Here is a 60,948-nt window from a genome sequence, read left to right on the forward strand (position 1 = left end):
TCCTAGAAGTTGTTGAACCTCTACTTGTATATGATTTCTTCATTGTTGGTAAAGCTTTTTTTTTTTTTTTTGAAAGCTGACATATCTGCTAAAAATAAGGGTAAGAGAGAAACCTTCATCAATCTGTGAACTGTAGTTCCTTAAAAATCAACTATATGCAATCTACAGCATGCCAAGAATGATTTTTGACATTATAAACATGCTAACCAATATCACTTGTTCCTTCTAGCACCCAATCCTGCAGTCCTCTCAAAGACCATGCTCCCATTTTCATTACTCTGCAGTTTTACAGCCCCTATCCTGAGCTCTGCGAGCCAGAGTCAGGAGACACAGGCCAGCAGCAGGAGTTTAATTGCAGTGTAGACATAAGACTGTTGGTGACTTTACCAAATTTAAATAATTGCTTGACATAATTACTCACCTCTGATTGTTTCATGCAGGGCTGAGGTGGCTAAATTGTAAAGACTATTACGGAATGCATGGTTGTGTGGGAGAGGGAGGCAGTGGATCTTAGGGAAAGTTGTATTTTCTAATCTTTCTGTTTTAAAAGCAGATAAAATAGAAAACATGTTTGTGTTCTATTTTCCTGTGCTGTGCTTTCTTCTGTTAATAGTTTCCTTATTATTCTTTTTGGCTTTTATCCATTGAAGACAATACTTCATCTCCTAAAATCATGACATTTTTAAGTTTATACAGAAGCAATAGTAATACTGTTAATATTTTCTTAAATGTAATAATGTTTCTGCTTTTTGGATATACTGAAGAAATAGGGAAAAATTGTTTTCTAGAGGGCTCCTCGGTTATTGCTGTTGGAAAGCAAACAGTTCATTAAAAGCTATAAACTAGGACCCCTTTCTTCATTCTTTGTGCAACCAAAACTCCCATTGATTTCAGTGAGGATTCAGGATCAGGCTTAAGTTGATATATCTATATAATTATATACATTCTGCACAGAAAAAAAGTCATCTGGTTTTCTTAAATGTGTCTATAGCATATACACTGGAATATTGCATTGCTTTGGAATACTGCATTCTGTGTTCATCGAAAATCTAGGCTGCAAAATATTCTACAATTAAACTAAGAGCAGGGTGTACCTACCACAAAATGCATCCAAGATTTGGGGTGAATTTAGAAGCAACTCAAACCAGCCAAATAATCAAAGATTTTCCCCTTCCTTTGGTGTGTTTTTTTTTAAATGAACACTGATGGGACAGGCCATTTTCCTTGAAAAAGAGAGAGACACAGATAATCTGGTTTCTATGTTTAACACTTTGATGCCAGAATTCAGTGATTTCCCTGGTACATGTTCTAGGATCCCATCAAGGAAGAACGAACGGCAGTAAATAAAGATACACGCTGTGTTGGGGATGGCGCAGAGCATCTCCCCATCAGAAGGGAGCTGTGGTGAGGCATCATGCTTCAGTCAAAATGGTGGGTAATTCCCAAGTGGGGTTACATGGCAGCAACCAGCAGGAGTGCTCTGGCTGGCATGCAGCTCCTGTGGGGTCATACTGACAAGTCTGTGAAGTCTTTGGAGCTCTGCCAGCTGAATAACTGGTTCATTAACCCGCAGAGTTTATTTTCCCTCATACAGTGGGAGCAAGAAAGGGCAGGCCTCTATATGAGTGGGCCATGAAAACTTGGGGAGGGATTCTCCCTCCTGCAGCAGCCTGTGTACACTGCAACAGCATATAAGCCCTGCAGTTGGACAAGGAAGAACTCCCTCAGCCATATGCCGGCTCTTTGCTGCCCTGAGAAGCCCTCTCACTGCAAGCCCTGACATAAAGGTGTGCTGAGGGTGGGAGTCAGGGGTAGCAGAGGGCAGACCTGTAGCACTGTGTGCTATGAGGCATTCTTGGTAGTAGCAACAGTGTAACTTAGGAAAAAGAAAAGGAGTACTTGTGGCACCTTAGAGACTAACCAATTTATTTGAGCATAAGCTTTTGTGGGCTACAGCTCACTTCATCGGTGAGCTGTAGTTCATGAAAGCTTATGCTCAAATAAACTGGTTAGTCTCCAAGGTGCCACAAGTACTCCTTTTCTTTTTGCGAATACAGACTAACACGGCTGCTACTGTGTAACTTAGGGCATCCCCCCAACCTCCACACACTCTGCTTAAGTTATACCAGGGGTTGTGCCACCCTGGAAACAATCCAGAACAGGGCTGGCACAAAAGTGGCATCATGCCACGTTTTGTCTCCATCCCCTGGAACTGAGAGTTCTTTCCTGTGCCAGCCAGGGGTACAGCTTGGAATCTCAGCCAGGGTTCTTAAAGGGCCCAATCTTGGTTCCTGTTAAATTCAATGGCAAAACTTCTGTTGGCGCCAGCAAAAGCAGACCCGTGTTTTTGTGCCAGACCCCTCGCTGTCTTGCCTTTCTGATTTCCCCCCACAATCAGGAAAAGAACTGATCAGGCTGAAATAAGGCAGCGTTTCAGAAAGTGGAACACATTTTCCCTAGGTTCGCAACCTCTTGAAATCTCCCAATCAGCTTTGATATTTTGCCCCACCCCTAGTAAAGTTACTTTGTTAAATATATAACTGCGTCTGCTGATTAAGACTGACAAGCATTACAAACAAACGCAAGCCAGCTTTGAAATCATGTTTATTTAAGTATTTTATAGCTTTTTTTTTTGTTCTCAAAACTCCTTTATATTTATTAACTTTGAAGCAACTATTTTTTTGGCCCGCATGTTGTTCCAATAAACTGTATTTTACATATTCAAATATTTGCTTTCAAATTTTTCAGAGGGATTATAAAGAGCCTGGGGAATGTGGCTGGAGCCAGCTTTTGGCATGTTATACAGGATATATCCGTTGGCTCTCAATTTGTCTAAGCCCAAGAGGAAATTTATTTTAATTATTTTGGCCTGTGCTGGCCAATGTGTTACTTGACACTGGAAGGCGGAGGTACCACCTTAAGCTTTGATGGGGCATGGAAAATTGATTTTATGTGGTTATTAAGAGAAAAAAATAACGTATAGTTCCCCTGGGTAATTTCATGCCGTTCTATGTAGCTGGGAGAGAAAGCATGGATGTTATTGTCAGGAAACTTTTTAGAGATCAAGAAGTTGATCATGTACTAGATAGCAAGGGCCTGATGCTCTTCTCACACTGAGGAACCCATTGATGATAGTGGCGATACAGGGTGAAATGCTGGTCCCATTGACATCAGTGGCAAAACTCCCCTTGATTCAAGACGTTTCATTTAGTGACAATGAAGGGGGGGGATATGATAGAGGTCTATAAAATCATAAATGGTGTGGAGAAAGTGACCCCCTTCAAATAACACAGGAACCAGGGGGTCACCCAATGAAATTAATAGGCAGCAGGTTTAAAACAAACAAAAGGAAGTACTTTTTCACACAATGCACAGACAACCTGTGGAGCTCACTGCCAAGGGATGAGGTCAAAAGTATCACTCGGTTCAAAAAAAGAATTTAAGTTCATGGAGGATAAGTCCAACAAGGGCAATTAGCCCAGGTGATCAGGGATGCAACCCCATGCGCCGGGTGTCCCTAAACCTCTTGACAACCAGAAGCTGGGACTGGACGACAGGATGGATCACTCAACTGCCCTGTTCTGTTCTTTCCCTCTGAGACGCCTGGCACTGACCATTGTCAGAAGGCAGAGCTAGATGGACCATTGGTCTGACCCAGAATGGCCATTCTTATGTTCTTATATCTGGGCGAGTGAGAGGAGAATAAACTCCATCTGTGAGAGGACATTCTTCTTTTCCGGGATTTGTCTCTTCAGGGTCTGATCCTGCCTACTTGCACACCTAGATTCATGCGTTTTAAGACTAGAAGGGACCATTGTGATCAGCTGGTCTGGCCTCATGCAGAACATAGGCCATAGCTCTTTACCCAGTAACAGCTGCACCAAGCCCAAATTCCTATTGGTTGCTCCAGGAATGCAAGCCAAGTCCCTGTCTCTTCACAATGCTTTAGCTTAAAAGCCTTTTAAAGCTTATTTTACTAACATAGATTATTTTAGTAATTTAGGGGAGGTGAGGGTTGTTCTAACAAAGAGCAGTGTTCAGCCCAAACTCTTGTGATTTCTTTGATTGCGGATTTCCCTGGGTAAGCTCAGAGCAAGAACTGCTCAGATGGAAAGCAAAAAGGAGGAACGTTAATAGAAACTGTGTTTCATCACCAAAGGGTGAGAGCAGCTATGAACCCATGGGTAAAAGCAAAAATGTCAATGATTAAAAGATCTACAGGTTACTGTTGGCAAATCAGCTAGGGTTTAGCAAATCTGCTAATCTTAGTATGGTAATGAGTTTGTGTGTGTGTGTGTTTGCCATCTCCTGGATGGAATCAAAACTGCTCAACTGTATGTCATAGATCCTGCACTGCTCACCGCTCATGGTACATCAATAATATGTCACAAAATGTGTCTAGGACAGGGGTTTTCAAACTGGGGTACGGGAGCTCTAGTCAGGGGATACATGAAAAAAATCCTGTAATGGTAGACAATGCATTTTATTTAGTAAGACTTGGCAATCTAATCATAGGTATATTGTGACCTTATCTCCGATGGGGGTATGTAATAGACAACATTATTTGGAAAGGAGTACACAGCCTAAAAATTTTGAAACCCACTGGTCTAGGCCATGATTCTCCTCTCCAGTTGCTAGGGGCAGTGTCACCAGCTAACCAGTGAAAAAACACTTTCAGAAGAACATCACAGCACCAACATTTAGCTGCAGCCTGATTATGATATTTTCTGCCATTGTCAGGCATAGCTTGGACCTTGACAGTAATTCCCTACTGACTTTGCAGTGTGACCCTTCCTTTGCTTTTGATGAGAGTGAATCAGTGATTTGCAGCCGCAGTGTATCCCTTTAGTCATTTTCCTGTCTCACTGCATTATAGAAGCCTGTCACGGACATCAGAGTCCCCTTGTATACTGACGGTCACTTCTCTGTCACTCCACTTTCCTCACAGGGCACCTTGCACACATCTCATTGACTTCTAAATTATATCGCCACCTATTTCCTTTAAAATCTCTTTGCCGTCACACAGTGTTTTCTACTGAGAATTCCCCTCCCATTTAGCAGGGAACTAGCCAGAATCCCATTTAGCAGAAGAGGAAGGGCAGGCTGGTTATGAACCCCATGTCAAGAACCCAGACTCAGATGTGGACTATCCTTGAATCTCCAGCTGAAAATCCAGGGACTCTGTTTTTTTAGCCATTTGTGGCAGATAAATTGGACTTGATTCTCCATTGTGCCTAGTCAGATGGGGCTGAAAGGAAGCTATTGTGGCTTTTCAATTCTCTCTTCATAGGTCATTATTTGCACTATTATTTACCAGTCATAGGATTCTCGATTGTTTAATGAGAAGTTTTATAAACAGGAGGAAGGCTTGAACAAATCTCTTTTGATGGGAACATACATAAACAGTAGCCAGGGTAGGAAATGGTTTTCCTGTTTTTTTGAGATCAAAAACTTTTAGTGTCCCAAATTGGGACAAAAAGTCAGTATCTCAAATTTTCACAAACCAAAAATTTGAAAATTTGTTCGGAGCAGGTCAACTCAGATGTTCCATTTCAATTATTTTGAAATGTTTTGTTCTGATTTTGACTTTTCGCTCTCCTTTTAAGTCCTTTTCTAGTGTGAATTAATTAAAATTTCTAAATGAAAAGATGCCTTAAAAAGAAGAAAAAGCCAACAGCCTCCATATAGGCCCCTAAATAAGCGGCAGGATTTGCAAAAGAGCTCAGGTCCCATTTAGGCACCTAAAAGTAGCAGAGATTAGGGGTTTGCTTGGCCTAATTTTTAAGCTCAGTTAGACCCAAGCCCACGCAACCTGACTTAAGCAGGTTGAGCTATTTTCTGATCCAATCCCGATGCTTCCTCCTGAACCTGAGTCTGCACTGCGATCAAGGCTGCCTCCTGCCTGAGGAGTCAGTGTGGGGGCAACTGCATGTCCAGTGCCAGCTGGCCACTGCCCCCTTCTGCACTGTGTGGGTACTGCGGAGCCAGAGTTGCTGCAACTCTACTGCACACACAGTGCGGCAAGGGGGCGGTGATCGGCAGGAGTGGGACACACAGCCGCCGATGTGTTGACCCGTGGGTAGGAAAAGTTAATCAGAACCGAGCTAACCCAAGCAGGTTGGGTTGTTTTCCAGCCTGAACTTGACACTTGAAGTCAGGTCCCATCAGGTTTGGGTTGAGTTGCAAGGCTTTAGAGAACGTATTTTCAAAATATGGGACCCTTTTGAAAAATCTGCCCAACATTCTCAGTGTTCTCCTGCATTCTCAGCATTTTGAAAATCAGACCATTCCATTTAGATGCCTAAATGGGAGCTGAGCTCTTTTGGAAATCTGGCCCTGAAACAATACTTTGTAATTATAGCACAGGAGTCAGGGAATTAAAGTTAAAAGAACTCACAAAGGGCAAATCTTCAGGTGAACTGCAGGAATGCAGAACATCTTAGTTTCATTCCCAGAATACAGTCCATGTTTCTCCTCAGCTGAACAATTGAAACTGTGCTGAAATTACTGGGAATTTGAATGGCTGAATTCATTAATTTTAAATGTTGCCTGACACCAGAGTCCTTGTGTGATCTGCACTTGTCTACTTGAAAGTGTTAGAATCCATCATTTAAGCCTGATGGCTGAAGCACTCAAAGGCAAAAAGAAGTTAGAAAAATAGTTTTCATGCTAATGGAATTTGCTCAGCAGAGTGACCAGAGCTGGCATTGCTGTTTCCATTTTCCCCTGGGTGCTAGAATTGAAGCTTCAACTTTGAATTGATTTAAAAGCAAAACAATGAATTCACTGAATCTGTCTGATGGCAACAAAGCAAAAGAGGCTTTTAAAATAGAAAAATGAAGGAAGTGGCCTACTATTTTGGTTTTCCTGTGTAGCCTCAAAAATCCTGGAGGCTCAAAGTCTGAGGGTATGTCCTCACCGCAGAGTGAACACTCATTGTCTAATGTGAGCTAGCCTAGCTCAAGTAAGAGCAGCCACACTGTGAAGTAACACTCGCACTGTTGTGTCCACACCGGTGCTGGACTCACGAAGTGTGACACTAAAACTTCTGGGTCGCAGCGGCCCATGGTTCTTTACTCTGCAGTAAATGGAGCTGTTCTAGGAACTGTTTCCCAGTGAATTCTGGGAGGATTTGTCTGTGCTTTCTGGGCCCAGGGGAGGAACTGTGGGAAGGCGTGGAAGGACTGGCAGTGAAGTTAGCCTGCATCCACACAACAGAGTGACTGTGTTAACAGCCGAGGAGTTGTGCTCAAGCTAATAATAATCTCACCCCTAATAATAATCTCTCTGGTACAAACTTCCAAATGTGTTCAGCAAAAGAAATCAGTTAAACCAAAAAGATACCCCCATATGATTGACTCGGTGCATCAAAATGATGCAAGCATGGAAATCCGGAACATTTTTGCATGCAGTAGTAGTGCCCCAATCATTAGCATTTCAAGCTTTGAGAGATGTTTCACGAGAAAGGAATGTGTTGGCTTAGTCTATTCTGGACACAGATGAAAGGTTCACAAACTCAATATCAGAAAAAGAAAATAAATAGCCTTGAGTTATCTTCCTTTGTGAATTGAAGTTTTCTCTGTGAATTTAAATAGCATTCCCAGCTTATTGGGTTTTCCACACCCCTGTAGAGCAAATAACGTTAAATACAGTGCACGTTTAATGCTATCACCACAGTAGGTGTGAAGTAGGTCACAGACAAAACCCTTGGTGGCAGTCGTAGCAATGGGATGGCCTGTGTGGTATGTCATCTGTATCTGACCTTTGTGGTGCCACTTTTTGGTAAGGAATCAACAAATCATTTTGGAGAGCTATTAGACCAAATCCTGAGGTCCTTAGATTTTGTTTGGCCCCTCAATCAGTTTGACTCCCTGGCCCTGATTGCGGGTTGTGCTCCAGACACGCTGAGCCCCTGTGAGGAGCACTATAGGTGGTGGATTTAGACTCTAAAGGATCTCCCATCTATAGGGAGAGAGAGGAGTCACTGTTTCTGCTCTGAGTTTCTTGCAGGAGATGAACCAAGAGCCAACCCAAAACTCACACCAAACCAAACCCAAGATTTATTTGAGGTTTGGAAAAAGAATTGGTTAGCTCTTCGTTAGGCCAAGTCTTTAGTCAGTCAGAATGTCCACTGCCTTCAATGTGAATGTTGTTATCGCAGGACAAATTCTTGCTGTCCCTTATATACAGTGTGAGGGGCAAATGGGGTACCCCCATTTTAGTAGCCCACAAACAGAAAAGTGGAATCACAGCCCCTGTGCTTGGGAATAGCTGTTTTTTCCCCTTCTTCCCAGAGGCATCTGGTGCCACAAAGAGGGCAAGGAAAAGGAAAGAACATGACTCTGCCATGCTATGCTCTGGCCTGCTAAGCAGGTCAACCACACCCCATAAAGGAGGCCATTTCCAGCCAGCCAGGAGCTCCAAAAGACATTTTAACCTTTTGAGACAGAATGCCTCCCAGGACTCTCTCTGGATATGTGCTGTTCTTTACTCTGAACTGTGCCCAAATGGCACAATAAACTGCTGAATGGGGATTGAGTAAAAGCTGTTGGATTTTGTCCTCTACTGTATTTGGATGAAATTCTGCAGTCTTCAGTTGGGAGTTTTGTTGTATTAGAACCAGAGGATTTAGCCCTTTGTTTGTATGTCCTCTTCATAGGATGTACTAGTTCTGGCCAGGACAGGAAGCAGTGATACTAGGAAACCACAGGATATGTTCTCTCCATATTAGCTTAGATGCAATCAGGAAGTGCAGAAAATTTCAGGCCAGGAAATGATCTCACAAGATTTCCATCTTAGCTTTAATACCAAGGAAGTTCAGAGAAGCGTGAGTATACATTTAATATTCTGGATAGTTATCCAAACAACTATTTGAGATTCACCCATCATTAGTATCTGCTGACATTAAAAGCTACATCAGATCAGTGTAGATAAGGACTTTATGACTTTGAAAATAATGGATTCTGACTCGGGTACAGTTTACTGTGCAATTATTGCCATCACAGATATACTGTGTAAAGATAAATGTTTCATCTTGAATAACTTTCCTTGTCTGTTAAAAACAAAAGTAACAATAATGATCTGGAATTTTGCACCATGCTTCTGCTATGCCTGGCCTTTTTTATGCCAGTTACAGCAAATTATTGATAACTAGCTGCAAATCAATGGGAAATTTGACATTGACTTCAATGAAAGCAGGGTAAAGCCCTGAAGAAAGAAATATCTGCCAAACAGTAACATTTCTGCTTTTAGCCTCATTTCTGACAGTGCTGAAAGAGAGCTGCAGGTTTGAACTTTGGGCAGAGGTTTTCAAAAGCTGCTTATGAGATTTGGATAGAGCTGGGCAAAAAATTTTCATCCACAACTTTTTTTGTGGGTGGAGTGGTGAAAAAAGTCCACATTTTGTGACACTGAAACATTTTGTGAATTCATGTTTGTTTTAAAAAAAAATCAAAACATCTCCATTGATTTATAAATTAGATTAGTTAATGCCTAAGCCAAATGCCTCTGTTATCAGTATATATGGACATAAAATAAATACTGTAGTTTTTAAGTTTCAGCTCATACTCTTCACTATGAAGGTTTCTCAAATTTACCTCTTTAATACGCTCAGAGCAGTGGGAGCATACACTGGAGAACAGTTTGCTTATACAAAAATATCAGTTGTTGATGATGATTTATTCTGTTGGCACTGACTGTATACTCAGCATGATCCAGAAATAAAAACTAAATATAGTCTCTGCCCCAGAGATCTCAGAGGATAGAATGTATGAATCTTCTTTCCCTACATTCAGTAGGGATTAGCTCAGTAACTTAACTGGTAGGGAGAAAGAAACATATACCAGGATCTGAGCATGCATCAATAAGAAGTGCAAGACTGTTCACCTTGACTTAATGGTGGAAACTGGCTGGGAGACAGAATATTATGCAATTGTTGCACCATAGATACAGTATATACTAAAGACTAATTCTTCCCCTGTCTATTAAAAAAAATAACAATAATGATCTTTGGTGCATATCGCTAATGAAATCTTCTGCGTGACTGTTTGTGTAAGTTTTCATCTAGATGCTTAAGGGTTGCACCATATACCCCAACTTCAAATTAAAATATGATACATTATAACACAGATGCAATCTTTGTACCTTTTAGAATGGCAGAATACCATTAACCAGAGGGTTGTTTTAATACTTTTTTGTTATGTTTTAATAATTCTGCCAAATAGAGACAGACAACATACTTAACCATAGATATCAAAAAATCAAATGGCAACTTACTATACAATACATGGCACAGCACTGTTTAAGTGGAATAGCAGCTTTTGTAGTCAAGGGAAATAACTTACAAGAGCAACAGAATTTGGCTGCTAAATACACCCTAGGAATCTATTCAACATTAAATACAACTCAAGCAGTAAAAAATTACACTGTAGAAACAAGGGGACTGATTTTATAGCCATCTGGTCTTGGTAAATGTATGTCTGCAGCCATAAAATTATCCACTGATGATTTGATTTCACACTGCTTATTATTTCAGCAGTGTGCTGTTCCTAATTGTACATTCCCCCAAAATAAATGGTTTGCTGGTTTCTGTGTTTTGGCTATGGACCTTACCCAGAGACCACCTCTCTAAGTAGGTAATTATATGGCCTCCATCACTTGTGGTGTCTGAGGACCTCACGCACAATAATGAATTTATCCTCACAAAACCCTTGTTAGGCAGGGAAAGATTATTATTCCCTCTTTGCAGATGGAGAGCTGGGGCACACTGGAACTGACATTCTGGCCAAAATATTCAGTCCTACATACCTAAAGTTAGGCTTTTAATTCTATATTTAAGAAACTAAAAAAAGCTATACTTAGTTATCTTAATATAGGTTTAGGAGCCTAACTTATCTATCTATTTTAGGCGCTTATATGGCCTCCATTGCCACAGTATCAGAGCACCTCACTATCTTTAATGTTTTTATCCTCTCAACATCTCTGTGAGTCAGGGCAGTGCTATTACCCTTATTTTACAGATGGGAAGATGAGGCACAGACACTAAGGCCCAGATCTAAGGTACTTAGGCTCCTAACCTCCATTGAAATCAAAATACTTTTGAGGATCTGGGTCATGTGGTCATGTTACTTAAACTTTCTGACCCTCAGTTTTCCCATGTGTAAAATGGGGGTAAATCCCTACATTTTTTGAAGCATGTGGAGATCTAGGGATATAAAATATTATGAAGTATTAGATAATATTATTATTAAATAATATTATTGTGATACTGGTGTAACACCGACGGACCCCGGTTATTGACGGGCAGGATCGAACTTCTGGAGCGAAATGCATGAGCCTCTACTGCATGAGCTAAAAGCCACATGGCCCTTAGCTAAGGCTGTAGAGCAGACTCATTAATTTCTGAGTGGTCTTGGTGCCACTAGATAGGACAGAGCACCACACCCAGGAGGTTTGTGGGTTACACTGGCATATTAGCTGATGAATGGAGGAAAATTTAAATTGAAGCCTGATTCTGCCCTATCCTTTATATACAGTTCTAGCTCAGGATGGAATTCTGGCTTTATCTTTGAATTTCCTTCATTATCTCATGTTCTGTGATACTATTAAACTCTCTTAAGTGTATATAGATATGCATTGTGGTTTATGAGTGATGGAAAATTTACTGTATCATCTCTATACCAAATTTTAATATTTTTAGGATCATTTTGCTTTTCCCACTAATTACTTAAATGTTTGAATCAATAACCGTCTCAGTGTTCTACCTCTGCATACAGTACAGCCTCATTTGTATTTAAAAATAGATCACACTGATCAATATAGAAACACTGAAGTCTGAAAAATCTTCTCCAGACAGTCACTTAGCCAAAAGAATTAGAGTTTTGCATCAAACTAAGATCTCTCCGAAGTCAGTAACCTGTCTTAATTCATCAAAGATTTATTATCTTTTCTTTGTCCAAAACTATCCTCTTAGTTTCTAGGCATAAGTGTGTCTTCTCATTGAAACCATGTGCTCATCATTGTTCTCATTCTGTGTTCTCTTCAGATATATAAGAAACCAGATTGACCTATTACGAGAGCACTGCCTTTGAAAATTCTGGTTCTCCAACACGTTCTCCCCAATCCTTCAATGCTGCAGATGGGCAGTATTAAGAAAATAATTCTATTACGGAATGTTTTTATTGATCTTTATATTCAAGAGGCCTGAAAATTTGTGTGCCTATATTATGCCATCCAATTTCACTTGTGGCTACTGTACAAAGCACCTACATCCATACACTAGACGCCAAGTTCTCTGAGCACCAAATATGGAACAGGGTGCCATAAACTATGCACCCCTACTCAAAAATGGGCAATCTTTATTGCAGAAAAATAAAAGTTTTCCCCATCATATCCAGGGGTAAAAAAATACAGGTATTGCATTAACTGCTGCACCCCTGAGTGGGTACTTTTAATCTTTCATTTTCCCCTCCCTTGTAAGGCAGTTTCTTCACCTTTCCCAGATGGCAGGGAAGGACTCAGGTAACACATTTATGTGTGGGGAGAGGCAGAGCACAGCATCCACAGTTCAAATCTCAGAACTCCAGTAGACATGCAGTAGTGGCAGCTGGATAAAGTTTAGGCCATCGCAGTTTTTCATGCACAAATGGGATATTTACACAATGGAAAAGATTTGCTCTTGTCCCTAGAGGAGAGTCTCATGTGTTCAACAGCTGGGCTGCTGCCTTCTCACAACCTCAAGAACACGGTGACACAGAAAAGTTTGGATAGAAGTAGATGCTTTTTCCTTTCCCTTTTCTTCTATTGCACAAACAAGTGAGCAGAACAGGGAACAAAAAAAGATTAAAATGTGATTGTTTGGACAAGATAAAATGACTTCCCCATGACCAGCTCAGATGAGAACTGTCTATACTACTACCAGACCTATCTACAGATGGCTAATAAAATACCTGCTGTATCTTTGGACATGTACTGTAGAAAGCAGTATTTGTTGGAAGGAAGATGGCGCTATAAGAAAGTTTCTGTTCTGTAGTTTGCTTAAGAGAGCAAATGCAATCCTAGGATGTATAAACAGGGTACTATTGAGCACAGGGGGTGCTGTATATGACATTCTGCATTTCTGGTGGCCACACTTTAAAAAGGATCAGAAAAGAGCTACAGGAATGATTTGAGGTCTGCAAAACCTGCCTTACCATGAAAGGCTAAGGAAGCTCAATCTATTTAGTGCATTCAAGAGAAGGTTAAGATGTGACTTGATCTCGGTCTCTAGGTACCTAGATGGGGAGAAGATTTCTGATAATAGAGGTTCTTTACACTAGCACATAAGGGCATAATCAGGTCCAATGGCTGTAAGCTGAAGCTAGAAAAATTCAAACTATAGATAAGATTCAAATGTTTAACAATGAGGGTAATTAAGTACTGGAACAATTTGCTTAAGGGACCTTGTGTATTCGTCATCATTTGAAGTCTTTAAATCAAGACCAGATGTCTTTCTAAAAGATATGCTGCCGCTCAGCCAGAAGAGATGGACCTGATGCAGGAATCGCTTGTTGAAATTCTCTGTGATATGCAGACGGTCAGGCTTGACTATCATCCAGTTCGCAGCTTACCCAGGAATGGAGTGGGGTGGGGTCTCCAGCACTCAAATCAAGATTGCATGCCTTTCGAAAAAATATACTGTAGCCCAGCCACAAGATGTGGTGCAGGAAATATTGGGTGAAATTCTATGGTCAAAGTTATGCAGGAGGTTAGATTAGATGATCCCTTTTGACCTATAAATCTATGGCCAGAAGGACTATTGCAACAATCCAGTCTGACCACTTGCATAAATCTGCTGAGGGACATACCCACATGATGCATGAGATGGAACGATTGACGTCTATAATTAATTACTTTTCCCCTTATGTATATAATGGCTCCATTGAACTGATTACACAAAAACCATGCTTGGGTGTTCCCTTCCCACAGCTAATGAGACAAGGGATCTACACCCCACCCCACTGGATTTTCCCTGGCAAGATAAATCAGAAATCCTTTGGGAAAATCTTTCACTCCACCCTAAACATGTGAAAGGAAGAACTTGAATGGGTGGACTCTGCCATTTCAGGGAACAATTAAAAGGAAACAAAAATAAATGAAAGTTAGATTAAGGATGTTTTTCCCTTTGGAAATGCTGCCTCCCATCCCAGTTTCTATTCACAATTCATCTTCATAATAGGTGTTAAGTAAAGGTTTATGGTATTTACACACCAGCAGAGAATGATAATATCCACTTGATGCAGCCTGATTTCATGCATCAGTCCACTTGAAACATTTGGCTCCCTTTCTCTGACACTTGACTTTGGCTGGAGCTTAAAGAAACCCAAGAGCCGCCTGCCGCTCTATGTTGGTGGCTCTTGGCACTAGAAACAGTTTTGTTGCAGTACAGTGAAAACATTTCATTCCTTCACAGTCTGTTTCAAATCCAGAGCTCAAGAAGAAGCATGGGGATAATGTCACCAAGGCAGCCAACTCCAGGTACCTGGAGGAGATCTTGTACTGGCTTTCCACCCCAACAAGAGAGGCAGGAATCGGAGCTCCTGAGATACTGCACCATGGTACACTCAGCCACAGGTTGTGCGGGTACAGGGTGACAGCCAAGGCAGGAGATACATTGTCATCATGGAGTAGGCCACTTGCCCTCGCAGTGAGGCCTGCTCTGCTGGGTTATTTTTGTTTCTTAGCTTTTTTTAAGGGTGAAAAGGGTGCGCAGAGGGCCAATAATGGTCTAGGTACCACGTAAGGCTCACATAAGTCTTTAAAATTAGGGTTTAGATAGAATTTAAGTGGTGGGGCCTTGGCTTAGTCCCCTGCAGAGGGGTAAATTTCATCCTATGGACACTTGAGCCCATTCTGTTTAGGGATTTTAAAACAGCTGGTACAAAAGGGCCCTTCTTTAGAGAAGATCACAATGTATATAGGGGCTGAGGGAGATGCCAACTGTGCTTTACTCATCTTTGGTCAGTGTACTTCAGAACCATCAGTAGGCCCGGGGTCCTGTTTCTTTTAATGGAAGAGAGAGGCTAGCAACACTTTCCCAGATGGTTTATTATAACACTGTAAGCCTTACAGGCCAGAGTTCAAATCACTGGGCTCACCCTAGAGTTACTTTTCCTTTACGTCCTCTGTACACAAAGTAAACTCTTTGAGATAATGGAAGGGAAGAGATCCACATATTACCCAGCCCTTTCCACTTAGATTCCTTCCTCACCAGTGTCCCTCAGCATAAATGCCTTGAGATTTTGCCTCTCCCTGGAGTTCATATGGCCATGCTTGTCATGTGGCTGGCTTTTACTACCTGTGTTTTCAATTGATGGCCACCAGGGCAGGTACTTGGGGTATAGAAAGCAGTGTGAGATACTGGCCATAGTAGGAAGTGAATACCTTCAGGACTTAGCCAAACAGCCTATCCTTTGCTCTCATTCAAGGGCAAAGATGTCTAATTGCCATCTAACTCCTGTTCAAAGTAAATGGCAGTTAAATGGCTGTTCTGCCCATTAATGCCTTTATAAACCTCCTTCAGATTTCTGTCCAATCTTTCTAGTCTACTTCTTCAGGTGGGATTCTTGAGACTGTAACTCGGAAAGCAGTTACAGGTCCTCCTGGTCTCTACTAGGACAGACTTTTGCTTTACTACTATGGCAGTATTTATTATGTATTATGGTGCCTGAAAGTGAGGTAAGCCCCTTCCAGAGCCAATAAGAAGACTCGTTGCCCATGCTGAAGAACTTAAACATCTAATTGCAACTGTGACTCAACAAGGGGTAGTAACAGCATAGTAGAGAGGAGGTGGGAAAACACAGACAAATCAGTGGGACGTTTCCAGTGAATAGCTGCTCACTAGCATGGAAAAGGTGTTGACAGGTTGGGCCTGAGCCATTGGCTGTTCAGGTCAAGAGTGATGGTGAAAAGTGATAAAGTGACCCTGAATCTCTTTTTATTTCACAGAATAGGAGATGTGAGAGCACACCCGTTACTTCCCGTTTCCCCTTGCGAGTGAGCCTCAGCATTTAGGGCTGCCAGGGTCCACTCTCCATGCTCATTCTATCTCCGTCGTAATTATCAACAAGGGTGGCGACACTCATGGTGCTTTTCAGTGGGGTGGAACCCCAGGCACTGGGAATCAGGCTGACGTCCCTCATTTGTCTCCTGTGGGCTACCAAACAGCCAGAGCACACTAGGAGTTTTCTGCCGTGGTTACTGATTTGAGCCAGTCTTGTTTTAAAGACTGAACTCATATATAATAAACAAAACAGTGATACCCTGGGAGGTGGAGGAGGCGAGCGAAGCTTGTTTCTGTTCTGAGAACCTGCTTGTCTACTACAAATATTTTCTATAAAATCATATAAAAAAAGGCGTCATCCACATAACAGCCCCATAGTCCCCTCCCGTATCTGTGAGTATTGCTTTTATGAAGCAAATAAAATGAGATTAGTAAGATCTATTTCCTTCCTTGAATGCTCTTCGGAGCCAGGCTAATCTTCTGTTATTGACCTTCTAACACAGCCTGATCCTGCAAGGTGCTGAGGAGTCCCAGAGAGATGCTGTGTATACTTGGCTCTCCATGAAAGGGGTGCTCAGAACCTTGCAGGATTGGGCCCAATGTGCATCTTACAAAGATGTGCCAGATGACTAGAACTAGTCAAGGCTGGTTTTGAGTAAGATGCAAGAATGACTAATCAGATGCTAATTTAGCTGATGTTGGCATTACTTTGTGGCTTGGGGCACAGTCCAAGGATAAAAAAATAAATCTTATCTAAGCGGGGAGTCATTTGTATGGGATTAGTTACAATGTAGTCTTTAAAAAAAAGAGAGAGAGAGTTAGAAATCTAGGAAAATCCCATCTACAGTTAACACTTTGCAAAGTCTAGAATATCTCCCTGATACATGGGGAAAATCCTCGCTGCCTGAAAGGTAAATTTGACTTGAGTAAATGAGGTCAAAGAGAGTGAATCTAAGATTTTTCAAAACTTGATTTTGGCACCTTTCTTGTTAGTTGTGTTACAGGGTTTGCTAGATTACATTGCGCTCCACTGATAATGGGTTCATTCAGAGTTCAGGCTATTTGGCAACCCTCTAATCTTGGCCAAGAGTCTTCCTTTTGGAAAAGCCTCTGCCTGTTCCTCAAGACCCTTCTCTCCTCCAAATTCAACAGGATGTCAAACTGGATCCCATAGAATGCCTGTGTAGGAAGGAGTCTCTGAAACACAAGCAATGTCCTTGAGGATGGAGTTGTAAAATGAGGGAAGATGTCAAGGCACCTGGACGGTGATAGCACCCACATTCCAAACACGTAAAAGTATACTGCATTCCTGACAGACACCACTGCATATGTGAGTTTCATTTCCAGTCTTCTTGCTCCCAACTCCTCAATCTTAATAACAAAAAATCTTGAGATTTTATGCAAAACTCTGAAATAAAAATAAAAGAAAATATGGAGCACTTGGAACTTGACAGGAGAAACTGGAATATTGCCTGAGACTTCAAAACACAGACTGTTATTGAGAAAGAAATGTTTATTTTGGCATGATTTTGAACTGCCCATAACCAAACGACAAATATCAGAAGACTGTGCAGAACACTGTCATGTCACTTCCAACTATTTTATTAGTTTCAACACTTCACTTTGACTGGTACTTTCTGCCTTAAGGGCCTTTATCAACAACAACTTAGACCATGGTCTCCTGAACACTGAAAGATTGAGCCTGGACAATAGAAGGGAGAAGAACAGAGATGCTGTAGGTAGGAGATGTTGGTGATTCAGGAGATCTAACAGTCTCCCATTGGGTCAGCACTGAACCAATGCCTCCATGTTGTTAGGGGCAATATGATGACAGAAGTATTGGATGAGAATTAAAACTAAGGTCTTGTCTACTGTCGACTTTGTATATTTTTCTATCATGGGTTTCATTTATCGATGCACTTGTGGACTTAATTATCCCCTGGCACATGACTAGTGATATCAACTCCAGTGTCCTGCCCAAATTCTGGATTGGTTAATTACATCTGCCTAACTTACAAGTCCTCTGTAGTTTCAACTGGGAGCAGGGCTCATCTTCACTCCCATTCTAAACTTGAGCTATCAACCGTTAAATAGTTGCCATGGTTACCTCAGAGCTGTCAGCACTTCAATGGTGGGTCAAGTTCCACATACGCAATTGTACCCCACATCCCCTGATCCTGCTCTTTTTACATTGGCAATATTTCTATTGCTGATGGCAGGTTTAGGGCTATAATTTGTGGGAGCGCAGGTAAGCTGTCTGGATGCAAGTTGCAATTAGAAATAAACAAAACACCTAATGTATTCAATGAACTTATTCCTTTCTTCTCTTTGCAAACTATCCATGAACAGACGTAGATTATTATGAATTTGCTCATTGTTCAAATGTTTTATATGAACAGCTCTCTAAATCTGAGGTTTGTTTGCAAACTATTTGCATCCACGACACCTTTTCATGGCTTGCGCTTTGTCATTCTTGGTGTGTGATTGGTCAGCTAAATGTCACATAGCATTGTTTGCAATACCTTATTGGATAAATGAAATTTTTATTAAAAAGGAAGGGGAAAATTAAGGTGAGTTCAAGATTGCTGTGTGATTACTTCTGTCACGACTCTCCATGCAAACATATATGCATGAGTATTTGCAAGACTTCATTTTCTGCAAACATCCTTCCAAACAAGAATAAATCACCTCCATGAATATTCATGAATGGGAAGGAAGGATTGTTCAATGATTAGGGCACTAGCCTGGTACTTGGGAGACCCACTCTCAAGTCGCTGCTGCTGTGGATTTCCTGTGTGATCTTGGGCAAGTCACATAGGTCCAAATCCTCAAAGGTATTTAGATATCTAACTTGCATTGAAATCAATGGAAGTTGGGCAACTAACTTCCTTTTGAGGATCTGGGCCTTTGTCTCTCTGTCTCAGTTCCCCACCTGTCAAATGTAGCATCTATAAAAGGTTCCTTCCTACCTCACAGGGGTGATATAAGTATAAATACATGAAATACTCTATGGCACTGCTCAGATACCATGGTAATGGGGGCTATATAAACACCTTAACTAGAATGTTTGTGGCAAACAGATAAAACAGGTTGTGAATATCACAGATGTGACTTTGCAGGGTGTGTGTGTGTGGAGCGGGGTGTTGGGGGGTGTTAGAATGAAAGTCTGAGAGTCCCGTTTGTTTTTATTTATTTTGCAGTACTCATCTGTCTCTAGACTCCAGAGTCTAGAGGTTTGAAAGCTCATTGAAGTCAATGGAAGTCTTTTCATTGGCTTCACTGAGTTTTGGATTAGGCAGTAAGTACTACACACATGCGAAGCCTTATGGGTTCTGGTCCTCTGTAATACTGATTCCTTTCCCCCCGCCACTGGCTCAAGTGACTCCACCTGGCATTTTTACAAGAGCAGATGGCAAATGGCAGAGAAAAGTATCATTGAAGTGACCCGAGTGCTAAGTGACACGACCCAGAGCTTTGCCCTGAAAGAACAGTTCACCGTGCGAATGCCTCACTGCTACACTTTTCAAAATGTTTACACAGGGATTACCATAAACCACACGGTGTTGAACAGAGGATGCAATCCAAGCTGATTTAGCCCAGGCCTTATCTGCGTCATATAATCATGATACAGGACACAGACACACAGGTAGAGAGAGAGAGAGAGAGAGAGAGGTAAAGACTGGACCTCTTCCCCTCCAGCCTTCTCTTGGCACTGGGAGGGGACTGTGGGGGAGCTGGGTAATGATTTGTCACTCCAAGGTCTTGGGGTTGTCTCTCTTTGCAAAGGAAACCTTGGCCATGATTGACAGCAGGGCTGTTTTGGCCTGTTCCATTGCTGTTGACAAGTAATAATGAAGCTTTGTCAAGCCATAATGGATATGGATATGCCAGATTATGTCGAATCCCTGGACTCCTCTTACACCATGCTCGAGTTTGAAAACCTGCGGGTGCTGCCAGCTAACACTGGTGAGATTTCTGCTCAATTCCTTTTAAATAACCCCGGTTACCTTTGTGGAAAAGTTGGACTCCTAGAAAAGCTAGATAGGAGGTGTGGGGCAAAGGGTGGATGGTCTAATATTTACAGCAAGGAACTGTCCACCTTTGTTGTGGTTGTGGTTGTGTTCAGGCCAGAGTACAATCGGTCTCTTAAAGACTGAAATGCATGGGGTTGTTGTTAGTTATTTATTCAGCCCCCTAGTGTGCTGGCTATGTTGCAAATAAAGACCCTGCCCAGAAGAGCTTGCAATCTGTTACGAACAGTTTCAATATCGGTGGTTCTCTGTATATGCGTTCTGTTTTATTTCTAAGAAGCAGCGAAATTACTTCGCACACAAAGAAAAATTGTTCTCCTAAAATGACATAGACACAAATGTATGGTGATACTTGTAAGGGAAAAAAGACAAGTGTGTATATATACATGGTTTGAGCAATTTAATCCTTATAACCACCATCTATGTTGTTACTCACAAAATACACTGTGAGCTGAGGTCACTTTATCAAAGATATTTAGCTAGTAAAGTAAATATCCAAATGTTCTGATCACCTACCTGGGAATTACAGCTCATTTACTAAGCTTGACCCAAGTCTTTTCAACACACAAGGAATATGGCTATAATGTGTGCTTGACCCTAACAAATATCTGCCTTGTCCAGAGAACTCCAGGAAAGTTGCACAGCGGCGTTTGGGACCAGAGCATTCAGAAGTTTGTTTGATGTCATTTTAAATAGTAAACACTCTTCTAGAAACACTAGTCGTCCACCGCCTGAAATGTGAGGTGAAGGACGTTGTAAATTACGCAATGTAAGTCCAACATCATAAATAAAATTGGGAACAGTCCAGCCTGCCTGGATAGTCTAAGTAAGTGAAATGTCAAGAGGTTTATTCTAGTTAAGATTAATTTCTTACTGCATCACTTATACTTGCTCATTAGTGGTTTCATCAAAAGGAAATCAGGAACAACAGCTTTCAAAATGTGTTTTGCCAGCAACTCAAAGTTATTCTGCATGCTTATGTGGGACACAAAGGATTTCAGACCTTATGCTCAAAGGAAAATGAAAAGGCTCAAAGAAAATGAGAATTGTAAACTGATTTCAAGAAAAGTTCATCCCTTGGAAAAAGACTTTTGAAAAGTTTGGCAGCTCAAAATTGAGTATTTTAGATTTCATGTTATTTTCACGGAAGGGTTTCCATTTGCTACTATGTCTTCAGTAAAGATGATGTGCCCTGTCACTCGCTTCTTGAACAACAAGATACATTTTTTTATCCATTGCACAAATTGTCCCCAAATCCAATGTAACTGTGACATAAAACCCTGTATTTTTGTGGTGTTTCATTAGGTTAAAATTACAGGCTCCGTTTTTTCTAAAGGCGAAGGCTATCTAAATTGGTATTGGACTATTTGCCTTATTGTTAATAACTAACTGGCTCTCTCGGGAACTAGCTGTTTTGAAATTAGCTTGTTTGTCTTTGGTAAGTAGCCTCTTCTACTGTTTGTGAGAATAGTTTTAAAAAGAGAGGGGAAATCTCTATGCATGAAAATATATTCCAAACCAAGTTTCCAGGATGCATGACTTCCCAATCTGACTCCTTTAGCAATATTTTTATAAAGTATTAAAATGGAGAAATATTCTCACTTTAGATAGTGTTTATAAAAAACAGTGAAATAGTTCAAATTAAATCTATATACATTTTTGCAGGACCCTAGTTTGTTCCCACTGAAACCAATCGAAATTTGGCCCTAGACTTCAGTGGGAGCAGGATCAGGTCTTCAATATATATATTCTGATGACTTTAGGGCCTTATTCTGAGTTTACAAGATTCTGATCATCCTTACACTGGTATAAATCCAGTGACTTCAGTGGAGTTACTCCTGATTTACCCTGGGGTAAATCAGAGCAGAATCAGGCCCATAATGTTCTTTCTAAAATGTATTAATCACTTAATGAAATTATATGGCAGAAAATTTAATATGGAGAACAGGAAATTCCAGGTCTTTCTGTGATTTATAATTAACTGGTGGAACTCACTGCTGCAAGATATTATAGGAGCCAGTAGTGATTACGGGTTTATTTTAAAATATAAGTAAAATATAAAGGTATATTTAAAAATAGAATGTGTAATTATACTTAGCTAGGATAAAAAAAAGATAAGGGCTCTCAGTCCTCATATTTCAAGGCATAAAATGATCATGAGCTGAGAACAGGAACTTATTTCCTTTGTGGAGTATATTAATGCACTATATCTGGGTGCAGTACGCTTTCCTTTGAAACATATAACACTCATGATTCTAAGAGAGAGGATACCAGACTAGCAGGAAGATTGGTCTGTTCCAGTGTGGCAGTGGTAAAGGGTGTTAGTCTAAATGTGTCCTTAACATTTAAAATCATCATAGTTTTGTGTTTGTATAATTACAGTAGCTATGGATAAAAGGTTATGTTTAAAGGAGCTCCATGAAATTGTCAGTTCTTCTGGGTTCAGCTAGTGGAATTGGACACTTGTCAAATACTGTGGCAATATCAGAAGCACCTCTTGAAATTTGGCTTTCCCATAAAATCAGTATTTTCTTTATACAGCTTGTCAAAGATAAGCTCCACCCACAAACTAATAATAAGTGGGCAATAAATTAAGTGGACCTAGTTAGCCAAAAGGTGAGTATATGTCATAAAAATTTCAAAAGAAATAAACATTTTTCATTTATTTCAAAGATTTACATGATTTTTAATGAACAATTTCAAAATGAAATACTTGGAATTTTTTCCAAGAATTTTATTTTTTATTCTCTTGAGGGAAAAAAATACTGTTTTCTCTTGCTTTTCTACTATTCTCCTTTGAAAACTGGGAGGAGAAGTAAAAAAGAAAGAGAAAGTATTTTTCCCAATGAAAATTAAAACTTTTGTCAAAAAATGGGAAATTTCAAGGAAACTAGTGCTGTTTTGTAAAACATTTTTGCTTTCTTTGAAACACCATTTGTCATCAAAATTTGCCATTGATCGAACAATTTCAACCAACTCTTAAGTTAACCTTATTTAGCTATTATAAATTTCTTTTTACATGAGGGAAGCCTATGAATTAATTCTGAATCTTCAAGCTTCTTAGTACTTTATATACAATTGGCAAATGTGGTTAATGTAGCAAAGGTTAATTCAGAAATGAATAAAGGGCTCCACTGTGGGAGTGGAACATGGCATTAAAATGTTGTCTATTTCAGATAGAAAGAGTGGCACACACACAAAAAAGAGGGAAAATCAATATTAGTCTTTTCTCTCCTTTATAGAGTGTTATTAACTGGAGAAATATTCCTGCTTGATACAATCCTGTTTTATTTTATCTTAGCTACAATTGCATCCTTCTTGTTACTTAGTCCGTTATGTGGTGCTCATTGCATATTTCATCACAGTTATCATTTTCCCTGTAAATTTACATTAATCACTTGGCCAATTGCAGTATAAATAAAGTTCCTGTCTTTGGTGATTCCTTTACCTACCATAGCATTCAACAGCCAAACTGAGTCTGAAGAGTTCAGTGTGACCCTTTTAAAATCTCACTCTCAGCCAAGCTGCAATCTGACCCTTGTACACTCATAGTTAAGGACAAGTCCAGCTAATGAAGATAATTATAAAGCAATAAGAAATGTTTTGCCAGTTAGAGGGTGTGAATGTATGAATATTCCACGAGGTATCAAGCTGCTTGTAAGGAGCTTTGTCCATGCTGATAGCTCTCTGATAGGTCAGTTACTGTGTGGGTTTAGGAACAGTTAATCTAGGTTGGTTTTGATTTTGATCTTTAGAATACCTCAGATTGTTGGGGGTTGCAAAAAACTGATTTATAATGTAGTTGAATTGCATCAGAGCAATGTTTCAAAGTGGGCTCCAGTCCGGCCTCTGAATTTGCATGCTGCCATTTTGGAGCTGGCCATACCACTCACATTTCTGTGTGTCCTCCAAATTTAGATTTACAAACAAAAACTGAAAATCTGGCACATTTATATCCAGTTTTAGTGCGTACAAAATTGGTAACTAAACATTATATGCACGCCATATCATTTTAGGTACATGAAAAGTTTTTAAAAATGTGACCTATTATGTCATTGCAGTAATCTAAGTCTTGTCTGGGGCATGGATGGAAGGCTCTATCATCCCTCTTCAGATATCCACTAAAGACCTTATCGTTACTGGAAGTAGATCTTAAAAGCAAAATTCAGATCTGAAGTGAATTCTGAACCCTAATCCAAATTTTGGGGCATTCAAATCTTGTGTGTTGATGAAGGCCCATTTTATCTTCTTATTTATTGTTTGTACTGCAGTAGTATCTAGTGGTCTCCACCAAGATCAGGGCCCCAGTCTAAATAAAGAAAACAAAACAGTTGGAGGGGAAAAAGTGACTGTCCACGGTCAAGTGGCAGAATAATAGCTAAGCAGGGAATTAAACCCAGGTAGCATAAATTTTACAAGGAGCGGTAGCTGAGTGGTGAAGGCACTCGACGTAATCACAGCAGTCATGGATTCATGTCTTGCTCAGTCTCTCACTGAAAGGTTACCTCCTGCTCACCCAGCTGCAGAATGGGTACCTGTTCCATAAGGTTAGGGAAGTCAAAGGTGGTTAGACATGATGGTAGCTGCATCACTCTGTTGTGTACTGTTGGCTGCAGAAACAGACATGCCTAATCATGTCAGCATGGTGAGCCATTTAAGGCAGACTTTGATCTTCAGTCTCAACCACAAGACCACCCTTACTCTCATTTGCTGTAATTGCATAATTTAATGTCTTCATTTCAGCCATGCTTTGCTATTGACTTATACACAGTATATACCAGAGATCATTTCTGGTTTCCCATCTAGATCTGAACTTTCCTGAGTTTGACAGAGGTTTTCATATAATTTTTAGCTATTAGGCTAGGCTATAAATTCCCAGAGTTTATGTTGATGATACATCACTTCTGAAACTCAGGCAAGTCTTGGATTTCGAGAGTAATTTTTCTGCCAGAGAATTTTGGCAGCAAATACGCTTCAGTGATACTCCCAGGGAGTAGACTGATATTTTCACTGCAATGACCATTCTATTCTGTCCAGAAATCATCCAGGACTAGGATCAGCTTTTCAGACTATATCTAATGACTGGTCCCTATTTGAAAGAACGCCATCAGGTGCATCCTTCTAGCTAAAGACCAACAGATGTCTCACAGGAAAAGTTTTAGGAAAGGTTCTGTTTAAAGACAGTTCTGTTATATTATGGAGATGAGCAACTGTAACTCTTACACAATGCTGTGTGTTTGTGTTGGACTAAGTATATGTCCTCTAGTGACTATGTATCTCTGCCTCCTTTAGTAGAACTCAGTCCACCCCCAAACTTTATGTAGGTTGAAAATCCAGATCCAACGTTTGCAACTCGAGCACGTATCTCGTGACATTTTCATTAAAACAGGATTTTTGTTGTTCATTTGCTCTTCCTTATTCGGAGTCAGTCAGTAGTTTGTGATGGGGTATAAATAGTGATTTGACATTTGTACGCACACTGGCTGAGGGGCTAACTACTGCCAACCATATCACTATCATCTTCGGAAAAGGACACGTCATTGCACATGGTGGCCTGAACTTTGGACTGATTTATGCTGCTTTGGGTTAATGAATCCTCGCCTAATTTTACAGCTATACAATTCCATTGAAGTCAGTGGTATTTTCATAGGTGTAAATTAGGGCAGAATTTGGTCCTTAACTTCAAAGAGATCATGAGACTCCTTTGATGCACCATGGTGTCTCAGCCACAGGGAGAGACAGTAATGCATCATGGGAGATGCAGTCTGGCCAGAACTGGGTCCATAGAGGAGGACGGGGAACCCAGAACTACAACTCCCACTAGGCAGCTGCAGAGATTAATACCAGCTTGAAACAAAATGAAATGTTTAATTTTCATATTCCCAGTGGAACATTTTCCCAACTGATCTCTTCTCATAGAAAATTTTGATGAAACCTCATTGGATGAGAAAATGTTTCATTCAAATTTTTTCACCTGGCTCTAATGATCATCAACATTGTGGGTGTACTTGGATACAGTGAGCTACCAATGCATTAATAAAGGGCCAGATTATGCCCAATTTACTCACTGAGTAATGCTTTCCTCACTGAAAATCAGTGGGACTGCTGCTGAGGTGAGCTACTACTTGGCGTGAGAAAGGCTAGCAGAATTGGACCCCAAAAGTCTGGAGCTGAAGCCTGCAGCCTTTGCTCAAGCAAAGCTCCCATTGACTTAGCTCCAGATAGAGAAACCCTCACTGATGTTGTGAGCAGTTACTCACGCAGTGACTTCAATGCAATTACTCTTTGTGCATGGGTTTCACAGTCTGGCCTTTTCCTGGGATATTTGCCCATAAGAACTGGGCTCTATTGAAAAATGAAAAGCCCACTGGATCCAAATTCTGTCCTGAATTGCCTTGGCCCAACTCCACTGAAGTCAACGTGGGTTGCATGGATGTAACTGAGAGAACTGACTTCCTTATTTATAATTTTTGTGGTGCAATTTTTTTTTTACTGGAACTCAGAATGAAATAACCAATGAGACTTTGTTTACTGTGGCCAGGATAACCATATGCTTGTTCAGGAAAGAAATAGGTGGGTCAAGAAGCTGCAACCACTATTGACACAATACAATACACTGGAGAGATTGTTCCAATAAAGTTCATTCTATGCTTAACCGTCACAAATGTAAGACTGGCAAGATCAGTGTAAGCCTGAGGGCTTTATCTCATGAGATATTGAACATCTTTTCCAAAGGGCTGACCACTCACCACCCACTGACATCAGTGAAAGCTGGGGGCACGGCACCTCTTAGAATTTGAAAAGTAGCAAAATTGTAGCAAATTGTGATTCCTGAACATACTATTGGCTAAGAATTATGCACTTATTAATGAATATTTATTTATTTATTTTATTAGGCTACCTTTTCCCCCTATCCCATACTATGGCTCACTTGTTTGCCTCATCCACCTGTTACACCTTGTCATTTAGTTAACAAGCATTTGGGGGTCAGGGCTGTCACTTCTTATGTTTGTACAATGCCTAGCCTGACCGGCTGGCTCACTAGGCATGACCACAAGAATAATAATAATTAATGAAGAAGTCACGAGAGCTGGTAGACATTTTTTGGTTGAGAAAGTATCTTCAACAAAAATACAGCGTTTCATCAAAAACAAATGTCACTTTTTTGATACAAAATTTCAGTTTACAATAAAACTGGATTTTGGGGGGAAATGTTCAGGTTTTGAAAACTAAAGACTTTTAGGTTTTCATGGGAAAAACAATTTTTTTTTTCATGTGAAATTTTGATGAAAAAGAAATTAAGCAAATTTCTTTTTGAAATTTCCCTTGTAAAACAATTGGCATTTTCCGACCACCTCTGAAGGCCACCCATTCTAACTGGGAAGAACATTCTCAGAGTTTTAATTCTGAGTATCGTTCTGTGTCCTGTGTTACCTCTTCCTGTTTGGGCTTGCTATTCTCTCTTGGGTTTTCTCCCCCTCATCATGATATAAACTGAGGTTTCCCCACTATCGGTTTGATCCTGGGAAGTGCTGAATGCCCTCCCATCCTATTGACTTTGTTGATGATCTCACCACATCATAGAGTCAGGCCCTATATACTGGAAAACACGGTCCTGACTAATGCTAACAAAAACCTTCCACCTGGGCACCCCTGAAGAAGCGATCTGCGTCATCTGGCTCTTTTCAGAAGTGTCTCATTTCCAAACTGCACCCACAATTATAAAGATTAAGAGGAAGGCTGGTCTTGTGGTTAAATTCAGTGCAGAATTTTCAAAAATGTGTAAATTGTAGGGGCCAAATTTTCACAGTGGTGTCAATTCATCCTCTAAAACTTGTGCCTGCAAGTTCTGTGAGTGCATGAGATGTGGCTTCTTAATGTGAGCTATCTAGCTACCCAACTTACACACCCAAACAGCTCCCATTAAAGTCCATGGAAAGACATTCATTAACCTTGATAGGAGGCACTGGTAGCTACAGTTTCTGGGTTTCTTGGAAGAAATTTAGAAGTTGTTTTCAACAAAATGGCCCTGTGCACGTCCTTATTAGTACCTTGAGGGTCCTGAAAATGGTATGGGTTCCCCTCTGCCTAGAAGCAATGGCGTAGGCCTGGTGTGTGTTTACATGTTTCGGGTGGAGGGCGGGTGTGTACAATTATGTGCATATGTCAATGCTTTCATTTCATCCTGATTCCTGCTAAAAAGGCCTCACTGACTCTGTGTCTGGTCTGCAGAACCCATAGTAGCAGAGTCGACAAATGCCAGCCTGCTTGCCAACGGCATCAGCTCCTTGTGCTCCATCTGCGGGGACCGTGCCACTGGGAAACATTACGGGGCTTCCAGCTGCGATGGCTGCAAAGGGTTCTTCAGAAGAAGTGTCCGCAAGAATCATGTCTATTCGTGCAGGTATTAAACACTGCTGGGCTTCGACATTGTAAGCTCTTTGGAGGTAGAGACCATCTCTTACTATGTCTCTGTACAGTGCATGGCACAATGGGGCCTCTATCTCAGTTTGGGCCACAGGCGGTAACTGTAATATACATAACAATAATGAAATCTGCTTTTCTAAGCACAGGATTGGGAGCTGGGAATTTCTGAATCCTAGTTCCATCTCTGACCTGGATTCCTTCCTTCTGTTACCTGAAATAATCCCCTTGCTGTTTCTGTTTCTCACTTTTCCCACCTGTAAAATAGGGGACAATTATATGCCCAGGGAACTTGTGAGGACTGGTTAATGTATGCAAAGCACTGAGTCCTATTATCAGGTTCTCGCTTGGTGAAGTTTGACCCAACGATCTTAGCGAATGCCATCGTGGCAGGGTGCCAAAATTCCATTGCATTTTCTCTGTGTTAATTACAGTTTAAATCCGCAGGTCTCCAAAACTGGTCACCTCCCAAGCCTGCCCCTCTCTCTTTTTTCATTTTGTTTTTTAAAAGCACATAAAGGCTTGCATATTGCCATATATTGATTATTCTACAGTCGTGTGGTGTGACAAAAATGGGAAAGCTTTGATTCATGTGCGTTCTGGCATGCAGGAGTATACTCAGGGGGTTATTTACCAGGAACGGGCCATGAATTATACAGCAGTTATCTTGGTTGACCTTAGAAAAATGATGTTTACTTAAAAGAAGGGGGGGGAAAGTATAGAGGGTTACTCATATAGAACTGGAACTTGAGAAGTTTCATTCTGCTGCAGCGATATTCCTCAGTTGAAGGTGTTCCAACCCTATAAAAACTTGCCTCCCTGTTTGTTTTTTGATGAACCTGCATATAAGGCACTTATCACTCCAGAATACTCCATCCACAGAAGACAATAGGTTTGAGAGATTACACTTTCTTCCCCCCCATAAAATATATTTAATCCCAGCAGCAAAATGGAAATCTCTTTGGAGTAAAGAGTAAAGTAGTCATTTTGCTGTTTTATCCCCTTGGAATCCATGAATCACAATGTGATACTTAGCGTCTTAGGGAAGAGCCTCTGATTCAAATCCTACTCAATGACAAGCACCCTCCAAGCATTCTGTGAATCGCTATTTGGGCCATTCTGTCCTTAGCTGAGCTCAGAGCAACATTGTTTATCACAGATGCCAATTCCTCAGAGAGTTCTTGGGTTGTTAATCAGGCTCTGTGCCATTCTGTGAAACCACCCCAGCTTTTACAAGGGATGTTTTTTGACCGTACGGGAGCAGAGCTTTTCCCTATGGTAGATTCATGCTTCATTGTTCTCACTTTTTAAAAGTTGTCATGTGTACTTACTGCTCATGACACGTACCAGGTTGTGGTCTCTGGAGGCTGAAAATGCTTTGTCTAGCCACAGAACAGATACAGCGGGTGTGGCCTGGATTCACATTGCCCTGCCAATGTGTGTCAAGTCTAAACTAAGGCTGGTTGAAAATTTTTCATTGAAACTAATTTTTTGACAGGAAATTGGGTTTTCCACTAACTAAAAATTTTTGTGAAAGATATCTGCTTTCTGTTGAAAATTTTGATGACAAACTAAATGTCTGAAAAATGAAAAGCTTGTGGTTTCAAGTAAAAAAAAAAACACACACAACAATCACACATTTTGACCAAACCCCAGTATTTCTATTCTTAAAGGCACCACAATGCCACATGAGAGTTGTCGCTGGAGGGGTTTTAACCTTCGTCTGCAGCCTGTGGGTGCGGGTCACTTGCCAGGATTCCGATCACCAAGACCATCTATAGATAAGACAGAGCAAGGGACATGGTAAAAGACAGTCCCCTGCAGAACATTTGTTTTTGCCAAAATTTTCAGCAGAATTAAAACCTGTTGCTGTATTATATCATATAAAAGAAAACTTTGAAACAGAGTGGTTTCAAAAAGGAAAAACTGAAACATTCCATTCCAAAAAAGTCAAAACTGAACATTTCAACCTTATCAGAAAGCTTGATTCCATTTTTTTTCCAAAATGAAATTTTGTCAAAATCACATTTCCATGAAACATTTCACTTTCGATGCATCAACATTTTCCAACCCCCCCACCCCAAAAAAAAAAACAAAAAAAACATTTGGTCATAAAATTTCTGACTGGCACTACTCAAGATAGAAGTTGAGTTCCATGTAGGAATGATGGCGTTACTGTTTTGCTTTAATTTCAGGCTATAATTCTGTGGTAGTCAGAGTGATTGCCCTTACCCTTCTATACTGATTGTAGCTCAATAACTGACATTTTCAACCTACTTCCCAATTTACTTATGATCCAGTGGCTAGGCCACGAGCCTAGGAGTCTGGCAGACCTGGGTTCTAATCCCAGGTTTGCTAGTGACCATGGGCAAGTTGCTTCCCCTCTGTTTCCCCTCTCACTCATTGTCTGCCTTGTCTACTTAGGGCAGGTCTACACTACAGCCTAAGTCAATATAATTTATGTTGGTCAGGGGTGTAAAAAAGTCCCATTTCCCCCCCAAAGCGATGCAAGTTTTGTGCTCTCCACACCGGCGCTATGTCTCCTGCCGACTTAGCTTCTGCTTCTCGCTGAGGTGGAGTAATTATGCCGAAAGGAAAGCGCTCCCCCATTGGCACAGTGTTTTCACCAGACAGATGCATTGCTATAGTGTAGGCTCGCCCTTAGATTGTAACCTCTTCAGGACGGGGGATGTATTTCACTACAGCATGAAGCACAGAGAGATGCTGATCTTGTCTGGGGCTTCTAAGTGCTACTGAACTACACCTAATAATAATTTACAGGACTGTCCTCAAAGTTTGTCCTGCTTTCTTCAGGTTCAGCAGACAGTGCGTGATCGACAAAGACAAGAGAAACCAGTGCAGGTACTGCCGGCTGAAGAAGTGTTTCAGGGCAGGGATGAAGAAAGAAGGTAAATGCTAGAAGGTTTTGTGTCCTCTATCATTTCAAAGCTATGTGCTGTCTCTCACCCTGTTCCCACAGCAGCAGATGTCACAATCGTGTTTCCATTTACAGAGCAGAAGCAGACGGTTCCCCATGAATCACAGTGAGACGTTTATTGCTCTCTCACTGCAGAAAGCCCATTATTTATTTCAGCAGCTGGGGATTTAATGTAGAGCCACAACCCTTTTCTTGAAGCAGAAAAGCCATTTAGTATCTATTTTTCTAAATGAGTGTATAGACCCTTTGCTTCTTTACAGTTAATTCACTGTAAGGTACAGAATAATATGACCGTTGTAGGGCATCCTCTGTAACCCACTACAGTGGGAGTATAGTCTTGTGGTCAAGCTAAGAGCCTGTGAAGCACAGGGTGTTTGGATTTCATCCCTGGTTGTACCACTGTGTGATTTTGGGCAAGGCATTTCCATGCCTGAGCTTCTATTTCCCATCCAACCTTTTGACTTATCTATCAAGACTAAAGGCTCCTCAGGGCAGAGGTTCTCTTCCTCTGCATCTACCACAATGTGGCTCTCTTTAAGGCTGGGTGGGAAACAGTTTTCCTATCCCAAGAGAATTGCTGACATTTCAAAAATTTGCACATCCCAAATCAGGATAAAGAATCAAAATCTTGAAAATGTTCATGAACCAAAAATCTGAAAAAAAAAAGAAATTCATTTGAGGTCAATCAAAATGTTTCATGTTGATAATTATTTTAAAACATTTCATTTTGATTTCAACGTTTTTCCTTTAAACTTTTTTAAGATTAATTTCCAAAAAGTTTAGAAACAAAAAGCCATTTTGACTCAGAAAAAAAAAAAAAAAAAGAAGGGTGGTGAAGTGGGGGAAAGAAATGTCCTGGTTCAATATTATTGACTGTATTGTTTTAGCTGTTTTGGTCCTAGGATATTAGAGAGACAAGGTGGGTCACATCAGACCTCCCATGGACGAACACTTTTCGCGAAACAATCACCCCATATATGACCTTTGTCCTCATCATAAAAGGAAACCTGCACAACATCTTCAGAAGATGAGCCTGGGAGCTAAAATTCACGGCTTTGCTAAACACTCAAATTCATGGCCATAAAGACACTGGATTTATGGTTTATTACACCAATCTGTACCCCTCAAATCCCCCTTTTTTGTCCTATGTCCGCAGAGGCGTTAACAGGCCACTTCACCTTGAACGGTCTCTTGCAATACGTGTTAACTACTCATGCTAAACAATCTGCTCCACCTTGGCTTTAGCTGTGACACTATGAGCACTTTTCTCCAAAGTGGCAAAGAGCTCTGAGCAGCTTGAAAGCTCGTCTCTTTCACCCACAGAAGTTGTTTCAGTAAAAAAATATGACCTCACCCACCTTGTCTCTCAGGTTCAAGATTGTCCAAATGGGATTTTCAACAATTATGAAACCATTTTAACCAAAATAGTCTTGAGTCTGGTGTTTCGTCAAACCTGACACTGTTTAATGAAGAGTTTTGCTTTCAACTAATCAGCATTTTCTGACAAAAAGGTTTGTCAGAAAATTTCCGACCCTAATACATGTAATAATAAGACTTGCCTGCTTCAGAGGAGTGTTTTGAGATTTAATTTACTGATGAAGTGGTGGTCCCTTGTGGTCTATGACTCTATGAATGTGATACTAGCCCTGTATTAACCTGGAATCAGGAGAGTTATAGAATCATAGGACTAGAAGGGACGTCGAGAGGTCATCTAGTCCAGTCCCCTGCCCCCACAGGAGGACTAAGTATTATCTAGAAGTGTAAAGCATTATTTAATATAGGTCCAGGACTTCTCCTGTTTATGTGCGGCACCAACACGTCCCTCATAGCTCTCTCAACAATTAGGTCTTGATCATGCTCCCATTGAGATTGATGGTGAAACTGCTATTGGCTTTATTGGAACAGGATGGAAGCCCTCACTAGTGTTGCTATCAGCCTCGGCATCTGTTTGGAGACTGGCCATTCAACTCCAGCTTGTTCTATCGAATATTATCAGATGCACTTTGACACACTTCCAACTGGTTCACAAGTGAAGAGATAACTGGGGTATTATGATGTGTCTAAGCAGCATCAGTTGGCAGGAAAGACCTTTGTACCAAGATGCTGTCAAAGATTAGGAAAAAGCTTCAGCTGGGATGCTGCTTGAAAGCCTTGAACAGCTACTTTACCTGAGTTACACCGTGAAAAACACTGCCTTGCTATTTACTATGGTATCTCCAGTACCTGATCATCTATCACCTGCTTGATGGGATATTGCTGGTGATACTTCTGTACCTCAATTGTAAGCTCTTTGGGCAAGGGCTGTCTTTTAGCTCTGATTGATTCCACTCTCACTGTGACCGGATTCTCTGCCTGCCTACACATTGAATACATGTGAAATCTCAGGCTGTTTGGTTGGGCAGCTGAAGGAAAATACCATGTTCTTTGTCAGATATCTTAAGGGTGAATAATCTATGCCAATACATTAAGAACACTGGGTGAAATCCTGGCTTCACTGATCTCAGTGGGAATTTTCCCATTGACTTCAGCGGAGCCAGGACTTTACCCATTGAGATCAAATCTCTTGCCAAACGTTTGACTGTCTTCCCTAGACAAAATTAGTGAGCTAAAATTTGGCAGAGGAATTGTTTTGTGATAGGAAGCAGCAAGAACATAACTTAAATGTTAGCAAAGAGTGGATGGAGTGGTTACAAGAGCTGGCATGTTTCATTGTCTGGAAATATTGAAATCTAGTTGATCAGCACTATACTTGGTTTGTGGCTTCATTTTTAAAAATAGATTTTACAATAATGGTTGTAAAACTTTGGCTTACTCATTTAATATTGACTGCAGCTTGGTGACTCTCTCTAAGTTCCACATCATCAAATTATTTGAAGTTCAACTTATGAGTACACTGCTGATTTTGTGACTTTTTTGCAAACTGGTAGGAAATATTTTGATGAGCCTAGAGCAGTGTCTTGACTGACTGCACACCATACTGAATGCAAAAAGAGTACATCATTTTCTTGCACGATGGTGTGCACAAAAATTCAAATCCATTTCTTAACTCTGAATAATTCTAGGTAATATTCAGCTTTATGAAAAAATCTTGTCTTCTGATTGTTCAATAGCTACGGTAATAGTGGAAACATTTGTGCATTGCCTTTTGGTTACATACACCCACTATGTCACCATAACACACTGAGACAATTAGACACAAGTCTGTGGAATTTGGCACGTTCTTCATTACTATATTTTAGCAAGCTTAATTGTAATAGCAACCAGGCTTTCCAGAATGTGGCAATAGCACTGTCTTCTCACCGTACATGGACGAGATCTGACATATTTAGTATTCAGACTCAGAACATGCCTTGGGTGTGGTATTACGAGGCTGTATTATCATCACTACAGAGTATGATCACCACTGCCAGACCTACTGCTGAATATATTCAGGTGCAAGCCTGGAAACTTTGTGTTCCTAAAATGTTTTCATCTTGACGAAACTCATCAATATCCTGGAATGTTGGGTCTGGAGTACAATAATAGAGCTGCATGGGAACTGGTTTTTCCATCCTGCAAATATTTTTGTGTTCAGAATTTTTCCTGTCTAATTCTGTCTAAAATCAGACAGAAAAGTCAAAATCTCAAAAATATTCATGAACCAACACATACATCTATTTTCTTTGATTGGGGTCAGATGAAATGTTTGGTTTCAATACAGTAATTTCAAAATGTTTTTTGTTTATTTGTAAAATGTAATGAGTGTTTGATTTCAACTTTTTCCAGACTAATTAGGTTAAATTTTTAATTGAAAAGTCATTTCAAACCACAAAAATGGAATTTGACATTTTAAAAATAATTCTGAAAATTTCAAAACTGTATTTCTTGACATTTTTGCAAGTTGAGAAATTCATCAAACCCAATCCTATTTCCCAAGCAGATCTGGTTTTGACAAACTGGCATTTTGGGATTTAGGGAACCAGGATGATGTTATCCAAACTGGCATTTGCCAGGACCTAAGGCTGCCACCTGTTTTTGTGAAAAGTGGCATTGGATTTCTGACCTTGGTTTTATATCTCATCTGAAAGACGCCCAAAATGAGTTGTATGCTCCAAACTAAAGAATTTGGCTTAAAGAATTAGTAAATGGTAAAGTCTCATTGACTTCAAACAGAGCAAAATTAGGCCAAAATTGAGCACTTCTGAAAATCCTACTATAGAATCTCTGACAATAGAGCACTATTTTAAAAACCTGTATCATATTAGTACATTTTAATAACACATTTAAATGACCATAGAGTAAGCAACATCTGAAATTGTGGAGCAAAAGCACTGGACTATAACCACTTCTCCTTACTGTTTCAAGTTGTTCAAGGAACTGATGTGGGAGACTAGAACGTGGCCAGACATTCTCAGGCGACTGGTTGAACTGGCTTACGAGACTGCAGCAGGATATATAGGTTGATTAGTTGAAAGGCATTAAATATTTAACTGGTGGAATTGACACAGGAGAATGGGAGGTGACTAGGTGTGGAGATCAAATGAATATATCCTATTGTAATTTTCACATTCATTCTCATTCCTGATTTAATATCTTTGGGTAGGCGAAGCTTTGATCCCTGCTTTCTTTCACAATGCTTCCATGTAAGTTTTCTACCACTGTACACTTTACCTTACATGAAAGGAGGAAGTGTATCTAATGCTCAGGAATCAGGACACTGGGAGCTGTTTTTAGCCCTGGCACTAGGGTGACCAGATGTCCTGTTTTTATAGGGACAGTCCCATATTTTGGGACTTTTTCTTATAAAGGCGCCTATTACCCCCCACCCCCTGTCCCGTTTTTTCACAGGTGCTGTGTGGTCACCCTACCTGGCACTGACTAGCTGTGTGACCCGGCTTCAATTTAGATAGGCTGCAATTTTCAAAGAAGCCCAAGGGCATGTCTACACTATGGGCACAACAGCGGCATAGCTCCAGAGCCATAGCTGTGCCACTGTGGAGCAGTAGTGTGGACGCTTCCTGCATGGATAGAAGGGGTTTTTCTGTCACTACAGGAACTCCATCTCCTTGAGTGGCAGTAGCTAGGTCGATGGAAGAATTCTTCCATCGACGTAGCCACATCTGCCCCGGGGTTAGAGCAGCTTATCTATGGTGCACCGGGGTGTGACACACCCTGCTGCCTATGCCACTTCCCACAGCTCCCATTGACTGGGAACGGTGAACCGCAGCCACTGGGAGCTGCGGGCGGCTGTGGAAATGTAAACAAACTGCCTCGTGGCCCACAAGTGGATTACCCTGACGGGCAGCAGGTTGCCCACCACTGGTCTAACTCCTTGCAACTTTTTTGAAAATCCCAGCTTTAAACTTTGTGGGACTCAGTTTACCCATCAGTAAATAGAGTTAATATTTAAGCCCTCGATACCCCTTTGAGGGAAAGCATTAATGTTTGTAAAATTCCTTGGGTTCCTCTGATAAAGGGCATGTGCAGAAGTAGAAAGGATTATATTAACTAGTATTATTATTATTCACGTCAATTTCTTTTGCTAGGCAGGTATCCAGGGCTTTTTTGATTAATGGTTCAAAACATTCATAACTTGGTTCTTCGCTGTAGTTTTCACATCTTCTCCGCCTGATTTTTGAAACCACAAGTTCAGATTCTATGGCCATAATTTGGCTCCCGCAAGTAATTGCAGACACAGACACACGCACTCATGTATCTTCTACACCGCACGGTACTCATATAGCAGGCTGTTACATGGATCGTGCGGTTTAGTTGCAGATGCAAAATCACACCTACAACATCAGAAGTTGGGTTCAGGCCTTTTGAAAAATCAGACCCTTCTGTTCAGCCCAGGCAACAGAAAGGGTCAATTTGTTACTGTGGATCAGAAGATTGCGAAAGCTCTGTGCTCACCAGATGTCACCTGGTCTCCTTGCCAGATCCATTATTGTGTGACTCATAGCTGTCAGTCTGCGTGCACACACGCACTTGCTTCAGGACCTCCAGTTGGCTTATTGAGATCATCCCAAGAACGGCAAAGCTGAATGAGGCCGTTGACTGTTATAGAACAATGAACTTAGATGGATGGTTATTAAACAGGAGTTTTTGCTCAAACATCTATGGAAAGTGATGGGTTTGCTGCTGCTGAGGTGGAATCAATGTTGACACTTTTATTTATTGGATTTAGTGCACACTCATGACTCATGTGTTCTGTTCCCAGTTCTAGCCTATGTGGCAATGTAGCAAGGACAGAAAGGTTTGGGAAATAAGGTCTGTTTGTTGCAATTCCACTAATTGGATGACAAACACAGCACTATTTATTCAGGAGCCCAATATGTACAGCGCTTTGCAATCTGCCTGGATTCTGAGTGGCCAGCATGTTCAATGCGGTCCTGATGGAAGAAAGGTCCAGACTGGCTCTAATGATTTAAGCTCTCTCTTTTGTGTCAGATGGAGAATGTATTTAGTTTGATTTGTACTTTCCACAGTCAGGATAGTTCAAACATGCCAGGGCATGTTGGTTGTAGCTATAACAGATTCCCTGTTTGTCTCTTCAGAGACACAGGCTTAAGCAGTAATCAGGGACCCATGGCAAGGTTCCTTCACTCCCTCGTCATTATTGAAAAGTTCTGGGCATATCCTTCCTTTCATCACCCAGCAGCTGCTGCCATCAGAAGGCTGGCTTCTCTTTCGGCTGTGTCTGCAGCAGTGACTTCCATTCCAGACAGCACCATGTGCACCGATGGATTCTGACAGGAGCAAGCAAAGGTAGCAGAGCTCTTTTGGATGGGTACTGAGCTGAAGGAAACGCAAATGAGACTATAGCTTTGCCCATTCCCCAGTGCAACACAATCACCACTATCCCTTTGTTCTTTGAGTTGTCTGTTCCATCCTATCACTTCACCTGAGGGTTGGTTGGCATTATAATTTCAGAGAGGCTAGTAAAGTCTGCAGGGGAGCAAAGCTTTCACAGTCGGAGTGTGACAATATGGTTCAGACACTAACAACACACACTATAGAGACCTCGCCCCATATTCCCGCTTAGCTGTTAGAGTCAGCACAGGTTGGTCTGCTGTCAGTCATTATATTAATGAGGAACGGTCTGGGGAAGGCATTGTTCAACCACCAGGCCTGAGCTGTGGAATTCCCCTCGGTAGGAAGTGTATCGCGGGCCTTGAGGGAATTGCATTTCCCATTTAGGTCAGGAGGTCTGTCTATGACTCAACTGAGGTCTCTCTTCACGTCTGTTCTGCTCTTATGCTTTTTCCATTCTTCGAACCGGTTGGGAAATGATTACAGCCGGTCAGAGTTATTTTGACAAAAGGCTTTTTTGTGGAAAGGTGGTGTTTCAATGACCAGGAAAGCTACTCGACAAAGGCTATTCAGCACATTAGTGGCAGACCTAGAAATGGAACCCAGATGTCCTGCAATAGGTATTCTGAGCCTCAGGTATTCTGTTGCCCTCTGCGAATAATGCCAAGCACAGATCCCTACAAGTAAAGGATGTTTCTCCACACTAGCAACACTAACAGCTACCTGAAAAAATCTCAGTGCACGTAGACCAGTAACATCCCCTCATGGCCCTAGTCCTGCGACTATGGGCTTGTCTACACGGTGACTTAGTGCACAGCAAGCCAGGGTGTGAATCCACAGCACGTGAGCTTGTCATGTTTTAGTCACAGTGTGGATGCTGCTACAGATGCATGTCAACACGCAGGCTCCACACAGTGACCCCCAGTACGTCAATACAGCAAAATAAAACCTGTGGCAATAAGTCTGAGGCTAGGTCAACGGACTCTGGCTGGTGGTACGGTGCGAAAAATAACCGTGTAGATGTTTGGACTCAGATTGTAGCCACCCCCCCCCCCTCGCCAGCTTTCATAACCTGGTCTCAAAGTCAAGCCCAACTGTTTACACTGCAGTGAGTTGACCTGGGCTCTGAGACTTGCTGTCACGGGCCTTTTTTTGCTGTGTAAATGTACCCTTCATGCCCAGCAGGCTAGTGCGCTGTGGAGTCTCACCCTGGCTTGCCACGCATTCAGTTGCCCTGGAGGCAAACCCTTAGGAACTCACCCCAGAGAGGACAATTTGATGCAATTTCAGGTTTTGCCAATATGTGAAAGGTATCTTGAGCAACTATTCAAGGGGCAAGTACATTTGTGGTCTTGGAGTACCTGAGTCTTGCCCTAACTGTGGAACAAACTTCTCCTGGAAAGAGTAGGCTACAGGTGACTGTGGGATACTGCACTGGATTTGGCCCTTAGTACAAGTTTGCCAACTCCAATGCAAATTCCAAGCATAATGGTTTGGGTTGCTGGGGCCATCCATTTTTCGGAGTACCAGCCTTTCAGCCATCACAGCCACATGCAGCATTTCAGATTGACCTCTCTCCTATTTTTACAAGCATAATAAATATTGTAATGCAGTTACCGTGTAGCGATCACTTGATTTCATAGTATGTAAAATATTAACTATATTCGATGTGTTATGCCACGTACTTTTAGTGATAACACCAAAATCACCTTGAGAAAGTCATTCTGTACCATCCACTTACACTAAAAGATAGACCTTATCAAGGTGTGCGGGAAGTACTAAAATATGCGCCATAAAAGCTGTATTAGAAACTTGTGTGAGATAAACAATGAACAATTCAGTTCTTTTAAAGGGAGCTGTTCAGTATGGGAATATTAATGGGTTTATTTAGCTTTATGGGACCTCTATAAAATAAGTGGTAGGGTTTGGTTATATAGCCCATTCCTCCAACCCTCCTCACACGCATAAGCATTACTCACATGAGAAGGCCCATTCAACATAACAGGGCTACATTCAGATTTCCAGAATCAAGCCCCAGGTTTGATTGCTGCAAGAAGTTCCTTACTGATTGTAGTGTAAAATTCTGCAAAGCTTGTTTCTAGTTGATTTCATGACTGGCTTTCTAAGATGGTGAGATTTCTTCTGCATGCTGCAATCAGTGATGATTTTCCTGATACACCAGTGAAGGGGCAATAACATTTAGCATGTACCCCAAGCGTAGGTATCCTACAGCTGCAATACAATTAGAGCTACTAGCTTCCATGGATGGTAAATTAAGGGGACGATCCTGCAACCACGCTTTCATTCAAGTCGCACTATTGAAAGATCAAGCCCTAAACGTTGTAAGGTCTCTGGGGTAGAGACTATCTTGCTGCTCTGTGTTTGTACACACAATGCACTCCTTGTCCGAGACCGAGGCTCCTAGGTGCTATCACCCTGCAAATAACAAGTATAGCATATGAAAGCCATGCTTTGAAGCATCTGATCTTCTCACATCTGCCTTTAGATAAGAACAGCTCAGGGTTGTACAGGAATGGCGTCAACCTCCTATGGTAGACTACTGGAGTCTTTTAAGGGGAAAGGATGGTCCAGTGGCCCAATCCTCTGCTCTCCCATGGGTGTCCTGTGTGACCTTGGGACACTTAGCCTCTCTGTGCCTCAGTCCCTCATCTGTACAATGGGAATAATAAAGCTTCCCTCCCTCCCAAGGGGGTTGTGAGGATAAATGCATTAAAGATTGAGAAGATTGACTGATGAAAAGCCCTACCTAAGAAATAAGCATTTTTTTAACAAAAGATAAGGTGCGCCCCGTGTTACTGTGGATCCCAGGTCTTAGAAGGGATGTGTACACACGGTACCTAAGCATTACACAATATTCCAGTGACACTTTTGTATGGGAATCATGCAGTGTACTCTGTTATCCCCTCCCCCCCAAAAGAGGGAAGACTTATACAGCAAATTCAAATTCTCTGGGGCCAAATACTGTATTTCTGAAGAGGGTAGATAACAGAAGATATTTATCCAGTCACTGGTTGGGCCCTTTCACCTTCTTGGCTCTTAATCTAGTTGGGTCAGGAGGGCAGGCAGGTGGTGCTATTGAGAGTCCTGCTTAGTGCCCCATCTTCTCTCTGTCATGACAAATGATTCAAGGCAGGGCTTAAAGTCTCCCCCAGTATCTCCTGGAGCCTCGGGGCTTTAGCCCCATGTGGTGCAATGGGATTTGAGGCTTTAGCCCCAGAGGACATGCCAGGGCTCCCACGGGTTTGATAATATTTACCGGAGCTTTGCTCCGGCCGACTCCAGCTGAATTTAAATCCTGATGCAAGGCCTTCAAGACACACCCAGCTTCCACTTGGCAGTAAGAAATTGGTGAGAGTTCTGGAATCTCCAGGCTTGTGACAAGGCTGGAAAACTACCCGTAACAGCAGCTTTCTTCCACAGCGAGGAGGGTGTGGAGGGAGATACGGTCTCTTTCCATAGTATAATATTTTCCTTAACGTGAATTTACTGTCAGTGAAACGTGCCCTGGAGCCTGAAGACATCTCTACAGCCCAGGTACATCGGGGCAGCCTGCCCTTCCTCTCCACCAAAGTACTTTCCCCACCTCCAAGGGAGTTCGGTCTCCATGTCTATTCAGTCTTTGGCAGGGCCGGCCTTCGGGAAAATGGCACACTGGGCAAACATGCATTTTGGTGCCCCTGACCCCCGTGGGCATGGCGCCCCCCCCCGTGCCTCTGATCCCCATGGGGTCCCAAGGCACCCCAACCGGCCTCCCCCCCCAGCCCCTGCACTGTGTCCCCTTTGCCCCAATGCCTGCTCCCTCTCTTGCACCCCTAATCCCTACACCCCCTTCACTTCCAATCTCTGCCCCCCCTCCTGTACCCAACACCTCAGCTGCCCCCTCCTGAGCCCCTCACCCCTGCACTGTGCCCCCTTCATCCCAACACCTGTCCCCTTCTGTGCCCCAACCCCTGCACTGTGTCCCCTTCGCCCCAATGCCTGCTCCCTCTCTTGCACCCCTAATCCCTACACCCCCTTCACTTCCAATCTCTGCCCCCCTCCTGTACCCAACACCTCAGCTGCCCCCTCCTGAGCCCCTCACCCCTGCACTGTGCCCCCTTCATCCCAACACCTGTCCCCTCCTGTGCCCCTAGCCCCTATACTGTGTCCCCTTCACTCCTACATCCTGCACCTCCTTCCTGAGCCCCTAACCCCTGCACTGTGTCCCCTTTGCCCCTAACCCTTGCATCCCCTTCCTGCACCCACATGGGGAACCTGACCTGGATGCACAAAGCAGCTGGCATTGCTGCTTGCTCCCCCCACCGAAGTGCTGCTCCTCTGCCCCCCACAGCCCTAGGGGGCTGTGAGGGGGGAGCAAGGAGCAATGTCTGAGCTTCCTGCATCTAGGTCACTTTCCCTGCAGGCAGGAGAGCAGCAGCTCCTGCTGCCTCAGCACAGCCCAGGTCGGGAAGTGACCTTGATGCAGGGAGCCCTGGTGTGGGTGTTGGGGCCCTGTGAAGGAACCAGTGTGGGTGTGTGGTGAAGGAGGGGGTGGTGTTGAGGGGAGTGTGTGAGAGAGTGAGTGAGTGCACTGTCTCTTTAAGAAAGCCCTCAGGGTCAGGAGCCTGAACTAGGCTTGTTCAGACACAAGCAGCTGCCAGCAGCCTCTCTGGGTCCAGAGAGGCAGCAGCAGACACAGATTCCCCATGTCCCATCACTCCAGCTCAGTAGAAATGGGGGGGACACCCCACCATCAGCCCCCCCCCCCCCCCGCCCCAGAGCAGACAGGAGGATGCTCCCAGGCCAGAGGCGACTCCAGGAAGAAGGCAGGGTGAGGGGACACAGGACCAGCAGCGGCTGCACATGTGGAGCGGAAGAGGGGCACCCCCTGCTCCGGGCTCCGCGGCTGGTCGTCTCTCCCGCCCCCCCACGCTGCTGCTCTCCTGCCTGCCCTGCCGCCTCCGTCAGCCCAGCTGGCCTCTCGACAGCAGGTCCGGTGGGAATCCAAAACCTGCGCACGGCACCCCCTTGGGCAGGCCACTCTGGGCGGGGGCCCGTACGGCCCACCCCAAAGGCCAGCCCTGGTCTTCGGTCTCTTCCTTGAGACCCCCATAAGAGCGCCAGTCATTTTTCTGCCTCAAAGGAAGAAACCCTCACACTCGTTTTACTCAGGCGGCTGGAAGGAGGGTGACATTTGGTCACTATGGCCCAGAGCCTCAAAGGTGCCAATGGGAGTTAGGCATCTAAATACATTGCAGAGGCTTGTCTCTCATTGCCAGTCTGCCAGCATCTGCTCCTAAACGGTCTGGTATTTTAAGGACACGAGTGGCTTTTAAGCAAAACCTTTTGAAATGCCAAAAAAGACGACAATGAGGACCAAGCAAATAAGATAAATAGGAAAGCACAACTCTTTCCACAGGCTGTTGAAACATCTTCATGGGTTCTGCATTTTTTATTCAAGTGCCAGCCAGCTAATCCTTAGAATACTGGTCTCTTTCAAACTGAGGTTAAAGGGATGATTAGGTGAACATGGATGGGTATAATATTATTATTTAATATTTGCATTGCAGCAACTCCTGGGAGTCCTAAAGACCATTCCTATTGGGCTAGCCACTGTCCAAATATATGACAAAAAAGAGCTTGTCCCAGCTCTATAACATATAGTTATACAATAGAAACTTGCAATATCCAAGGGGGTTAATATATCATATTAAGAACTGCTGCAGAACCTTTGCTTGCTAGAGTTAAATCTAGTCTGCCCATCTGAGTCAGCCCGGTATGTAACCAAAGGGAGTTTTGATTTCAGACATGTACGTAGGAGTAGGTAGAGATGTACTGTACTATCGTTACATGCTAAACCTTGCTGCTTCCTGAGCTTTAAGAAGTCATGGATTGAATTTCTGAGCTGTACGTCGCCAAAATGTATGAACTGTCAGGATACTGTTGAGTCTTTGTTCGAGATCCTTCCTCGCGTATGCTTATTGCAGTGATCATTCTTTGCTGCAGCGAGTCCATAGTGTGTGAACAGAGTTCAGCAGGCTAAACTGATGCCGAAATTAAAGGGAGCTGTAATTCTCAGCAAAGCCACTTGTTACCTTGTTATTACTTTGCCTGCATTCTATGCTCAGAGCAGAACAGACCTTTCTCACAGCTAGTTTCTGTTTGCAAAGAAAGGGGAGATTTTTTTTTTCATTGGCTGGGCTTTTATTCAATCGTCAACATCCATACAGTTAGAGCATTTTATTTGGCAGAGCATCCTGCAAACAAATTGTATCCCAATGTGCTTAACAAAGTTAAAGGGTCAAGGTTGCTAAGTCTGGTTGAACAGTGGGAAAAAAATGTATTTGCAAATTTATTTCAAAGAAGTTAAAAGACTTTATTTCAAAGAGGTTCGGCAAATGAGCTAAAATTTCCTTCTGAACCAACTGCGAGAGGGTGAACATTCCGTTTTGAAAAGAAGAATGGCAATTTTCAACTGCATCTAGGGCTGGCCAGAAAAATTCCATTACGTGAAAAATATTGACGTTTCAGAATTTTATTTCCTTCCTCAGTGGAACGAACCAAGCCCCTTTGAAATTTTTCATGAAAAAACATGAGACGCCCCAGAAGAGCCAACTCCCTTGGTGGGTGGAAGATCTAAACACAAATGTCTCATCTGCAGAGACTTGACCTCGGGTCTCCCATGTTCTAGAGGCACACCTTACCCATTGGCCTATAGCCTCAGCTTTTCTCATGCTCTCCCGTCGGAGTTATTTCTCTTTGCATAAATAATTAAATATTCAGTAGGCCAGAGCAAAAGATACTGACTCTAGCCCAGTAGTTCGAGCACTCACTGGGATGACAAAATGTCAGCCAAGCAAGCAAGCACTTGGGTTTCTTTATGTGAGCAGAGTATGGCGCTCGGCATTATAAACAGGATTCCTCTGTGGTGTTTGGTTGCTGTCATTGAAGGCAGGAGCATTTCCCGTTAGAGGTTTGGTGCTTGATCACTATTAAACAGTGGGGACCCAAAGCTGTGAGGCATCCAGGGCTATCAGAACACTCTACGAACCAAAGAATCCAAGGCCAGTTGTGATTTTCTTACTGCTTTCGATTGTAAAGCCAGATAGCAGTCCATTCATTTTCTTTTGCAGCACACTGAGTGGTAGAGCCCACAGCTGAAAGGTCAGTGCAATTTTATCCAGTGGATGAGAGTGGGTTTGTCCGTCTGTCTAGAAAGAAAATCCTGGCAGACAGTGTGATACTTTCTCAACTGAGAAACTTTCGCAAGTGTCTGAACAAGTTGCTGAATGTCTGACAATTTATGACCTGGGAATTGTTTCCCCTGGTGTATGAAGGGAAGAATGTTTCCAAAGGGGAGTTATGTTGCTGTTATTAATGGGACACTTTGATTTGAAACAAATCTTTTCTTTATTTACTTCCTTAGTTATGCACCAGCTTCCTCTTTTTGGTAGATAGCCCATTAATTAGGAGTGATCTCTTCTAAGGAATGATCAGCATCATGAACAAGTCTGCTGGTCTTTTATGGGGAGGGTTCCAGAATCTGTGGGTTTCTTTAATGCAGTGATCATAGAGATGGTTGCTGGTCTTCCTCCATCCCAACCCCATCACTGGGAAATCATCCCGGAGACCAAGTACCAGGAAATACAGTACAATTGTTGCTGCGTTCTCCTGATGCAGAGGCCCAGACTGGATTTTCCAATGTCACATGTGCAACTAGAGGAACATGGCCAAGTTCTTACCCTTTAAGGATCATCACAGACTTCACTGCTTTCTGTTCCAAGTGCAAGGCACACCTCTTTGACCTTGCCTTCTCTACCAAACACAGAGCACCACATCTATGTATTAATAACAACAAACCATCTTCCAAAACAAGACACTCCACTGCACACACATCTCACTCTGGGGAGAGGATGCAAAAAACAAACACATGGCAGAGAGGTAGCCATGTTTCTTAATGCGCTGCTGGAAGGAACTCAGATACTATGGTGATGAGTGTGAATAAGACCGTGTATAGAACAGGATAGAAATAAAGTAACCCTCCATAGGCACATCACACAACATTTCTCCCAGTGGTGTGAGTGTGGCAATAGCGTGATGGGGACACAAGCCACTGAGAAATGTGACCACATCACGCAAACCTCAGACAACTTCCTGTTCATTTCAGGGTCCCATTCAGAAGTCTCTTCCCAGGTTTTCAAACGTTCCAGGGCGTTGCTGCATCAAATCTCATGGGCTTAGAGCCTCTCTACAGACCACTGAAATCAATGAAAAGATTCCCATTGAGTTCTTCAGACTTTGGATGAGGCTCTTAATCTTTCTCTCTGCACCCTTGCCAGCTTGCTCTACTCATCTTGCACCATCCTCTCTTACTCTTGCTCGCCACTCTTACTTCTTGGGCTGCCTCTTCTGCAGCTCTTGGCACCTGGACCAGCCTGCCTGTATTTCTTCATGTCGTCAACGCTCAGCCTCATCTTTTCTCCCTGGCTCTGATTTCCCACCCACTTCTGTTCCAATTTGAATGAGACAAAGTGGGAGAGGCAATATCTTGTATTGGACCATCTTTTGCTGGTGAGAGAGACGAACGGTTGACTTTGTGAAACACTTTGGGGATAATTTGGAGACAATGGGACCCATGCACACAAGGTTCTATTCCTGGCTCTTCCACTGACCTGCAGGGTCATCTTGGGGAATCAGGGTGATCAGGGTCATCTCTCTATGCCCCTATTTTCCCTCCCAGCCTTGACTATTTTCTAGCATTTATTTAGATTGAAAGCTCTTCACGGCAGGGATTGTCTTTTACTGTGGGTCTATACGGCACCTAACTCAATGGGTCTCTGCTGTCAGTGGGAGACTCTAGGTTCTACCATAATACAAATAATAAATACCACTGGAACTTCTCCATGTGGGTGCAAGGGTCTGTCCATGTGGATTTCGTAGCAGAAGTAGGCCCTGAAATTGAAGGGCATGTTACACATATGCTCTCCTACAGGTAGGACATGCTGGAACACTCATTAGAGAAGCCATTGTAGTCAGTAATCATTTTCCCCCTATACAACATACTCATAAAATTATTACTAACATTAAAATAACTATTTAAATTGCTGTATGCAGTGTTGTGGTACCCACGTTGATCCCAGGATATTAGAGAGACAAGGTGAGGGATGTAATACCGTTGGTCGGCAAGAGAGTGGTCCAATAAAAGATATTTGCTCACCCACCGTGTCTCTCTACTTAAATTGTTGACAGTTTGAATAGTATGTATTTTATGGATTCATAAAATGACTAGCAAATTGTAGAGTTCTCGATGATAGTAAATAGCTGTGATCGGTGATGACAGGGAAAGGCAATCTCTGACTCATCACATGACTGTCCTCCTTTCTCTCTTTGAAGCTGTGCAGAATGAACGGGACAGGATTAGCATTCGCAGGAGTAGCTATGAAGACAATGGATCCCTGTCAATCACTGTGCTGACCCAGGCCGAGGCTATGGCACAACAGGTATGAATTACATTGATAATCATCATTAGAAGGGGGTTTATGGCCGCTTCATCTGTGAACTCGTCCAACTAAGCGGGGATGAGTCTACTCAGTCCTTGGATGGCACTTAGATGGAACAACTAATTACAACAGGAAGCAATATTAATGATTCTCTCTTGTTCTCTCTGGGTCATTGCTGACCCAGTGCCCAAGCATCCTAGCATCTATGTCCTGGCTACAGGTCTGAGCAATTACATTCTACCTACCAATTCCCCCCGGCAGTCCAGCAGGATACGGTAGTCTTCTTTGCTTCTTATCCTAAATTGCTGAATTGCTTTGCTGTCCACTTGATTTGCTTTGTTTCACCCCAGAGGTGGCTGCATTTCAATGATGCATGAAGAGATTCCTGTAGGTACAGTATATAACTTGTTAGGAACTAGGCTTCCCTCAGTATAAATGCAAGATCTGCAAATGTCAGAGCATTATTAGGGTAACAGTTGCAGAAGAGCAAAGAGCTAATAAACTAGGATTTAAACCCAATGATCCCATCATCTTCTCCTCTCTCCCTTCCTCTTCCATTACCACACGCTCCAAGGTGTAGTTTGTTTTAAAAAAACAAATGAATAAGGGCATCTTTTTAATTGCCAATACAAATGGTCCTTTTCTTCCAGACATATGGTGCGGATTTTCTTTACATATAAAAATGTTTTCACTTCTTCAAGAATTGCTGCATTCGCAACATGCATTAGAAAGCATCGCCTTTCAGGACTTGTCTGCGGGCAACATTAGGGCCCAGGCATGACTCTGAAGTGCAGTAACGTACTCATCAAAGGGCACCATGGAACATTTAGTACGCTGCAGCAGTACCCACAAGAAACGTTACAGGGTGGCAGGCTGGCATATTGTAGATTCACACCCTGGCTTGTGAGGCCTGAACAAGTCCTTAGTTAACACTGCTGGGCCCATTTGTCATCATTGACCTTTGAAAAGAGATAGGAAGATTGATGCATGGGGTTGTTTGTATTTTATAACAAGCTGCTGCTTGGGAGACTGGGTGAGTTGACTGAGCTGCTTCTTTGGGTCTGCCATATTAAATAATTGGCAGGGCGCTCAGATCCTGTGCTTTTGACCAAAAGAAAGAAAATCCCTTTGTCAAGTCCGACGAGTCGGATGTAAAACACACAGACAATAAACTGCTCAAGTCACTATCCCTCTGTTTCAGAGTAGCAGCCCTGTTAGTCTGTATTTGCAAAAAGAAAAGGAGTACTTGTGGCACCTTAGAGACTAACCAATTTATTTGAGCATGAGCTTTCGTGAGCTACAGCTCACTTCATCGGATGCATACTGTGGAAAGGACAGAAGACATTTTTATACACACAAACCATGAAAAAATGGGTGATTATCACTACAAAAGGTTTTCTCTCCCCCCACCCCACTCTCCTGCTGGTAATAGCTTATGTAAAGTGATCACTCTCCTTACAATGTTACTCCCTCTGTTGTGACACAGCACCACCTGGTGGAGACTGCAAACATTCTTGCGTCATTTACGTTCAACACTGGATCCAACATACAGTTCTCCCCAAATCGTTATGAATGTCAAACATTATATTTGAGATAGGACAAAATTAATGGCTCTATGGAAACCATAAATCCCGTGATATGTAGGAAACACGTATTACACTCTACTTGACCAGACATTTTGTTCAACAAAGCAACACTTAAGTCTGTTCTACATCCAAATTCTGCTTTGTTTTTCTTTCAGTACTCAGCTCTGAGTCCAGTGCACAGTGCTGACATTGCGATGAAGAAGGTTGCAACCATCAATGATGTGTGTGAGTCCATGAAACAGCAGCTTTTAGCCCTTGTCGAATGGGCAAAATATATCCCAGCGTTCTGTGAACTTCCACTGGATGACCAGGTGAAATAGGACTCTGTGTCTGTCACTCCCTCAATCCATTTATATTTAATATAAACACATAGTCCCTGCCCTTTAACATCAAACTGGGTGATATTCAGTAGAATTCACCATGTAGAGCAAGAAATTCCTTGCAGGAGAGGTGGAATTTCAAAGGGCCAGGCTTTTGTTATTACTAATTCATTAGAAATGATTGCCACCCACTGAAGACAAGAAAAATATTGCATATAATCAGCTGAGCCAGCACTGGGAATGATGGGTCAAAAGGGAGGTTGTATTTTTTCTACCGTTATCTGCTGGTAGAAGGATACAATAGCCACTGTTTCCAGGGCAATATCAAACAAAACGTGTTCTCTTTTGCTTTGCAAAACGAGTTTTGCTTTAATGTTTTGTAAATGTAATGCTTCTAACATCTAAAGAGTCAAAGCTATAGTCAAGTTAGGGTCAGATTTTGCTCTCAATTACCCCAGGAGTAATTCCATTGTCTACAGTGGAGCTATTCCAGATTTGCACTAATTTAAATGAAAGCAGAATTTTCCCCATTCTGTACACATCAATCACTTGACTGTTCCTCTGTCTGCTGTCGAAGTGTAATACGCTCTGTTTCTTCCCTGTGATCTGCAGGTTGTCTTGCTAAGAGCCCATGCAGGAGAACACCTACTCCTGGGAGTTGCTAAACGGTCAATACCATATACAGATTTTCTATTATTAGGTAAAATAATATAATTCATTCTTGCTTTGAAGTTTGCACAGATTTACATGCTGGATAATCATTATGTATCCTGTCCATCTGCAATTGCCCTTGCATTCAACTAGCTAAGGTATATTTCACCTGTTATGCTTTATGCTGTTAAATTGTTGCTACTTCTCTCTAGAGGTGGCCGCCCTGCCATGGTGGATAAAGTCCTTTTTCCATAAAGCCTGTACATCTGTTTGTAGACCAAAGAGCTTGGGGAACTTTCTGGATGTCAGACAATATATAAATAGGCAAGATCATCGTTGTATTTTAGCCAACAAACTGTCTTGATAATTCAGGCTGCTAGAATGAAATTTTTTTTGTTATGACTAAGAAAAAAAAATTAAATACAAACCAAACCGTGGCCCCTTGACATGGTAACTTCAATTATAAAATGACACCAAATTAAATGCAAACATGCACCTTCCACCCCTCTGCTTCCATAGCGTTGCTAGAATGTCGATATAAAGCTGGGTTTCAGATTTTGCTTCCCTCCTGGTTTAAATTTAGGCACAATAAACCTTGTAGCAACCCAGCTTTGGAACATTGGAGGGCAGACTTACAGTGAGTTTGGAGGAAGAAACCTGCATGATTTGCTCTCTGTTAGGTTTATGCCTCTGAGTATCTAATTCATAGATTCCATAGCCAGAAGGGACCATTGTGATCATCTAGTCTGATCTCCTGTATATCACACGCCATAGAACTTCCCCAAAATAATTCCTAAAGCAGAGCTTTTAGAAACACATCCAAACTTGATTTTAAAATTGTCAGTGATGGAGAATTCATTATGATCCTTGGTAAATTGTTCTAATGATTAATTACTGTCACTGTTCAAAATGTATGCCTTATTTTCAGTCTGATTTTGTCTAACTTCAACTTCCAGCTATTAGATCCTGATATACCTTTCTCTGATAGACTGAAGAGCCCATTCTTAAATATTTGTTCCCCAGGTAGGAAATTAAAGACTGTAATGGTCACCCCTTAAATTCAGGGCCGCATCTCTGCATTCCAAGGAAAAACCCATAGGGCTAAGGGTAAGAAAATGTCCATGAGGTTCTCTGTGAGGTGCTTTCTTCCCCATGGTCCACTGAGGGGGGGGGGGGGGACAAACAGATCATGAGGCTCATTCCAAGAACCCAGATATTGCCAGGATCTGCACAGATACTGAAGGATCAGCAGAATGCCAGGTATCCTATGCTACCTAACAGCGTTGGTGCTCCAAAAGAGCCGCTCTGATAGGACTTCCACAGTCAGTGGCTTCCATAGGAGTCCTCTTTAAGGAGGATTGTTACTTCCCAGGGCTGTACTGTCCTGCTGGGGAATCTCCACAGAGCCAGTGAAGAGATGACGTGCAGCCTCTCAGCCTCATAGAACTCCCACTGCATAGATCCTCAGACTCATGGATAACTTGGTACTGGCTCAACGAAAAAGCGAGGGGAGAAATACTGCAGAGACAAGAGCTCACTCCTTATCTCCAGTCCAGGTGGGGAGACTCATACATGGGTCTTGGAGGCCTTGAGTTTTAGTTCAATGTATTTGTGCTGGAGTTGGAATCGTCAGAAAATTAAAATGATTCTTTAGCTAGAGACAACATGTAAATGTTACCTCTGTTAATGCATGTTGAACGCTCACTGTTCTACTAAGCATTTTGGCTCTGTCCACACTGCAAAGGGAAGGTGTGATTACAGCCTGGGTGGGCATGGGTGGGCATACCCATGTCAGCTTTAAGCTAGCTAGCACGAGGAACAATAGCAGCGTAGACATGGTGGCACCAGTTTCAGCACAGGCTAGCAACCGGAGTCCAAGCCCTCTAAGGTCCCTGGATATGTACTTTGCTTGCTAACGTGTCACCAATCTACACTGGTATTGTTACCTGTGCTAGCTAAATTACAGCAGACACAGGGATGCATACCATGCTGCCATCACCTTGTCACTTTGCGATGTAGTCATCCCCTTAGATACTAATGCCTAGACATTAAGGTAATAGGTCCTTTAGAAATACTAAAGAGAGATTAGATCAGATATTTAGATTAGATAGATATTCCCTTGTAATTTAAGGTGGTGTTTTCTTCTACCATTTAAAAAACTGTCAGGATTCTCCACTGCAGATGGGGGGAAAAGGTTGGTCTCAACAACATTATGTTGGCCAACCTTGGGTAAATTAGTTCTACAAAAAATTATACATGAGCAAGGCTATGATTTAGTCATGGAGGTCGTGGAAGTCACGGAATCTGTGACTTCCAGCGACCTCCGTGACTTCAGCCTGTGCTGGTCGGGAGCTGCAGGGTCCCCCACTGCCCGAGGGTACCCCCACTGCCTCTGGCTGCCGCTACAGCTCCCAGCCACCAGGGGCAGTGGGAGAACCCCCCCGAGCTCCAGGCCGCCGTGGGTGGTGGGGGAAGTCCCCCAAACTCTGGGCTGCCGGTAGCGGTGGGGGAACCCCAGACCTCCTGGAGGCAGTGGGGGAATCCTAGAGCTCCTGGCTGCCCAGGGGAGGCGGGGGCACCGCACAGCTCTCAGCCCCCCTAGATGGGGGGGACCCCCTAGAGCTGGAGGCAGCAGGGGTACCCCGCAGCCGCTGCTGGCAGCTCCTAGCCCCTCCGCAGCTGCCCTGCTTCCGACAGTGTGGGGACCCGCAGATCCCTATTTTGTCACCATATTTTTAGTAAAAGTCACAGACGGGTCACGGCTGCTGTGAATTTTTCTTTTTTGCCCGTGACCTGTTTGTGACTTTTACTAAAAATATCTGTAAAAAAATCTTAGCCTTACACATGAGTTATGATAGTCTTGTGGTCAGATGCTCAGACAGGTATAACAGGATGTTACTCAGCACATAATATCAACCTGATTTGCATGAATGGTTATGGCAACTGCATGCACAAATTGGGTAATTAAGCACACAAATGCATCTAAGTAGTTATTCGCCCATGTCAATTCTGAATTTGACCATGAAACTGCATGTGCAAATTATACACGCAATCACATGCTGCATTCTGAAAATATGGCTGTTGGTGTCTGAAGAAATGGGTGATTTAATAATGCCATTAAATTATTATAAATTATATAAATTATACCAGCCCCAAAGAGCTGGTATAAATGGCTGAGACATATGTTTTTTCATCTTCTCAGGAAATGATTTCATCATTCCAATGCACTGCCCAGAACTGGAAATTGCTCGCGTAGCCATTCGAATCCTGGATGAGTTGGTAAAGCCCTTACGTGACATCCAGGTTGATGACAATGAGTATGCATGCCTTAAAGCGATCATATTCTTTGACCCAGGTAAGTCTCTCAGATTTATCAAACCACTATCATCAGTGGCAGATCATGGGATTCCAAGAGAAGAATCTTGATAGGACTAAAATGGCACATAAGTGGGTGGAGTGAGGGGTCCAGTCTGGGGTGGGGGGGAGAAGGAGGATCATTTATGGCATTTCTTGAAAATTCCATTATTGTCGATCCTCCTTCATTTTGTGGTGCTCTACTCCCTCATCTCCCCTAAGAAGCATAATTGCAAGGTTTGTAAGTATTAAAGCAAAGTATTTGCTCCAATCCGAGACACATGCAAAACCTTACAGAACCTGCAGGAACTGAGCTGCTTCCAGAGTTCGGCCTCACTCAGTGATGTATATCAATAGAAAATGAGGACATGCATGCCTATATTTAATTTTTCAGTGAATTAACCAAGCAACAGAATGGGAATTAAAACAGGGACCAGGAGGGAGCATAAAATCTACAAATGGTTAGGCCATGAGAAGTGTTGATTGCCTGCAGTTTCCATCAACATCAGGAAGGATGCTGCAACGTCTCACGGTCATGGCTTAAGAGAGCAAAATGACAGAATAAAGAGAAGATTTGGGGAAAAGAGAACGGGAAATTAGGGCCTGCTCCGAAGCCCGTCAGGAGTCTTTCTGCTGACTTCGGTGGCTTTGGACTAGGCTTCAAGTGAGACAAACGAAGGCACCTTCCAGGGCTTGGGAGAGCATGACAAATGCTTGGGCTCTAAAAAAATAACACTCTTTGGGCAGGCCAGTGTCAAATAAGTGATAAGAGTTGAGCTGTTTGATCAAACGTTGCTGAACCCTGGGCTAGACTCAGCAGGGGGAGTGATACAAAGAGCAAACCATGACTGAAGGGGATAGGATGGGGCCACCTCGCAGACAGGAAGAGAGGAGGGCATATCAAAGGCCTGGCCTGCAGTAGAACTTCAGAGACCTGCTGCTTTCCTAGCTCACATGGTCCTGAACAGCGGTGTTTCTTTACTCTAACCCCTTGCTGAGTGCTATCCATCCATCCTTCTGTCCCTCCCCCCACACCTATCTTTTTACTCACATGGCCCCCATTACTGTAATATCTGAGCCCTTCACAACACTGAGATCCTCTTTCTTCCCTGCATCTTGAGTCCTTTTATCCCCACTTTACAGCTGGAGAACTGAACCTAGGCCAACGCCAAATGAGACATTCTTCTACTGGCACTTACTTGTCACCATATGTGTCTTCAACTCATTTCTCATCATGGCCCTTAGCCCTTTCCTGTGTATCTGGAGGGCTGCAGCCTTGAAGCAACATACCTAATAGGAGAGGACTCCTTAGTCTATACTCTTCATGAGTGTCCTGAAGAGACTAAACTGCAGGCACCCAGCCTTACCTACCTCTCCTTAAACATTGAAAGTTGCTTCAATTCTTTGGGACAGTCTGGGTGAAATTTCCAAACAGCCTAAAACCACCTGGACTGGCATAAGAAAAGATTTGTTAGGAACATAGAGAGAAAATCCAATTAAAATAATAGAAATGCACTGCATATCACATCTAGGCTTATACGCTGCAAAAGCAAAGGCAGATACCATAAGTACCATCTCCATTAGTTATTGTATACAAAGCCTCTTTCCTGGTCCAGCAGGGCAGTGTATTTCAGACCCAGCCTGCGTGTGATCCCTCAGTTAGCCCTTTCGGGTTCCTGTGCCATTCCCACAAAGGTATTTACAGAGTTGAAGTCCCCCAGGAGGATAGGATGGTCTCTCATGAAGCATGCACTGGATGGCTCCCAAAGCCATTCAGGATTATTTTCACTACTTTGGATAGATAGTTTTTGATCCCGATTTCCCTTTACTATTCTATATAGGTTTTTATACTGAGCTCATCCTTTGGTATCTGAGCGCCTGCCAGTATTGCATTAAGAAATGTGACTACACAGCCGTCACACGTTGTTTGTTCTCTCAGCCTCCCCCAAGCGAGACACTTGTACAGAGGGGGTGTCTTAGTTTGGTAGTGTCTTTCCCCCCCCCCCAACTATAAATATCGTTGTAGCTTTGTTTTGATGTTGGAGAAGGCAGGCCAAAGAAACGTGCCTCGCAGCTGAAATGGAAAGCGGAACGGTGTGGGAAGGGGTTTAGTTACTGGGGGAGTTCATGCTGCAGTCTCAGACCAGCCCCCCGAGAAAGTTGGGTCTCCCACACAGATGAGCTTTACTCTTATGTTGAGGGTTCCATTGTGCCAAAGGAGGGGAGTTGTCAACCGCAGTTTTCATCCTGGACCTTTAAAACAATCCTTCAGTTTTCCCGTGCCCAGGCTGTGGAGTGCTTTGAAGGTACGAGGCAAGACTCTGAACTTAACTAGAAAATCTATGGGGAATCTATTGAAAATCTCTACCACATTTACACGAGGCATTCAGGCAACAGCTGTTTCTTAGCTCCACCTTCACAATCTACTTCCCCACAGGTCTCTATACCCCAAGGAACAGCCTTTGTTCTGGCATAAAAATCCTGGCCATGATTTTGAAAAATAAAAGACAGGTCCCTAACTTCATATTTATGCCCCAAAAGAAGTGACTTGGTTTTTCAGACGGGCTGAGCATGCATTAAATTCAAGGGCAGCAGCTGGGTCCTCAGCACTTTGCCCACTTCTTTTGGGGCATAAATAATTTTAATCTCCTATTCTTCATATCTTTCCCTTTGCTTGTTAACATGGGTGGCAGGTGAAACCCACCCTCCCCGCGCCCCTGACCAGGGAGGCTAGCCCACTGGCCCCATCCCTTCTGCCCGAGGCCACAACCACCATGGCCAGAGGAGCCCGGAGCCCCCCTCCTGCAGCCAGAGGAGCCCTGTCTGGCCTGCCCCAGCCACACCAAGCCACTGGCCAGCCTATCCCAGCCATGCTGGCCAGCCCAACTCCCAGGCTGGTCCCAGCACCAGGCTACTGGCCAGATCCAGCCTGAGCTGCTGGCCCAATGCCCGGGCCGGCCTGAGCTGTCCCTGGCCACCCTGGCTGCCGGTGGGCCCAAGCCCCGAGCTCCAGGCCACCGGCTGGATCTGAGCCCCTGCCAGCTTCAGGGGAGAGGGAGAAGGAAGGTGGGACAGAGTGTGGGCAGGGCCCCAGGGCCTGGGTTAGGGGACACTTAGCCTCCCCAGGCCTCTGATACCCATCACCCATGCTTGTTAATCATGCTACCTGCATGACTCAAACTCCTATTTTCCTACCATTCCCTGTAGACATTGCTCTGCTCCCTGTGGGATATGAACTATTTCCAGATTAACACTGAGCTGCCACATTGCCACATTAGAGCCATTCCAACTTCTAGTCTAAAGGAGAAATATTTTTTAAAAAACCATCACTTGCCATATCGGTGTATTTAATCTTTTCTTCTAGAGTCTGGCTGACTGCGAGAGCTGTCCCAGCTTGTGTGTGTTTGTGTCTGGAGAGTGTAAATTGTCTGTCTCTGTCTCTCAGACTGTAAAGGCCTGAGCGAACCTGGCAAGGTGAAGAACATGCGATTCCAGGTGCAGGTCAACCTGGAGGATTACATCAACGACCGGCAGTACGACTCACGAGGGCGGTTCAGTGACATTCTCCTCCTCCTGCCACCGCTCCAGAGCATCACCTGGCAAATGATAGAGCAGGTCCAATTCATGAAACTCTTCGGTGTGGCAAGGATTGACAGCTTGCTGCAAGAAATGCTTCTGGGAGGTACGCCCCCGCTGAGATCCTCTTTCTTCCCTGCATGCCTTGAAAACCGTGAGTATTTCAAAGGCCTTAACAACAATGCTAACACCAATGCCGTATTTAGGGATGCCCCAGGTTGATCAAATTAAAGAGACTTTGGAGCCAGATCAGCAGTTGATGTACATTGGCACTGAAGCTGATGGATCTATGGTGATTCATGCCAGCTGAGGATCTGACTCTTTTTTCATTAGCTCATGCATGGAACAGACACCCCTCTACCCCCCTTCAAGGGTACAACATTTTGTAGTAATACAAAAAGCAAATTGTAACCTTGTGAAAACATCAGATTCAGGGCTGAACTGGGGGCCACCCGCAAAGGGTGATTGGCCACAGATGAGTAGCCAAAATGCTGGAGCTGGGAGCAGCAGAAATCAAGTTCTTTTAGGTAACTAAGATGACAGCGTCACAGTTGGAAATGCTGGGGTGCCGCAGGAGAGAGGGGAGCAGGAGGAGGGGACGCAAGGGACTGAGGAAATTGGGGATACGTCTCCTGGTGATCCCGCTACCAGCGATTCTTCCGCTCCCTGTAAAAATGTGCGGCGTGCCTCAGGTCATAGGAATGCTTCTGCTGGTTTGTAGTTTAACAACAATGGGGAGAATGACTTCTTTTCCATGCTCCTATGCAGGAACCACTCTTGATGTACAATACCAGTCAGGACCCTCCAACCTCGACCTGGAACCTCTGCCAGGACACGTAGCTTTACCAAACATGAGTTCTGTGATTCACACAATTCCAGACCGTAGGTGTCCATCTTTATGCTATTGGCAGGCATAGTGCGGGGATTGGGTAGGACGCTGCTGGGCCTATAAGCTTAGTTTGGTTTATTTAAGCATCACGCTTAGACTTTGTGGGGCTAAATGGGACCTGTCATGTGTTAGATCCAGCAGCAGGAGACAAAATAGGGGTCTAAACCTCAGGATCTTCCTTAGTTTTTAGCCAGGCAAAACTGCCACTGAAGACAATGCACTGGGTCTTACATCTCACTAGGCCCTATTATGACAGTGTCATCATTCCACTTATAATTTAAGAAAGTATTCACAACCAACATCCCAAGCATTCAAAAATCATGTCAACCCCACCCTATCCTTTCAAATCATGAGATTTTAAAAACAAACTCCAGATCCTTTTTATTTGCCTTCTAGGTTTTACACCTTTAGGTTACACACTTCCCAGGTTTCTTCCACAACCATAAGGGCAAGAAACTTACTTTTTATACATGAAAGCTGAATCCAGAAGCAGGGATTTTAAGACCACCACCAAATAGCACAAGACTCTCAATAAAAAGCAGGAGCATTGGCAATGCTATTCTTTATGCACAAAGGTAGAAGTGTAAACATTCAGAAAGTAGGGCACACAGTAGCCAGTGAGATCTGTTTTATTATATGCGAAGTAAATTGTCAGCAAAATAGAAATTATACCATTCAACCTGCGTGAAAGGCAATTTCATTAGGTGTAGAATCTTTAAAGCTTCCAGTAAACTTTTGTTGAGGTTTTTTAAGAAAGCCCACTGATTTTATTATTCCTTTCACGGTAGCTTAAGGTTGGTATTCACTGAATTGGCAGATGGCCCTAATTCTACCCCTTACATTTTTTCCATAGCGTGGACTGAAACTTAATAGAAACGCTGTGGAAAACTGGCTCTCCCCATTCCCATGAACTACCTCTTCCGCTCATACTCATAGGAACTACGGCAAATGTGTGCACGGAAAAATAATTAGCAATAATGTCTCTAAGATAAACAGCATCGAAAATTGAACTAAACTAACAGCTAGGCACAAGAAGGGGAGCCAGCATCATGTGACCAGTTAGCACTCTGCAGCCTACCACCAAGTCACAGAGCACAGTAAGAGAGTCATTGCTCTAATTAGAGATCAGCACTTTGAAGTGGGAACACATTTTCCCAAGTACTATTTATAAGACAATGCAGTACGTTGCTTGGTAAAACTCCTAATAACCCACCCGGCACCGAGTCCCTGATCACAAAGTGAAAGGCGGAAGAAGCTACCTGCATTCACAACAGGCTACCCCACCATTTTGGTATCACCTGTCCTCCAAGTGTTTTGGTGCAAGTCGAGAGCTGGGTTCAGTTCCTCAGATTGCGTGTGGTACCCTGGACAAGTCATTTAGTCTCTCAATGCCTCAGTTCCCCATCTGTGAAATGGGGACGATGAGCCTCACCTCCCTTATGCAGCATGTTGAGAGTGGTTGCTGAAGAACAACTTGTTAAAATGAAGCTATTAGCACTTCCCTACCTTGCAGAGGTGCTGTGAGAATAAATGTGTTACAGACTGCAGGCCTCAGACACTTAGGAACTTACATGGTCCCCACGATCAAAGAGTCATTTCCTAAATAAAATGATCTAATAAAACAATTTAGAAATTTTGTTATGAAAAAAGGTATTAACCATATCAACTATTGAGGATTGTTTTTAAAGCTAGCACATCTTTAGTTATTTCATAAAGACAACTCAAGATAGCCAAGAAACTATGCTAAGGTACTGCATTTAGTGCTGTTCATGAACTTGCATCTACACCACCATCTTGATCCTTGTGACTCTACTTTGGTGTCTTTAAGCAGATACCGTGCTATTCAAAACGTTGTCTCCTAATAGGTTTTAATTCTTTGTTTTTATTTTTCTCCCTTCCAGCATCTCCAGAAACATCCCTTCCTTCTCCATCTACCAGCACAGGAAGCGAAGACTACAAACCAGGCCCAACCCCAGGGCCAGAGGCCCTTGTGAAAATACTGCCTCAGACCATCGTACCCAAGCAAGAGATTTTATAAGGGACAGGCAAAAGAAGCCAACAGCAATACCCAATGTCCCTATGTAAAGTTAAACCATCCCTGCTTTCTGCCATGGCAATGCCCAGCAATTGTCTGCTTATAATGAGATCTCATGATGACACCCTTTCCTGTCAGTGATTAAAATGGCACTGTCAGACTGTGGCTCACCAATGTTCTCTCTATATCATCACCCTCTTTACTGGAGGAGCCTGGACTTGATGCTGTTGTTCATTTTAGAACCACCAAGACTGTAAGCTGGTTGGAGCAGGGACTTCTTGCTTCATGTTTGTACAGCACTGGGGGGTCCTGACTACAGAAATATAAATAAGTATCTCATATCTCTATGGTTGATTGCTAATGAGCATGCTATAGCTCAAATAGGCCATATAAGGAGGTCTGTTTCTATTAAAAGTTGAAGTACACGCCCATCACTCCTGCTGTCATTCAAGCTAAATCGAGAAAACCTGTCGGAAGCATAGATCAGAGGTGCTCTTCATAACCTGCAGAGTATGGCTTCCTTATTTCACACAGACCTGGTATTGTACAAGATTTTTATGCTGTTAGTAAAGAACAGATAATGCTGTGGATTATGAATCACGGATCTTACATTTAGACTAACCTGTGCTTAGAGCTGTTCAGCTATTAAAATATAACAATTCTTGAAACCTGAAGCCCATATTTGGTCTGTGACAAACATCCTGGGAAGGATAAAAAAAGTGTTCTTTATTCTAACTAACTTGGTGTACTCTGCAGGAGGCAGTATTTGTTTATACATCTGGAACCCAGCTTCTGCATTTCTATACTTCCATT

The 60,948-nt window shown here is 42.7% G+C and overlaps 1 protein-coding gene across 2 annotated transcripts; it reads left to right on the forward strand.

Moving 5' to 3' along the window:
• Window positions 1–19,890: 19,890 nt before the first annotated feature.
• Window positions 19,891–60,682, forward strand: LOC140896382 (hepatocyte nuclear factor 4-beta-like). 2 transcript variants are annotated; one of them, XM_073308098.1, is made up of 10 exons: window positions 19,891–20,017; window positions 28,282–28,474; window positions 31,309–31,403; window positions 47,618–47,724; window positions 49,466–49,621; window positions 50,243–50,330; window positions 53,484–53,636; window positions 57,081–57,317; window positions 57,980–58,093; window positions 60,002–60,682. In XM_073308098.1, exons 1-10 carry the CDS (start codon window positions 19,891–19,893, stop codon window positions 60,136–60,138), a joined length of 1,407 nt encoding a protein of 468 aa, XP_073164199.1. In that variant the 3' UTR covers window positions 60,139–60,682. The 2 variants fall into 2 exon arrangements, with proteins under 2 accessions (XP_073164199.1, XP_073164201.1); XM_073308100.1 differs by having other exon boundaries at window positions 19,891–20,005; window positions 28,303–28,474.
• Window positions 60,683–60,948: the final 266 nt, after the last annotated feature.

Source organism: Lepidochelys kempii, chromosome 12 (genome assembly GCF_965140265.1).
Source record: "Lepidochelys kempii isolate rLepKem1 chromosome 12, rLepKem1.hap2, whole genome shotgun sequence".
Lineage (NCBI taxonomy): Eukaryota > Metazoa > Chordata > Testudines > Cheloniidae > Lepidochelys > Lepidochelys kempii.

Coding starts and splice junctions, on each gene's coding strand:
- LOC140896382 (XM_073308098.1), top strand. CDS start 19,891: ATGAAGCTTTGTCAAGCCATAATGGATATGGATATGCCAGATTATGTC. Junction 20,018..28,281: donor TAACACTGGTGAGATTTCTG/CTCAATTCCTTT, acceptor AAAGGCCTCACT/GACTCTGTGTCTGGTCTGCA. Junction 49,622..50,242: donor AACTTCCACTGGATGACCAG/GTGAAATAGGAC, acceptor TGTGATCTGCAG/GTTGTCTTGCTAAGAGCCCA.